This window comes from Agelaius phoeniceus, chromosome Z, assembly GCF_051311805.1.
Source record: "Agelaius phoeniceus isolate bAgePho1 chromosome Z, bAgePho1.hap1, whole genome shotgun sequence".
In the NCBI taxonomy this organism is placed as follows: domain Eukaryota; kingdom Metazoa; phylum Chordata; class Aves; order Passeriformes; family Icteridae; genus Agelaius; species Agelaius phoeniceus.
The window spans coordinates 95373945-95445159 of NC_135303.1; the positions used below are offsets into that span (position 1 = coordinate 95373945).

At 46.0% G+C, this 71215-nt stretch overlaps 1 protein-coding gene and 2 long non-coding RNA genes across 3 annotated transcripts; 1 reads left to right on the forward strand and 2 right to left on the reverse strand.

Moving 5' to 3' along the window:
- Positions 1 to 8806: 8806 nt before the first annotated feature.
- On the forward strand, positions 8807 to 10679 carry LOC143691997 (uncharacterized). Its single transcript, XR_013179842.1, has 2 exons — positions 8807 to 8873; positions 10371 to 10679. It is a non-coding gene; the product is annotated as an uncharacterized LOC143691997 (long non-coding RNA).
- Positions 10680 to 22802: 12123 nt separating this feature from the next.
- LOC143691983 (uncharacterized) lies at positions 22803 to 31612 on the reverse strand. Its single transcript, XR_013179813.1, has 2 exons — positions 31262 to 31612; positions 22803 to 28044 (listed from the first exon to the last, which is right to left on the reverse strand). It is a non-coding gene; the product is annotated as an uncharacterized LOC143691983 (long non-coding RNA).
- A 3830-nt stretch (positions 31613 to 35442) lies between these two features.
- Positions 35443 to 40509, reverse strand: LOC143692107 (SWI/SNF-related matrix-associated actin-dependent regulator of chromatin subfamily A member 5-like). The gene is made up of 8 exons (XM_077171670.1): positions 39975 to 40509; positions 39734 to 39886; positions 38351 to 38483; positions 37744 to 37892; positions 37239 to 37358; positions 36895 to 37005; positions 36243 to 36356; positions 35443 to 35624 (listed from the first exon to the last, which is right to left on the reverse strand). Exons 1-8 carry the CDS (start codon positions 40068 to 40070, stop codon positions 35481 to 35483), a joined length of 1020 nt encoding a protein of 339 aa, XP_077027785.1. The 5' UTR covers positions 40071 to 40509; the 3' UTR covers positions 35443 to 35480.
- Positions 40510 to 71215: the final 30706 nt, after the last annotated feature.

Genomic DNA, 71215 nt, shown 5'->3' on the forward strand with positions numbered 1-71215 from the left:
TAAATGTAAAATTCTAAGGATAGCTATCTTTAAACAAAACGAGTAGATGTGTAGAAATGGGAATAAACTTTTATTTTGATCTAAAATTTAACAGGTAACTTAAGTCATGATATATTCCAATAAGATATTGTATTTTTCAAAGAGCATTGTGTATGTTGATAGATATATCAATAGAGAGGCTAAATATAAACACAGCTCAAAGGAAATTTTAAATCTAGAAATGTGTTGCGAATCTATGCAGATATATATATCAAATTATTAAAGGATTGTAAATGTAAAGTGACATAAATCCATACAACACGTAATACAAGTGATACCGTATACATCTTATGATGGTATATTATAGGAAACAGCTATAAATCTAGTACGTCGCTATGATATAATATCTAAAACATTATAGATATGGTAACTGTAAATACAACAACATTATTAAAAGTAGTTTAAAAGAAAGGATGGTTTTGTTTTTTACTTGGCAAAAGCAGGGGTTTTATTATAAAAACTACAAATACAAATGATAGAAAGGTAGAAATCTACTTGTAAAAAGATCTTATGAATACATCAAGATGGATATAAAAATTGAAAATATTAGAAAAAAGAAGTTGTAGCAGTAGATTTGGTACATGATAAAAATAATGATTTATCTCTATGATGTGAATAATAGATATGTGATATGTAATGATGAATGGAATGCATCAGTCTAAACGGTGACTATAAAAGTGAATATAATTATGCAAGCTCTAAATATAAAACTATTTCAATAGAGTTGAAAAGAAGGGTTTTTTGGTATTTGTTTGGTTAGAGATGGGATTTTTTTTGGAAGAATAAAAGTATGATAGAAATCTAAATGGAAGTCGAGAAATATACAATCAATAGATAATGATATTGCTAAAACCACAAAGTATGAATAAATACAGATAATAGGAATAGGCATAATAGATGGTATAAACGACGTAACACATCACTGTCCGGTATAAATATGGGTGTGAATAGAACTAGGAAAACTAGAACTATCAAATTTATTTCAAGAAGGCATGAAAGAAAGGGGGCTTATTTGGTTCTTGTTTGGTAAGAGGCAGGTTTTTGGCATTTATTTTTAGAGGAGTTTTTGGGGGGGATGGCCCCTGTTCTTTTTTGCCGCCTTGGCCGCCCGCAGCCCCTCGGCGCGCGGCGCCCCCGGCTGGGGTGGGCGGCGGTGCTGCCGCCTTGTGGGCAGAGCGCGGTACTGCAGCCCGCCGCCGCCAGGCAGCCCTCTTGGGCGTGGCGCGTGGCGGAGTTTGGTTGACCTTCTGAAAATGGCGGCGAAAAGGGCGGGAAAGCGGAGGGCCCCCGGCGGTGTGTCTATGCGGACTGCCTGCACGGAACACCGACGCCAGCGCGGCCCCGGCGGGATTTTTGTGGCGTTTTAGGTGTACCCGACACGGGCTGTGGGGTCAGCGGCGCCGCGGGCGGGCGTATTTTGCGGGTTTCGGACCGGCATGTGAGTAACCGCCTCTCTCGGCCGAGGTGGGAGGGGGGGGGGGGGGGGGGCCTCTCTCGGCCGCCATGTTGGGAGTGGCGCGTCACCACTGTCGCGGGAGTTTGTTTGACCTTCTGAAAATGGCGGCCAAAATGGCGGGAAAGCGTAGGACCCCGGTGTGTCTATGCGGACTGCCTGCACAGGACACCGACGCCGGCGCGGCTCCGGCGGGATTTTCTCTTGTGTTTCAGGTGTGCCCGACACGGGCTGTGGGGTCAGCGGCGCCGCGGGTGGGTGTATTTTGGCGTGTTTCTGACTGGCATGTGAGTAACCGCCTCTCTCGCCCGAGGGGGTCCTCTCTCGGTCGCCATGTTGGGAGTGGCGCGTCGCCAATGTCGCGGGGTTTTTTTTTTTTTGACCTTCTCAAAATGGCGGCCAAAAGGGCGGGGATATCGCGGACCCGGGAGTCTGCCGCCCTTTGGCCAGAGCGCGGTACTGCAGCCCCCCGAGCCAGCGCCCTGCCCCTCGCCGCTGGCTGCCGGGGGCGGGGCAAGGACGCGGCTGCCGAGCGAGGCGAGGGCGAGGGGCGGGAGCGAGGGGCGGGCGGGGCGGGCTCGGTAAATGGCCGGGAGGGGTGAAAGACGTTCAGGAGTGCAAAAGGGACACGATGGCTGAGAAGAATGGCCGGGGGGGGGGGCGGCCCGGCGGGGCCGCTTTCGGCGGGCGGCGGAGGCGCGGTCGCAGCGCTCCGCGGGCCGGGGGCAGCGAGCGGGGGCGGGCGAACGCCGTCGGAACGGGGCTGCACCCCCCCGAGCCCGCGCACGCGCCTCTCCAGGTGGCGGAAGCGACGGCGGGCCGGAAAATCCCGGCGGGGCGGCGGCGCTGCCCGCCCTTTCTGCCGCCAGCTTTGCAAGGTAAGACCGCCCGCCCCGCCCCGCCCCGCCCCGTCCCGCCGCCCTCCGGTGTCTGTAAACAGACAGACTCCCTCTGGCCTCCCACTTCTCCGTGCTGGAGAGTGGGAGAAAGGTCCGTGCTGCTTGCCGTGTCCTCGGTGGGCAGAGAGCTCTGACCTTGCCTTGCATGGGCTGCTGAGGATTGGATCCTTGGGGATGTGCTTGGATGCATTTAGTGACCTTTACAGATTTCTTTCCCCGCTTTTTTCAGTTCACAGAATCATGGAAGAATTCAGGTTGCAAGGGGCTCTAAAGATCACCTCATTCCAAGGCTGCTGCCGCCGTGGGCAGGGACGTGCTTCCATAGAGCAGCTTGCTCAGAGCCTCATCGCAGAGCACCGACGGGCCTTGAGCACTTGCAGCGATGGGGCAGCCCCAGGACCTCTGAGCAACCTGTGCCAGCCAGGTGCCAGAGGAGGAAGGAAGCCCTTCCCACCTGGAGCAGAGGCTGCGTAGCCTTGTGTCACCGAGCGTGTGAGACAGAAAGGCCCTTCCTTTCTGGAGGGGTAACAACACTCAAAGCTCTTTCTCGGGACAAGCCGAGCAATGGAAGGCCAAAGGAGCCTTCAGTTCTTCCAGCAGCTTTGGGAACAACTTGAAGGAGGAGCAGAGCTGGCCTGGTGCCTGCCGGCTCTGCAGGCAGTGGGCATGGCGAAGCTGCAGCTGCATCTGTCTTCTTGGCTGAGGCTTTATAAATGAGGCGCTTTTCTGTAGTTCCTTTTCAGGCATGACGTGCAAGTTGCCCCTAGAAGTCCAAAGGCAGCTGTTTTCTTAGCAGAAGGAAGTCAGGAGGAGGCAAAGCCAGCAGCTAAGTCTGGATAAAAAACTTGGCTAACCTCTTTTCCCCCCCTCCTCCAAACAGGCAATTGTGAAGCACTCAGCAGAGATCTGCCCGGGAGGAAAAGCAGAGCCAATCTCTGAGAAGAAGGGACGTGCGAGCTCTGGCGAGGACGGCTGCTCCCCCTGGCCTTGGTGTGGGACCTCCTGAGCTGCCATTCCTGTGGTGGGAGTGTTTCTCCTCTCCTCCAGCCAAGCCAGAGACCGCCTAGGGAAGGAGCAGGTAAGGTTGAAGTACCGAGGTCTCCCAGGTAAGAAGTGACACGGCAAAAGGAAATGGCCTCAACTTGCAGCAGGGAAAGCTTAGATTGGATTGGAGGGAAAATTTTTTCACTGAAAGGGTGCTCAGGCATAGGAGCCCAGGGAAGTCCCCATGCCTGGAGACATGTCAAGGATGTCAAGATGTGGTGTTTAGGGACCTGATTTGGGGGGGCAGCAGCTGGGCTCGATGTCCTTAGAAGGCTTTTCCAACCGCAAGGATCCTATGGTTCTGGAAAGCCTTGACCCCTCTGGCTCTAGCACAGCACCTGGATGCTGACAAAATGAGGCTGGTCCTAGAGCCTGGAGGTCCCTGTGCCACAGGGAGAGGACAAGCCGGTGTCACCTGCAGGGAGGGTCTCGTCCCCAGAGAGCAGCCAGTGACTCCGTCCCTGCCCGGGGCTCTGGGTGCGCCCTCGGGGGGCGGGGGACGACACCTGCCCTCGGGTGTCCCTCTGGGCACCTGGGAAGGGAACCAGGTCCATCCGTGCGGCAGCTCCAGGGCTTGCAGGCTTTGGGGCTTTGCAGCTGTGTGCCTTGTCACAAGGTGGCAGGGACGTGACACTGCCTGGCAACGCTGCTGGCCTCGGATCCTTGCTGCTCTCATCCTTATCCCATATGGATTTAGCAGCAATCTTCTGTCTTTGCTTTCAAACTGTCCTTGGGAGAGTTCCAAGAGAGGGTCATTAGTTATTTCAAAGCCTACATCTTTTACCTCTTGGCACTGAAGAGAAAAGACACAAACCTGCTTTGCATCCTTCTGCCTGGAAGTCATTGTGACACACAGGGAAGGGAGGAAGGGGCTGGCCGGGGTCAGCCTCTGCTGAGCCTCAGCTCTGGCTGCTCCTGCTCACAGGGTAAAGCCAAAAGCTGTCGTGATCAAAAACGCAGGCCGCCCTTCTGACCTGAGTCACAGGGGCCGTTTCTTCTGAATGAATCAAGGTGGGAAATCATTCTTGGAGCTTCAGAAGAAAAAAAACCCCAAAACCCTAGGTATGTTTGTAAGAGTGTGTATGTACGGACATTTCCTTTGATGAAGAAGAAAATCTCAGAAATATCATGTCACGTCTGGCTTCCTAGAGAAGATCCTGAACTCTGGGCTTCTGAAAGCAAATGGCTGTGCATTTATAGGAGCGTTTCCCTTCTTTTTATGTGCCTCCCCCAGTCATCTTCTACCCTTGCCCACGGCAAGGAGAGTGCGGTGATTTGGCTGCTCCGCTCTGCCGAGGTTGTTGCAGGCTGTGTAGCAGGGAGTGAGGCCTTTTGTGGCTGCTCATCAGACATTTTCCTACAGCCTTCTCCCTGCAATGGTAAAATGAGACTTGTGTTAGCGAGCAGTCAAGTAGAGCAGGTAACATTAGAAAAGAATTGTTTCTGAGCTGCTGTTCACTAGCACGTGTTTCCCCTTTCCGGCAGAGCGCGCATCATTGCGGGCTTGGGATCGATTGAAATGCGCTAAGGAAACCAGCTCTGGGGAGGGAGGGAGGGAAATGCTCTCTTAACATGTGCCAATTCTTCTGTCAAACTCATCAGGGCAGGACAGCGTTCAGACTGAAAGTGTAAGAAGATGTGGAGGGAGACAGAGAATCTGACAGGAGCATCGGACTCACAAGTGCACGAATTTTGCTTTTGGCTTGGATTCAAACGCAGAAGTTGTAAGGAGTTTGGGAAGGAGAAGGGACATTTCAGAAGGAGAAGAAGAAAAAGAAGTTGTTGTTGTTGTTACAGCCCTGGCAAAATCTTTGGTTCTAGCTAATAAAGGAAGCTAGTTGAAATAAAAAAAAAGAAAAAAACGTGGTTTTTTTTTTTCCTTCGCTGTTGTATTCGTTGGTGGTTCGTTATATGGTGTGTTGTTTTATTTCTTGGTCTTATTACCTCTGTGTAAATAGTTTTTTTGAGTGAAGCTAACTTTCTGGACGGGTTGGTTTGTATTTGAGGTAGGATAAATTTCAAGAGGTTTCTTTCCTAGACTTCTGATAGGTATTCCTGGGATTTTGGTTTTGTTTACTGTGTGTATCAACAGAGAGATTTGGTAGGGCCAGCTGGGCTGGCGTGGCCGGGGCGGGGCGCCGTGTCGACGAGTTGACGTCATTCGGCGGCACTCTGCCTGCAGTTCGCCCATGCAGACGGCAGGGGGCGCTGTGCCCGCAGTGCGCCCATGAAGACGGCAGGGGGCGCTGTATAAATAGAGTATTAAGTATAAACTATCTAAAAGAAGAAATAAAAGCTCTATGTCACCTGCAGCTGTAGAAAATTTCAGGCTCCCATGGAGGAAATAGTTTTCCTAAAATCATTACCGTTTTGGGGTTTTTTGCACTCCCCGGTAGCCTGAACGTTTCGACTGCTGCTTTTTTATCCTAAAGCCAGAATGGAAATCCCAGAGTAGAAATACAGGGAAAGAAAGAGAGAAAGAAAGAAAGAAAGAGAGACAGAGAGCGAGACAGAAAGAGAGACAGAGAGAAAGAAAGAAAGAGAGAGAGAGAAAGAAAGGGAGACAGAGAGAGAGACAGAAAGAGAGACAGAGAGAAAGAAAGAAAGAGAGAGAGAGAAAGAAAGGGAGACAGAGAGAGAGACAGAAAGAGAGAGAGAGAAAGAAAGGAAGAGAGACAGAGAGAAAGAAAGAAAGAGAGACAGAGAGAGAGAGACAGAGAGAAAGAAAGAGAGACAGAGAGAGAGAGACAGAGAGAAAGAAAGAAAGAGAGAAAGAAAGAGAGACAGAGAGAAAGAAAGAAAGAGAGAAAGAAAGAGAGACAGAGAGAAAGAAAGAAAGAGAGAGAGAAAGAGAGAGAGACAGAAAGAAAGAGAGTGAGAGAAAGAGAGAAAGAAAGAGAGACAGACGGAAAGAGAGACAGAAAGAGAGACAGAGAGACAGAAAGAGAGACAGAGAGAAAGAAAGAGAGAGAGAAAGAAAGAGAGACAGAGAGAGAGACAGAGAGAGATAGAGAGAAAGAAAGAGAGACAGAGAGAAAGAAAGAAAGAGAGACAGAGAGAAAGAAAGAAAGAGAGAGAGAGAAATAGAGAAAGACAGACAGAAAGAAAGAAAGAGAGAGACAGGAAGAGAGCGAGAGAAAGAAAGAAATAGAGAAAGACAGAAAGAAAGAGCGAAAGAAAGAAAAGGAAACAGGAAAGGAAGAAAAAAAAAAGGAGGAAGAGAAAGGAAGAAAAAAAATGAAAAAGGAAAAGGGTGAGAGTGAAAAAGAAAGAGCGAAAGTGGAAAAGGGGGTGAAAAACAGAGTGAAGCAAAGAAAAAAGAGTTGGAGTGGAAAAGAAAGGACATTCGGGAGGGGCGGTGCTGCCTAAGGTGCTTCCGCGCCCAGGAGCGAAGGAGCCGTTTGATCCCCTGGCGGGAGCGCAGCTCCCGGTGGCGGAGAACGGAGCGGTGGCTGTCAGTCCGAGACTCCAACTCCCGGCAGGCCCTGCGGCCGTAAAGCGCGGCGTCTGACGCAACGGCCGACGCGCCGTAGGAGTGGCTGGCGGGCCGAGGCGGCCGCGTGCCGGGGGAGCGGGCTGGGCGCGGGGAGCTCCCGGCGCCTGTGCCGCGCGGGACGGAGCCGCGGCAGCGACGCTGGAGGGGCGAAGCCTCCGTCCGGCCGCCCGCACGGAGCCGAGCGGCGCGGAAGGGGCGTCCGCCCGGTGCCTCGGCCTCGCTCAGCGGTCCCGGTGGCGGGGGCTGAGCTCGGGCGGGGCGCGCTGCCGCCCGCCGATGGCGGAGCGCCAGGCGGTGCTTTGCTGCCGCGGGCCGGGAGCTGCAGGAGCCGCCCCGGGCGAGCGGCGCCGGGCGCTGCCGCGGTCACTGTGCGGCGGCTGCCCTCGGGCTGGCGGAGGCGCGGGAGCCGCCGAGCTGCAGCCGTCTCCCTCGGGCCGCTGCCGCTGCTGCGGGCGGGGGCGGACGAGCGGCTGCGGAGGCGGCTCCGCGGCGGGCTCAGCCTTGCGAGCAGAGAGCGCTCGACATCGCTGGCATGACACGGCTGCTGAGTGCCTCAGTGCTCGTGGCTCTTCCTTCCACGCAAACAGATGGAGCGGCATCGCTGAGCAGTAAAACACAGCGATGGCCCGGAGAATGGCGAGCGCAAGGAGCGCCGGGCAGGATCCTTCTGATGGCACAGGTGCGATCGGCAAACTCAGCCCCTTGTGCCCCTGCCCTCCCGACCCCCAGGGGAAATGCTCTCCAGCCTCGAGCTGCTGAGAGACAAAACGTGTGATTTGACACTAGGGTCCGGAAAAGGTTTCCGTTTAGATTAGCAAATGCCTCAATCGTTCTTGGTTACATCCTAGGATCGGTTTTAGGCAGTGACTTTCTACCGCTTGTCGGATTTTCTTGTGCAATGGTAAGAAAATAGGCAGGTCTGATACTGGTTTCGCTTTTTTTCTACTTCACCTTCCATGAGCTGCTTTTATCCAAGCAATTGGTTTAAAGTTCTACTGTAGGCGTTTATGGTTCACTTTTTTTTCTTTGCAGCACCCGTGACTTTTTTTTTTCCTCTAAATCGGCAGTGAATATAGCTGAGTAAAATTACCTTGGTTTTCTTCCTTCTTAACTGTTTTTATTGATAATCTTATTTGAATATGCAGAACAAGTGGGTATGTCCTGTAACATAGCCTAGCTTTTCTTGTTTACAGGGTACTCAGAAAATATTTTTCCCTTAGAGTCCCACTGAAACATTCTCCGTGCAATCTCCGTTAAGGTCTGTGTTTACAAATAAGCCACCATCAGTTGAGATATTTGCCTGTGTACCTTTTCCTGTAATTCAGAGCTTGTGTTCTGTGGTTTTTATGATAAACCTATCACACATGTAAAAATGATTTTGCAAGTCTTAATCGTTGAAGGCAGCAAGAAGTGGTTTTAAAGCCTGTTCTTGAGCAGTCAAAGGGAAAAAGTGTGAATTTGATGCTGAACTTGTCCTTTTTCATTTGACTTGCCTTGAATTATTTAGGAAGAGAGAGAACTAGAAAAAGAGAGAAATAGAATTGGTTCTTGAGCCCTCCTAAAATGCTCCCTGTGATTCCGTGTGGAGCCAAAGTGAAGGGTGATGGAACAGAGCCCCTGTGCTTTAGAAGGAAATCAATTTCAACCTGATCTCCACCCTGAGTCTCCCTAATTTCTGTTTTTAAAATGCAAACTCAGTTTAGGAAGTGTTGGGAGTTAGTATTTTGGGGAAGAAATGGCAGTTGCACAAACCGTTCCATTTCCCAGAGGCTCTGGGAAGGATTCATTTTGTAAGCGCTGTAACTGCCATCGGTTGGGGGTTCGGGGTTGGAATGTGCACTTGCCCTCCTATAAAGCACTCGTTCATTTGCATTTCAGTGCCAGGAGTCTGGAGAAACTGGAGAAGAGCCCAAGAGACATTTTTCATCCTGAGATACAAAAGGTAGGAAGTGACTTTTCTTTGTTTGGTTCTTTTTCTTTATGATTTCCTGGAAATAGAAGTAATTAAGTATAGATACCAATGGTTTGTTTCTTCCAGTAGCTAATAATAAGAATAATAATAATCTAATACTACTTAAACTGTCTCTTTATCCATTGAACTGGCCATTTCAAATCCAAACTTGTAAACACAAATAAAACCATAATCCTTGTAGAATCTTTAATAGGAGGGGGCTAAAGATGCTGGTTTTGTTGACAGGATTTATTGGTTCTTGAAGGGCAAGAGGTGAGTACAAGCCTGACTACTTCTTGCTCACAGACCCGTCCGGTGAATACGGCTTTGTATTTTGATGGGCTTTTGATGAGTTCTAAATCAATTGCTCGTTACAGTAAAAATAAGTCCTGTTTTTTTGAACATGACAGCAAAAATAACTTGAAGCACCAACTTAATAATAATAGATCACCAATTTAAGTTAATGATTTTATGCTATACTATCAAAGTTTAAAGGTAAATCATTATGTATTAGGAGATGGTATAAAATGTATGTTCTAATGCGTAGGATGTATGCAAAGATTAGAGGAAACAAATTTTTATGTCTTCTGTTTGACTGTTTACCAAATAATATTTGGTTTTATTTCCCAGGGATTGGTGAATTTTAAATTTGGAGTCCTCTATGCTAAGGATGGTCAGCTTACAGGTGATGAAATGTTCAGTCATGGTGAGGTTTTCACCTTCTCCTTAATTGTTTTGCTCATCTGAAAAAAAAAAAAAAAAAGGCAAGTTAAAAAAGGTATGTTTATTATTTGTTACCCTGTTCTGATCGTTTCCTCAGTATTTGCTGGAGCTCTGCTTACCCAAGCTTTGGGTAAAACAAGCTTTGGGTTCCTTCTGTCCCACTGGGTGTTGCCCAGTTTGGTTGCATCTGGTGAAATTCACCCTGAGCCCTTACAGAACCAGCTCAAACCAGGTGAGAGCCATTCGCAGCTCTCTCAGGACACCCGGAGGAGGATGGGTGACGTTTCTGAGCATCTGGCAAGTGCACTTCTATCAAAACTCGGCCTGTGACATTGCTGGGGAAAACCCTTCTGTATCCTGAAGGGTTCCTCAAAGTCTGTTGAGGATCCAGTTAGCAGTTGCTCACCTGGATGGTTCCAGCTCCTCAAGCTAACACTTGTACTCTTGCCCTGTAGTTTAGATCTATTGTAGTTTTGTTATTTTGCAAGATTTTACGTCTTTGGACAATAATGTGCATTTCACTCTTTGGAACCTCTGGGATCATTCCTTGGTGCAGCACCACCTAATGGGACACTTGGCTGCTGTGCTGAAGGGCTTGGTTACTGGAATTGTAAATCCCGGAGAGTTTGTAAGTCTTCTGTCCCCAGGGAGGTGTCACGCTTTGTTCACCGTTGCTCTGTTTGTCGGGTGCTGCTTCTTGTCGGAAGTATTAACTTCAAACTGCCCTGTTCTTTTTTTAACTTTTTTTCCTGGTTCTCTCCGTAGGGCAGGGAAGGACTCTCGTATCCCGGTCGTCAGACTCAGCGCTGCCCGAGAAGATACAGAGACTGTAAAAATCATAAGAAGCAACTAGGACTGCAGAGGAAACAAACTGGAGAGAACAAAAGGTGATATTGTTCTCCTTCCCCTGGATTAGAAACATCCACTGCGCTTTGATGCCGGTGGCTGCCAGGGGCTCGTTAGGTCTCTTTAGGCAGGTGTAGGTGTTCACCTGTAGGTTCTATTTTTTGGCAAAGGACCACGAGAGAAGTTTATTTATACATCAAAATAAACATTCATCTTATCTGAACATAACCTGTCATCCCATTTCTGACATTAAGGACTCCTGTATAAATACTTGGGGGGTTTTCTCTGTCATTTCTGAATGGTTCCATTTTGGTTCCATCTACCTGCCGGATACTTGAACAAGTCTGAGTGGTTTAAGTGCATACTGCTTCCTTGAAATTCTGTTGGTCTCTGATTGGAACCCTTCTTGTACTGCTTAATGAAAGACTTCTGATGGTGTTTTCTTGCCTGTTTGTGGTTAAGGTCGTGCTCTGATGCATTTACAGAAGCCATGGCAGGAGAGAGTCAGCTGCTGGAGAAGAGGAGACAGTACTATCCCTGTGCAGCACAGAACTGTGCTACTGCTGTGTCATCAGCTGTGTCTGCACTGAAAGTAGCCACCTTCACTTGTAGGTAGCTCCTTGGTGCTTTAGGACACGCTGAGGGATTTATTCCTTTTGGGATCCACGATGAGAATTCCCAAGAGAGGTAGTAGTAATAAGGTATGAGACTGGAAAAAAGCCTGTGTCCTTGGAATGTTGTTGTTGTCGTCAAAAGTTAATTTTTCCTTCTTCCTTAGCCAGTAGTCAGCTTTTTGCTTTATTTTTTGTGGTATCAGTATTTGATTGTTTAAAAAATTGCTTCAAAAGAACTGCAGTGGCTGGCCACCAGGACCTTGTTCCGATTTGCCTATTTGCTTGTAGCTAAAACGTTTCCATATTGTTTATCATTCTATTGAAGAAACTGCTGCCCAGTCAACTAAGAACTGAACATCTCTCCGTCTAGGACATGGGGAGAGGATTTAGGTCGTGTCTTTGTTTCCAGAACAAAGTTCCAGTGTAGTTTCTAACTAGAGGAAAAGGGGGGGGGGGGTGAAGACTCGGGGCTCTGATGCCACTGGGGGCACCCCGAGGTGCCCAGGAGAGGGAGCCCCACTGCGGTGCAGGAGCAGGTATGTTATCACGTACTAGAGAGCAAATTATAAATAGAAATAGGAAAATTATAAATATAAAAATATTTTTTAAGTCGTTAAATAAAGCGTGTTTCTTTTACTTGTCAATAGGCAGGGTTTTGATGATAAAAATTATAAATACAAAGAATATGAAGGTAGAAATCTAAGTCTAGAAATATATCATAAATACATACAGATAACGTTTAAAACTAGAAAAAAAAATCAGTTGCAGCAGTAGATACGATACATAATATAAATAATAATTTAAATACATGTCTAGAATTTTATAGATATTATAGATAATTATTAATAGATTGCATCAAAAGAAACTATAAATATAAATGTGAATATAATTATACAAAGTATAAAAATATTTCGATATCGTTTAAAAGAAGGAGTTTTCTTGTATTTATTTGGTTAGAGATGGGGTTTTTGTTTGGATTAATAGAAGTATTCTAGAAATATAAATCTAACTGTAGAGAGATCCAATCGATAGAGGAGGATATTTCTAAAACCACAACCGAACGCCGCCGCCTTCGGGGGAATCGCACGAGCTCGGCCGAAGCAAAGGCGAGAGCGGCCGACCCTGACGGCCTCGAGCGAACCGAGGCGAGGCTTCCGAGGCTGCCTGAAGCGAAGCGAGCCGAGCTCAGGCGAAGCGAGCCTGCTGCTCTCGTGCGCGCTGCTTAGCGCCAGTGCGCTCCCAGCCTAATGAGCTCCTGCCCGAGCCCGCGCTCCCGGTCGTGTCCGCGCCGTGGCCGGGCCGCCCGCGGGACGCGGCAGCGGGAGAGCCCCGAGCCGGGCGAGCTGAACGGGAGGCGGCGGCGCTTGCCCGCCCGCCGTCGGGGAGCCGAGGCGAGGCGAGCGGAGCCGAGGCGCGCCGAAGGCACAGAGCGGCTGGGAGTTGGGCCGAAGCGAGGCGAGCTCGGCCGAAGAGGCGAATGCAGGCGCCAAGAGCCGAGTGGAGGCGCCAAGAGCCGACTGGAGCCGAGCGTCTCCGGAGCGAGCCGAGCTCCGCCGAGCGCCGCAGCATCCCGGGCAGGGCGAGGCGCCGGGCCGGGCTCGGGGTGCAGCCGGGGCTCTGGGAGGCTTCCCCGCCTGTCCCTCTCTCTAGCCCTCCTTCCTTCTCCCCGTATTCGCCTTCTCTCGCTCCCTTTCCCCCATTCCCTCTCCCCCCGCAAAGCCGGCTCCTTCCTGTCCTGTCCCTAGCCCGCTACTCCCTTCTGTTCCCCCTGTCTCCTTCCTCTGCCCAGCCTCCGTGTACCCTCGTCCCGGGCTTTCCCTTCCCGTGCCGCTTTCCTGCACAGCCCGAGCTCCCTCGCCGCCCTTTGTCGTGCCCTGCTCTCGCTCCTCTCTTCCCGTGCCCCCTTTCCTTCTTTGCCCCGCAGCCGCGGGGCTCGGGCTGCCGGAGAATAAAGCCCCGAGGGCCGGAGCCCGGCGCCCCTGGGCCCTTGCGGGAGTCCCCGCGCGGGGCCGGAGGCTCTCGGCGGATCCCCCCGTGCCGCTCAAGCAGCGCGGCCGACAGCGCCGGAGCTGCGGCTTTGCCGGCATCGCGCTGAGAGCGGCCCCCGCTCCGTGCCGGGCCGTCGCCGCCGTCTGTGCCGCTCCCTCTCTCGCTGCCCCTGGCCCGTGACAGCGAGGCTGGGCAGGAACCTCAAGCCTTCTGGGGGCTGCCCCCCCTTTCTTGTTGCAGCAGAATCCCTTGCTGGGGCCATGCACGTATGGGAAGGGCTTGGTTTAGTTTAAAAAATAAAAAAGACAAAAAAAGTGGGTTTTCTTCCTTCACTGCTGTATTCGCTGGTGGTAGATGGTGTGTTGTTTTATTTCTTGGTCTTATTAACTCTGTGTAAATAGTTTTTTGAGTGAAGCTCACTTTCTGCACGGGTTGGTTTGTATTTGAGGTAGGCTTAATTTCAAGAGGTTTCTTTCCTAGACTTCTGATAAGTATTCCTGGGATTTTGGTTTTGTTTACTGCATGTATCAACAGAGAGATTTGGTAGGGCCAGCTGGGCTGCTGGAGTTTTGGGTGTTAATTTATGAGATGGCTTTTGTTCAATGCAGTTTTGAATTGTTGAAAGGGTTTTAATTGTAGTTGTTTTAAGGCAGTTTTTAAGAATTGTTTGTATCGTTTCACGTTGTTTGTAGTTGGTGTATGATCAGGGATATGGTGGAACTTCTTGAACGTTCTGGTTTTAGCGTTCCTAAGTTCCGATTTCTTTCTGGTTTGTTTTTTTTTTTAGTTTTAGTTTTAGAGACAGGGGCATTTATATGGTGGGTTTTTATAGGCAATATGTTTCTAAATTAGGATAGTGATATTTTTTAGTATTTTAGTAGTTTAGATTTTTTATTTTCATGCTTTTATTTATTTTTTTAATTTTTAAAAATAATTTTTATAGATTATTGGTTATTATTTGTGAGTTAGCATAAAGGTAGACCTTTGGAGGCTTTTTTAGTAATGTTTAGGGTCAGTTGTAGGGTTTTGAGTTTAGTGAGTTGGTTGGATTTAATTTTTCATGGGTGTTTGTTTTTACTAGCAGTTCTGTCATTTTCCATGTGTATCTGAGTTTTTTGGGGTTTTGAGCCATTGGTTTAGGAGGAAGTTTATGATGAGAATGTACGGAGCTTTTGGGCTAGTTATAGTGGGATTTAAAGTTTCTTTACAGTTAGGTTGGTTTGAGTTTTCCTTAGGGTTAAATGTCGTGGGGTCTTTGTTCTGTTAGTCCTAGAAATAGGTTTGGTTTGGATATGCTGCGATGGGATGAGCGTGGGCTGCGTACCGGTGCTGATGAAGGTGCGGTATTTGTGTGGTTCTGATGTGTTGGGTTAATGAATTGATATGGTCTAATATATAGATTAAAGTAGAAATAAATACAAATATAAAAATAAATATAAAATGATAGTGGTAAACATAAATATAGAAAATAGATAGATAAATATAAAAAACTATAATATATAGTATATTATTGTAACACACCATAATATATATAAATGATGGTCTATTTTATATATATATCTAAAGATATATAAATATAGATTGTAAATATAAAAATATTTAAATATAGTTAAAATAAATTGGGTTTTTTTGGATTTGATTTGGTTATAGGCTGGGGTTTTTTATAAATAATATAAATAACATAAAAATAGAAATACAAATATACAAATATACAAATATATATTATATATACTGATATCTATAAATATTTATTATAAATAAATATAAGAAATATACAATATAAAAATGATATATCTATTTTTATATTATTTATATTATTTCTAAAAACCCCCCTTCTCTGTGCAGTCTGTCACAGTTGCCCACAGTCTGTCGTGCTGCTTACAGAAGTGCCAAGAGCCAAAACCTTGAGGAACAGACCTTAATGTGACTCTATAAATGGCTTTAATAATCCCCTCCTTTCTTGTTTTCTTTTTGAGGCAATCCTGATTGCCTTTGGTTTTCTCCAGCCAGAGTTAATCCAAAATCTGTCTCTTTGGGCCCCTTTCTGACCTTGCCTAGAGCACAGCACACTTTGTTCCCCCTTGAATGTTTCTCCTGGCTGGTGAGGCCATGAAAGGAGTGGGAGATGATGTGAGAGGAGCTCAGTGCGGGGCAATTGCAGAGTTCCTCGCTCTCCCCTGTGCAATAAGGAGGGGAGCAGTGCCCAGCAGGCAGACGATGGAACGAGTGGAGATGCCTTGTGAGGAAGGCAGAAGGAATTAATGTCTGCAGGAGCCCAGGGAGCGCTGGGGCTGTAACTGGGAGATGCACAGCAGACATTCTCCCCACACAGGGCAGGGCCGGTTTCTCCTGTTTCTGGGCAATGCCGGGGTGGCTGTCACTGCTGCTGCCACTGGAACTCTCAGCCCAGGGCTCAGGCCATCAGCGCCAGCAATCATCTCTGCCAGCTCATGGGCATTGCTGAATGTCTCCTGTGCTGCTCAGTGACGCTCAGCAGCCTCCGTTCTGCTCAAAATCATTTCAGTGGGAGCTATGAGGCACAAAAATGCTGAGACCGATTTCACAGAGCCACCTGTCCCTCGTGAGTGCAGGGTGCAATCCCAGCAGAGCAGGGGCAGCTCTCCCTGGCTGTGCTTTCTCTCAGCACCTGAATGACCCTCAGTGGTTGGCAGGAAAGGGGCTCCAGTAAAGTGCCTCCTTTCTCCTCTTCCTGGAGTCCCAGCTGCAGAAAGAACTGAGCAGTGGGGTGCAATCCTTGTTTGAAATGGCTGAGAATGAACCTCGATCCCAGCCTCAGAACTGAGCCCCGATCGTTGCGTTTGCCTTCTCCTGGGTGCGCTGCAGTCGCTGCCGTGCCCCAGGGCAGGGATTTGTGTGCCAGCCTTAGCAGGCTGAAGTGTTGGAGATCTCTGGGTGGGCAGGAAATGGAATGGGCTGCCTTGGCCGCACCTGCTCCTGCCAGCTGGATCCAATATCCATGGGGGACTTTGCAGGCACCGCGTGCCTCAGTCCCGCTCCTTAGGACAGGCTCCCAGCTCTGCCCTGGCACTGATCCGGGAGCTCTGGGACACCAAGGGTTTGGAGCGGCCCCTGAGCCTCGGCAATGCCTGCAGGGCTGGAGGCTTCCCTGGGCCAGGGCAGGGAATCCCTGCTCGTTCCCAGGCGGGAATGCCCGGGCTGGAGCAGCTGGGAGGCGTGGCCCATGGAAAGGGACGCGAGCTAAAGGCCGAGAGCTCCGGGGAAAGCAGCGGCTGCTAAGGGAGCTGAGCCAGAGGCAGCCCGGGCAGGGCAGAGGATGGGAATCCTGAAAGGTGAACGCGCCCAGACCGGCAGAGGGCAGAAAGCAAAAGTCCAAGCCAGCAAAAGACAACGTAAACCGTGGAGATAAAAAGACTCTTGAATTTGCCTTTTCATAATGAAATAAATCCAGCTGGAACAACATCAATAAAAGCAGTGGGAAGGATCATAGCAACAGGTGGGGTTTTGCTCAGCTCTGCTTTGCTTTGATTCCACTACAAAAGATCAAGGCTTCTCAGGAAGATGGAAATGAACACATAGGTTGATCCAAGAGCAGTGAAAAGTGGGAATGAGGCACTTTTAGCCCCAGGAATGGCTCTTCCCTTGTGCGCTAAGAGAGCTTCAGCAGCAATTCCCGCTTTGGTGACATTTTCCAACAACGTGGATTTTCTACAGGGGCAGACTTGGAAAAGAGCAGCTCCACGTTGAGATCATGTTGAGAGCTGCTCATGAGTGTCACAGCTGCAGCTCCCCAGAAGCTGAACTGTTCACTGCAGAAAGAAGGAGAGGCAATTTGTTTTGCCATTCTCAGTGTGCTAACAATGTGTGCCATGCAAAGGTCACGAGCAGAGATGGCAGCAGGCTTTGCTCTGAGAAGCAGAACAGGTTGGATTTAGGGCATCCTAAGGAGATTGGAGTGAGACAAAAGCTCAGCTGCTAGGAGCAGAGGAGCACGTGGATCCATCCAGGGATTTCTGTCATGGAAAGCTAAATAGGCAAAGATCTGGCATCAGCTTTAATTGATGGCTGTCATCTTTCCGCTTTTGAGACCTAGTCAGTGGCACGGTATTGGCCAGAGTTTTAAACAGAAAATGGCATCAGGTGTTATGAATCTTAGCTAGGTGTGATTGCGTAAAGAAGGAAAGGAGAACAGCGCTGTTTCTCTTTGTTTTGGAGCCTGCAGCCATGGTGGCTGCTTTGCACAGTGCACGTTGGTAGCGGTCGGTGTGCAAGAGTCTGTCAAATGAATATGAAAGCTTCTGGCCATGCCTTGATCCCGCGCAAGGAGCACAGAGCGAGTTCTCCCCTCAGGAGCAGCCCTGTCGGCCGGCAGTGCCGGCTCCTCCCGGGCACTGCCATGCGCCTCCTCCTGCTGGCGGAGCCCGAGCAGAGAGCCCGCGTCCCCGAGTCCCCGGGCGGGATGCGAGTCCCGGGCTCGGGCCCGTCCCTCTGCTCCCGCTCAGTGCAAGGGGCTCGGTGCCGGCTGCTGCCGAGCCCCGGCCGCTGGGGCTCCGCTTCCTCTGCCAAAGCTGCCGCTGTCCCTGAGCGAGGCGGGGCAGCTGCCATGGCCCGGGAGCGCGGCCATCCTTGGCGAGCTGCTCCTTCCCGGCGGCGGCAGCTGGGAGCTGCCTCAGCCTGAGCTCAGGAGCCGGGCAGGAGCGCCCGGATCGTCACCCGCTGCTGCCCGCTCCGGCCCGGCCACCGGGCACCCCTTCGCTTCCCCCGGGCCGAGCGGATCCGGGGCTGTTCCCCGCGCCGCGGCAGCGCCTGGGGAGCCACGAGCGGCATCGCTCCGTGAGCCGGAGGCGGCGCAACAAACCCGGCTGGGGATAATGGGATATCGCAGTGCTGGGATAACGCGGTATTGCAGACAGGCTGCATTTGATGGCATCCTTTCAGGGCAGGCTTCCTACCTTCTAATGCCACGGGTGGGTTTTTTGCTAGCCTGAAGCAGTTCTCCCAGGAGAATCAAATGTGTGAGAGGTCCATTCCCTGTGACCATCTGTGGGGATGGCCGCAGTCAATTCCACCACCCTGTGAACTGAGACTAATAAATTGGGCATTTTTCTGGTCTCAGAATCGGGAGTCCTGTGGGTTGTTTGCTTGGTTTTTTTTTGTTGTTGTTGTTTTTTGGGTTTGTTTTTTTTTTTTTTTTTTTTTTTTTTTTTTTTTGTGGTGGTGAAGGTGAGGAGGGCTCAGGGACAAAGTGCTCCGCTGCTGGCACTTGGACCCAGTCGCAGCTGGGCAGGCCGAGGGCTGTGAAGCCGGGACTTGAGCCCTGTGTTTCGGGGGTGCAGAACGAGGCTCGCCCAGGCCTGGAGCACAGAGGCCGAGTCCTGCATTTTGGGGCCCGGGGCCAGAGCCCCAATGCTGCGCGCGAGTGCTCGGAAGGCGGAGCCCCGGCCCGGCGCTGTCCGGGCCCGGCCCCGGCCTGACGGGGGCGGCTTCGGGGCTGAGAGAAGCGCTCAGGCGCTCCCTCGTGGCGCTCGGCAGCGGAGGCCGAGCTCCGGCCGAGGCTCTTCCCGGAGCCGGGACACTCGTGGGGCCTCTCCCCGGTGCCGATGGGCGGGGGGTGAGGAGCCGGGAGCGCGGCGTTGCGGAGCCCGTGGGGCCGGCGTTCGGGGGCTCGGGCCCAGTCCCTGCCATGGTCTCGGGTGCCGGAGGCCCCGGGGCCGTTGCCGGGCGGGCGGGGAGGTGCCGGGGGCAGGAGGCGGGGCGGGAGCCGCGGTGTCCCCGGGCCTGGGCGGGTCCCGGCCGGGGCTCGGCGAGCCCGGGCCCGACGGAGCGGGACGGGAAGGCGGGGCCGGCGGTTGCCGCTCCCTGCCCGCCACTCCCGCCCGCGGCGCCGGGACACGGAAGGTGACACCGGGACGGGGCTCTGCGGGCTCAGGAGAGCCAGGCCCCTCCCGCCCCATAGCGATGCCAGTCCCGATGGCGACGGGGGAGAGGCGGCACCGCCCGGGGCCCCCCGGCAGAGCCAGGCAGCGCTCGGCCCCCGCAGCCCGGGCCGCGGTCACGGCCCCGCCGCAGCGGCCCAGGCTCCGAGCGGTCCCCGGCGGGAGCAGCCGTCGGGCGGGGCTCGCACAGCGCCGAGCGAGGCCCCCGAGCGATAGCCCCGGGACCGGGGGGGACAGGGGGGCGGGGCCGGCACAGGTGCGAGGGGCGGGGCCACGGAGCGCGGGCACGGGGCGATGCGACGGTGCCACCGCCACCGAGGCCGGGGGTGGCGGGCAGAGCGCCGCTGGGGTGTGCCGGGCGGTGCCGCCTCTCCCCCGTCGGGCGGATGGAAGCGGCAGCGGGCCCGGGACCGGTTTGGGGCCCGGGATGGCCGCGGACACGGGGCGCTGCCGGGTGCGGGATCGCGGCCGTTCCCCGGTGCGGAGCCGCCGTGTGGGGCCGGCACCACGCAGGGCGCCCTCTGGCGGACACGGAGCGCGGTGCGAGCGCGGCGCCCCCGCCTGGCGGGGGAACGCGGTGCGGGGGGCGGAGCCTGAAAACAGGTGGCGGGGACAGGGGCGGAACCGGGCGGCACAAGGGACGGGGCCTGAGAGAACGGGGGCGGGGCCAGGCGGCACAAAGGGCGGGACCAGGGGCGGGGCCGGCTCAGGTGTGCACGGCGGGCGCGGCTCAGGTGTGCGGGGCCCCAGAGCGGCTGCGCGGGGCGGGGCCGAGGTGTTTTAGACCCCGGAAATCGCCTCGGCCGCCATTTGCTCACTCAGAGCACGGTGCGGACGGGAGCTCCGTGTGCGGGCTCCGCAGGTAAGGCGCGGAGGCTTCGGCCTCCCTTTCTGTCCCCCTCTCTAGCCCTCCTTCCTTCCCCGCGTATTCCCTTTCTTTCTCCCCCTTCCCTCTCGCCCTAAAACGCTCCTTTCCTCTCCTCCCAAACCCGACTCCCCCCACTCGTTCCTGTCGTGTCCCTTCCCCACTACTCCCTTCTATTCCTCCTCTTTCCACCGTCCCTCTTGTCCCCCCTCGGCCTTTCCCTTCCTGTCCCGCTTCCCTCGTCACTCCGACCCCTCTCCCTCCCCGTCCTCACCACCCCCATCTCTCCTGTCTCCCCGTCCTCCCGTTTCCTTCTTTTCTCGCAGCCGCGGGGCTCGGGGTGCCGGGCAAGAATAAAGCCCTGAGGGCCGGAGCCCGGCGCCCCCGGCCTCGCTGGGGTCCCCACACGGGGCCGGAGCCGCTCTGCGGGTCCCCCCATTGCAGTCGAACACACCGCCCGACACCGCCGGGGCTCCGGCTTTCCCAACATCACACTGGGGGGGTCCTGGGGCGGGGGGCCCGAGTTACAGGGGCCCCCTCATTAGGAGGGGGTCCCAGGGGGGAGGGGGGTTTAGGAGGGGCCCCCTCGTTAGGAGGGGGTCCCAGTGGGGAGGGGGGGTCAGGAGGGGCCCCCTCATTAGGAGGGGGTCCCAGGGGGGAAGGGGGTTAGGAGGGGCCCCCTCCGGAGGAGGGGGTCCCTGGAGGGGGGTGGGGGAGGGCCCCCTCCGGAGGAGGGGGTCCAGGGGAGGGGGCGGGGCCTGGGGGGGCGTAATCCCCCTCCAGGCTCCGCCCCCTTCCCCGGACCCCCTCCTCTGGACGGGGTCCCCCCCCGGCCCCCTCCAGGGACCCCCTCCTCCGGACCGGGGCCCGGGAGGGGGGGAGGGCGGGTGGGGTGGGGGGGAAGCAGGGGCGGGCACGTCACTCTGCAGCGTGAGCTCAAGTAAAAAAAAAAATTGCCAGACACACGACCGTCCCCTGCCGTCCTGTCCCCGCCCGCCCCACCCTCCCCCCGGGCCCCGGTCCGGAGGAGGGGGTCCCTGGAGGGGGCCGGGGCGGGACCCCGTCCGGAGGAGGGCGTCCAGGGGAGGGGGCGGGGCCTGGGGGTAATACCCCCCCAGGCCCCGCCCCCTCCCCTGGACCCCCTCCTCCGGAGGGGGCCCTCCCCCACCCCCCCCCAGGGACCCCCTCCTCCGGAGGGGGCCCCTCCTAACCCCCCTTCCCCCCTGGGACCCCCTCCTAACGAGGGGGCCCCTCCTATCCCCCCCCTCCCCCCTGGGACCCCCTCCTAATGAGGGGGCCCCTGTAACTCGGGCCCCCCGCCCCAGGACCCCCCCAGTGTGATGTTGGGAAAGCCGGAGCCCCGGCGGTGTCGGGCGGTGTGTTCGACTGCAATGGGGGGACCCGCAGAGCGGCTCCGGCCCCGTGTGGGGACCCCAGCGAGGCCGGGGGCGCCGGGCTCCGGCCCTCAGGGCTTTATTCTTGCCCGGCACCCCGAGCCCCGCGGCTGCGAGAAAAGGAGGACAGTGGGGAATGGAAAACAAGAACAGGGGAACGGAGAAGAAGGTGGGGAGAGATCGGGGTGTGCAGGACAGCAGAGGACGGGGCTGGGGGGAAGGCAGGCTGGAGGAAGGAGCGGGATTGAGGGCGGGTGGGGAGCGACTGGTGGGGGGGAAGGGGGAGCTGGGAGCGGGGTCAGGGGGGAGTCCGGCTGGGGAGGGAAGGCAGAGGATGGGAAAGTAGGGTAGGGTAGGTGGGGTAGAGAACGAGAGAGGGGCGGCCGTAGGGGGGGAGGGAGGGGAGGGCTAGGGGGGAGAGGGAGGGGGGGGGTTTGGGGGGGGGAGGGTGTAGGGGGTGGGGGAGGGGTGGAAGGGAGGGTAGAAAGGAGAAATACACAGAAATACAACACAACAGAAACGCAGGAGAAAAGAAATGCAGAGAAAAAGAAATATAGGGCCCCGGCCGGCAGCAACCTCCCTCACCCAACGCCGAGGAGCAAATGGCTCCGCTGGGGCCTCCCCGCGCCTTAAATCCCCCAAGGCCCCGCCCCGCGCAGCCGCACTGGGGTCCCGCACACCTGTGCAGACCCCGCCCCTCGCACCTGTGTCGGCCCCGCCCCCAGGGCCCCGCCTCCCCCCCCGCCCCCCGCCCGCCCATAAATCCCGGCGGATCGGCGCCTGTCCCGTTTTTTGCGCGGGATGCTCATCCCGGGAGGCGGCGGGAGCGTCGGTCGGAGCGCTGTGCGGAGATCCGGATCGGGGACTGCTGCTGGTGCTGCGCGGGGTCCACGGCGCTCGGCTGGGACCGGGACGGGGATGGGGATTTAGGCCTGGGAATTCGTATCCTGGTCCTGCCGGTATTTCTTGTCGAAGCTGGGCCGAGCTGCTTCTTTCTCGGCGGGCAGGGTATGGGTGCCAAGGCCAGAGAATCGAGGTAGGATTGGGGCTGGGATCGGGACCACTATCGCTGCGGTCGGGAAAAGCCGCTCCGGTTGCGGCCAGCGCGGGGCTGGGTCTCGCCGGGGCTCCAGGCACGCTCCGGCTGCGGCGGCAGGGAGCCGGTGCCGTGCCGCTGCCATGGCCGCCAGGAGGACGACGCTTCCCCGGAGCAGCCTCTGGATCGCGGCTGGCAGCGGGAAGGACACCGAGACCGCCCGTACCGGCCCCGGGACCCCATGGGCATCGCCGCTCGCTCAGCGCCGCCGCCCGCCCCGCGGGGCGCCCCCTGGCGGACACGGCGCCGCCCCGCAGCCCCCCCCGCCCGGTAACGCCACGAGCGCCGCGCTCCCCTACGAGCCCCAGCGCCCGCAGCCCCTGCTCCGTGCCCGCAGCCCCTGCTGGGGGCTGCAGCTTCCCAGCCACGAGCAGCCGCTCTGGGACGGCCGCTGGGGCCGAGGCGTTGCTGCTCCCGCTCCCATTGTGCCTGGGGTGGGACTGGAGCCCCAGGGAAACGCTAGGAAAAACCCCATGGGTTAAAAAACCAGTGCAAACGATTTGTTCTTTATTTCCAGAGCCGTGGGAATCATCAAGTCAAATGTGAGAAGTGACTGGCCCAGCTGTGTATCAAACCCAGAATTTTGGCCTTCTCAGCACCCTGCTCCAAACACCTGGGCCAATCCCAGGGCTGTTCCAAAGGCCCTGTGTGGGATGGCAATGACTGCTGCCACTAAGAGAACTCCTCTGCAAATGCAGCTCCTTCCCTTCTGCTACTGCTGCTTTGCACAGCAGCCCCTGCAATGGCTGTGGGGCAGAACTGGCTGGCACTCAACATGGCAGCACCAAACTCTTCCCCATAGCCCTGATTGTTCTGCCCTTGCCAGGATTTCCCCAGCAGCTGTAAATGTGCTCCCACAATGTCCCTTTGTTTCCCCAGGAAGAAGCCAACAAGACAAGCCCTGAGGGTTACCTTGCTCCATGGCCAAAGCTCTTCTGGAGAGTGCCGGGGGGCGTTGCCTGCAGGTGAGTGTTGCCAGCTCCAAACCATGCTGGCTGCTGAGGCCAGGGCTGTTTTTCTGGCCCAGGGGCCTCGGTGTCTCCTGCTGGCTGCCAGCCATGCTCCTTGGTGTTCCCTGGCTGTGTCCCAGCTGGCTGGGAGCGCAGGGCAGGAGGAGGCCAGGAGCTCCTGAAAGGCAGCAGCACCTCGTGTCTTTGGCATCTGCAGGGGAGGAGCTGTGCTTGCACCGTGGCTCCTGGGCCAGGGGCTGCTCTGAGCAGGCCCCTGGAAATGCTTCAGCCCGGACAGAGACCACCAGTAGCCCAGCAGGACCCCAAGGAGCAGCTGGCATTGCTGGGAATGGAGGCACGGGCCCTTTGCAGAGGGGCTCAGCAGCAACTCCTGGCTCAGAGCTCCCACACAGCTGCCAGCTGTGGCCCAGCCACCCCAAATCCCTTCCCTCCTCCCCAGCCTGAGGCCATCGGCCATCAGCAGCATCAAAGCCAAGGCCATCTTCCCCCACAGATGTTCAATCCCAGGCAGCAGCCCTCAGAAGTACCTGAAAATCAGTGGGATGGAGTTCGGAGTTTTCCAGGGATCCAGCTGGAAGTGCAGAAGTGATGGAAAGCTTTCCCAGGTAGGTGCCACAGGAGGTGTGCTGAAGACAAAGCTGTGCATCCCTTTCCTGAGAGAAAAGAATTTGTAGAGGCCCCTGCTGAGGCTCTGAAAGGAGCTGAGCTTCTGCAGGGAGAGATGTCCCCCCCTGGGCACAGGGGCTGCCTCAGCTCAGGCTGGGAGCACATCTGGCCACTGCCTTCTCCTGCTCTAAACCATCCACTGGATCTTCTCCATCCTGGAGCTCAGGGGGGTGAAATGGGCTCCATTCCAGGCAGCTCTGGCCAGTGAGCCCAGGGACACCACTGGGCTGAGGGTTCTCAACAGCCACTTCTATGGAATAGAACCCTGGCCTTGGCCCTGTGCTGCTGAGCTTCCTTGGAAGCTCTGCTGGCTCCTGACACAGCTGCTGTCCAAGGCAGCAGCTCTGCATGGGAATGCCCACACTCCATGGGGCACTGGGAGGTTACTGCAGCGGGAATGGAGCAGGGAATTTGGGGCTATGGGTAGAATTCATCAGAACTGGCACAGCTGACAGGGAACCCCAAATCTGGGCACCACACAGAGAACAATCTTTGTCCTGCCCTGTCAGCTCCAACCCCTGGGCTGAGAAGTTTTGGGAATTAAATGGATGGAATGATACAAACCACAGCAAGTGGCATCACCCAGAGGGACAATCCGGGTCCCAGACAATTGCTCCACAATCCACTATGGGGGAAAACACCCTGTGCCTGCCAGGAGCTCTGACTCTGCTTCTCTACCAGCTCCTGAGCAGTGTCAGGGCCACCAGGAGGGCCTTAAAATCCAAACAAACCCCCTATCCCACACAGTGAATAATCCAAATAAAGAAATGCATTCTTGTCATCAAAGCTCCAAACTGTGTCAAGAGCTCTGCCAACAAGTTAATGGGATTCCCAAGAATCTCATTAATGCTCTTGGTTTCAGTTTTATGTATTTTTAATCCCTCAGTGGGCAGCCTGTACATCTTATCCTGGGATTTAGAGGCTGAGCAGGGCTGGCTTTGGGTTGACCCCCACCTCTGGCCCCAGCCTGTGCAAACACACCTTGTGCCAGGCTGGGTGAACTCCTCACCTCAGCGTTTCCCTCCTAAATATCCCCTCCTTATCTCTCTGGAGATTCACTGACATTTTGCCCAAACCATGCACTCCTCACCTCCATGTGGCCTCCAAGTGTCCATTCTGTTCCTCACAGGTGCCCTGGTGCCACCGTGTTGGTCCCTTGGCCTTTCTCCAGCCCGAGGCTGCTCCTCTGCTCGCTCTCTGCAGTCTCATCCCACAGGGATCCTCTTCTCCCTTCCCTGCTGGCTGCTGCCAAGGAAGGAGGCCACAGGGAGTCTCCAGTGCTGCCCCCTCAGCCCTGGAGAGTCCTGGCTGTGGGCCCGAGGGGCCTGGGATTTCCCAGGGAAATTGTCTGCTGGTCTCCCTTCAATGACCTCAGCAATTCCCTCCAAAATGCCACCTCACTGCCCCTGACATCCCCTCACATTCCACTGCCCTACACAAACAGTTCTTGGATCCCCTCTAGATCACACCAGGTTTTCAGCCACATGAATGGCATCACCTGTGCCCACTGCTCGTTATTCACCCAACCAAAATCAAGAGCAAATGTTGGTTGGGCTTTAATAACAACTTGAAAGAACTTTACAGCACAATAAATCACCTTTTTCTTCTGTGGGTTTTTTTTCCCTTCAGCTGCTGGGCTTCCCTGTGAGGATGTGTGCTGAGCTCTGGGTGGAGGGGACTGTCAGGCTGAAGGGCTGTGGGTTTGTGTTCTTCTCCCTGGGCATCAGCCACTGCCCCAATCCCTTTGCCCAGGCTGTTCCCTGTGCCTGTGCTCAGGCTGGGGCAGCACAGGCAGACGCAGCTCTCAGCACTCCCTGCTCCAAACACAGCTCTGGCCTCCGCTGCAATCTGGCTCTGCTGGGAGGTTTGCTCCTAGAGAAATCCAAGAATTGCTCATGGCAATGTGGAGAATCAATCTCCACAAAGGGAGGTAAGGAATAAAATCCTGCTTTGGGAGCCCTTGGGATCTGCAGGGCTGCTGAGGGAAGGGGACATTCCCTGCCTGCAGTGCACACAGCCCCACCTGCAGCAGCCAGCCCAGCCTGCCAGCTGGGCTCTGCCAGCCCCTCTCTGAGCACCCTCCCTGTGCTGCTCCCTCTCGGTGCCTTTGGCAATCCCAGCCTGAGCCTGAGCAGCCCAAAGCTCTGGCTGGCAGCCCAGGGACAAAGGGACGCTCCCAGGGATGGGGCACATTCCCAGCAAACGCTCCCAGCAGGGCCCAGAGGCACCCCTGGAGCTCCTGGCTGGGGCTGGCAGGAGGGCACAGCCCCCAGCTGGGCTGGCAGTGACAGCAGTGACAGCAGCCAAGTGCCACGCTCTGGTGGCACAGCACAGACACCCAGGCCAGCACTGCCCGTGGGAGGGGCACAATGAATGCTGCTCCCTGTGCTGCCCCATGCCAGCAGGAAAGCTCCAGGGGCATGGAAACTCCTGCCCCTTCCCCCCAGCCCAGATGAGCACTCCTCAGCTCCCAACACCCAGTTCTCACCTCCAGCCTGCTCCCGGGGCTGCTGCCACCTTCCTGACAAGGTGCCAAAGGCCCCTGGGCACAGGGCTCCCTCTGTGTCTCAGGGCTTGGGCACGGCAGGGACCAGGCTGCTCCAGCAAGGACAGCCTGGAAGCAGAGCAGATGTCCCAGGGCTGGCAACGGGCTGGGGACAGCAGTTCTGAAACCCAGAGTGCTGAAAACAGCCCCCAAAGTGTTCTATGGTCATACCTTGAACATGGCTCCAAAGGGCAGCAGCTCTGGTGCCAGAGCAGCACCTGCACCATTCCCTGTGCCAGCCCTGGCTCACTGAAAAACAAAACAAATCAACCACACCCAGGCCTTGTTTGCACAATTCCTGATCCAAACCCTCACCTTTCCTGCCCAGCACTGAGGCAAATCTGACACAGCATTGAGAAGTGACCTTTGCTGAGAGCAGCCATCATCCCAGTCCTCCAGCCTTGGCAAGATTGTGCAGTGAATGGACCTCAGCTCTACTCCTAAACCTCAATTTCTGTCAGTTTTTGTTAGAAAGATACTGGACAGGAAATCATGCAGCAGAATTTGCAAATTGCACAAGGAATAACAAGGCCCAGAGCAAAGCCAACCACCCCCATCACTGCTGCACCCCAGTTCTGGGAGAAATGCTGATCTCATTTCTAAATACTGCCCTTCCCTCCCACTCAGTCCTTCCCTGCACATCCCTGCAGAGCATGGACTCCATCTTTTGCTGCCAACAGCTCCTCTCCAGCCCAGAGCCCACTGCTCACAGACACAAACTGAGCAAGCCTAAGGCAATGTTCCCAGCAGCAGATGCAATTCCTGAACTCCCTTTTCCCTGGATTCTGAGCCCTTGCAGGAAACTCAGCTCAGCCCAGAGTCTGTTCTGCTTTCCCAGAGGGAAATACAGCCTGATGGGCCCCAGCTCTGGCACCACATTGCCCTTGTTCCTGCTGCCCTGGAAAGGCACAGGCAAAGCCAGTCCCTCAGAGCCCATCCCTGGGCCCCAGGAGAGCTGGAGCTGCTCCCAGATGCCAGGGCCCTGCAGGGCTGTGCTGACACGAGCACAGGCTGACCCCTGTGCCCAGCACCACCCCTCACTCTGCTCCCACGGCTCCCAAATGCTGCCAGCCCTGCCCCTGCCCCTGTGCCAGGGCCGTGCCTGCCCCCAGCCCCAGCAGAGGCTGTCACCCAGCCCTGCAGCGGCTGCCAGCCCTGGCAGAGCTGGGCATGCACTGAGAGCTCCCCAAGGAAGGCCCAGAGCAGCCCTGGGCTGCACAGACAATGCCCAAGCTGCCCTCAGGGCACAGCCAGCACCACAGCTCCAGCAGCCCCAGGCAACTCTGGCACTGCCTCTGCACCTCTGCCCTTCTCCAGCAGGCACAGCTGGGGCTGGGCTGGCAGCAATGGCATTGCCATGGCAGCTCATGCCAGCAGAGAGGAAAAGGGGAGCCCTGTGTCCCTCTGACTCACCCCACAGCGTGGGCAGGACCAGAGCCCTCCAGCGCAGAGCCCTGCTGCTGAAGCCTCTTGCCTTTGGCTGCTCCAACACCAAAGCTTCGGGCAAACATGGGAGGAGTTGGATGATTTTTCCTGCCCTGAAAGAGAGGAGAAAAGAAAATTAAGTCCACTGTGGAAGTCCAAGGATCCCAGCTCTCCTAGCTCTGCTCTGCTGGCTCACTATGGGGTTTTACCCAGGAGAGGTGACACCAATTCAAACACAAACGTGTCCTTTGCCAGCACTTTTATTCCTGACTATTTCAGACAATGAAAGGATGCTCATTTTTCATCTTGCATTCTCTGCCTCATTTGAACAGAACCATTTTTATCCCAGAGCCCACGTGGCAGCCATTCCATCCTTTCCCATTGGACTTGGCACAAAGGAAGGGACACCCAGGATGCTGCACCACAAGAAATCCCAAAGAGAATCCCCTCCAAAACCTCCCAGGGAAAGGGTTTTTGCTTTTGGGACACAAGAAAGGCCTTGGGCCATTTGCACCCACATGGAAAGCCCACACTGAGCACTTGCTTTTAAAGATGTTGCACTTGAAGTTACAGACATGGAATTGCTCTGGGATTTGGCATTTCCTGCACCCACACAAACACATTCAAGGAATTAAGCACAGAGTCCTGAAGTTTGGTTATTCCAATGCTGTTTTGGTAGTGCCACTTGACACACCAAAATCCACAGCAACACTTCAAAAAATGCAAAGCAACTTTCACCCCCACAGCCCCCTTCCTTTCCATTTTGCAGTTTTGGGCTCCTCTTAAGAACAGCTTAAAGAAAAGAAGAGAAAAGGCCAGGACCTGCTCCCAGCCAGTGCCCCAGCCACCTGTTTGCCAGAGATTCTCCTTACAGCTGATGGCTTTTCTAAGAAAGCTCCAGCTCAGCCTTATCACAATCCCCTGGCAGCCCTCACCATGAGCCCCAAAGGCCAGGGCACATCTGTGTGCTGCCTCAGGAAGCTCAGGGGCTCTCTGGGTGACAAAGCCTGGTTTGGGCCCAGAGCTGACTCTGCTCCCTGCTGGCTGAACTGTACAGCTGTGGGATGCAGCTGGGTGCTGCAGGGCAGAGTGTGTCACCCTCTGTGCCAGCCAGGCTCCAAAGGCAGCCCTTGGTGCCCCAGCAGCGCTGCTGGAAGCGCTGGCAGCGCTTGGCACAGATGGGATGGAGCCTTCCCACAGCTCTGTGCCCTGGCACCGAGGCTGGCACAGCAGAGAGGCCGATGGCAGCAGAACAAACCCAGCTGGCTTTCCATGGGCACTGATGGCACTGAGAGCCCCAGGCCAGAGCTGCTCCCTGCCCAGCCCAGGAGCTCCCAGTGCTGCTGCAGGGCACGGGCTCTGAGGGAACCCTGCAGCTGGGACAGGAACGCAGCAGCGACAATTCCCAGGCACAAAGAGATCCCCACCTGCTCCAGCAACTGAACCTCTGGGGCTCAGCCCCACGGGCTGTCCCTGCTCCAGGCAGGAGGAGCCACACAGCCCCCGAGGCTGGGCTCACCCCCTGCCCTGCCAGCAGGAAACAAGGGCTTCATGAAGCTCTGGGGACACCTTCTGTCCCCAGAGGGCTCTGACACAACATCCAGCAGTGTGGATCTTTAATAAAGACACCTCGGACCTATCCTTGCCACACACTCGCCTTTGTTATTGCCTCACAGTCTCTGCTTTAAAATGTTTTGCTATTACAAGTGTTTAAACAAGACTGACCGTGAGCCCTGCACCCTTGCCGTGCTCCAAGCCCTAAGGCAGAGCTGGATAACCTCACACTCATCCAGCCTGAGGGAGCTGCTGCAGCATTTAAAACATTTACAAACCACCCCTGCCCTGAGGCTGTGCAGCCCTGGGAGGTGCCTGGGTGCCAGCCCAGCATTAGAGATGGGACATCAGGAGAGCGAGCAGACTGCAGCCTCTGCACTCTCAGCGCTGCAGCTGCACGATCCTCACTGCTCAGCGACTCTCAGCTCTGATTCGAGGACTCCCGCCAGGAAACTGAGGGCCCTTTCCAGATGCAAATCCCCACAGAGCCACTGCTCTCCTCTCCACCCACCCTCCTGCTCCACTTTTTACCCCTTTGGTAGCCACCACCCCACCCAGGACACAGAGGAGGCTCTCGGGTGCCAACTGAGACCCAAATCGATCCAGGTGCCTCAGGAAATAAATACAAACCAACTCCTCCCTTCTAGGCTAACAAAATGTCCTGGTGCCCAGTTCCTGTTTCCTAAGGCAAAACCCACGCATCAGGGGAAAATGGCAAGTCCCAAACCCAACCAAACCCGGTTTGGCATCGGTTTCCATCAGGACCGTTCAGGTTTCCCAGTGCCCCTCAGCTGCAGCCACAGGAGCAGCTTCTCTCTGGGACCCAGGGGGGTGGGCACAGGGACACCCATCCCGCTGCTTCCCGGCAAACAGAGCTCAGCCCAGCCCAGAATGGAACAGAACAAATGCAGTTCTTGCCCTTGCCATTTATGTCTGAGCTCTGGCACGCTGTTATTGAGCACAAAACTCCCAAGAGGGGACAGTCTGTAACTACTGCTCTGGATCAAGGATAATCTGTCAGTTCGTGTATGCACTGCACAGCTTTCATAAACAGCACTGTAACAGACACTAGTTTAGACTATAATACTATAATAGACTATAATAGAGACTGTGAAATGTTCAAATGCTTTTACACGTAAGGAACTCAGAAAATGGTCTCAGATAATGAGGTGATTTCCCACAGCTGGGGACAATCTTATCTGAAACACAAGATAACAGAAACAGAAACCAGAGCACTGAAAAAAAAAAGGAAAAATTTACTGACCCTCGTTATCAAATAACGAGGGACTGAAAATAAAACAGGATGGCACCACAGGAAGAAATAAAGTATATCGGTTTAATCCACAAGATGGCGCGAAGGTTCCAACCAAGCAAAAGAACATCTAAACTGAAAAGGACTCTTGGAATATGTATAAACTCTAATGAATATGCACACCCCACTGCAATGGAACAGAATCTAGAGAACACGGTTTAAGGGAACCGGGTGCTCCTGGCAAACAGCCAAGCACCCCAGCGCTGCCTTTTATCCCTTAACAAACGTGTAAAAATTCTAGAGAGTGAACTCTGTTTCTCACCCAATAAAACGCTGTTCCCGCAGCTGGGACGAGCCCCACCTTCATTCCACGGCACACGATCCCAGAGAGCCGCAAGGCCCGGGACAGAGCCGTGCCACCCGCAGCGGGTCCCACGCAGCAGCGCCCAAAGCAGCCCCGGCCCCCTGTGGGTGCCCCCGGCCCCGGTGCCCCCGGCCCAGCTCCCTCCCCTCCGGCCGCTCACCTGAGGGCACCGCCCGCTGCCTCCCGGCGCTGCTGCCGAGCCGAGGGCATTGTCCCCGCTCCTGGCCCAAAGGCCGCGTTCTGCGCTGCAGGGCGCGCTCCGGGGGACGCGGGGGCGGGCAGGGACAGGGTGAGCCGGGCTGCGGCGGCTGTCCCAGCGCTCTGTCCCCTCCCGGGGCTCAGGCCGGGGAGCGGGGCCCTGCCAGCGGCCGCCATTGCAGCGCGGAGCAGAGTCAGGTAGGGCCGAAGAGCCGAGTGTGGCCGAGTGGAGCCGACAACAGCCGAGTGTGGCCGAGTGGAGCCGACAACAGCCGAGTGTGGCCGAGTGGAGCCGACAACAGCCGAGTGTGGCCGAGTGGAGCCGACAACAGCCGAGTGTGGCCGAGTGGAGCCGACAACAGCCGAGTGTGGCCGAGTGGAGCCGACAACAGCCGAGTCTGGCCGAGTGTGGCCGACGACAGCCGAGTCTGGCCGACAGCAGCCGACAACAGCCGAGCCTACCCGAACGGCCGACTCTGGCCGCGATTTGCCGAATCCATCCGAGCTTAGCTGAGGTGAACTGAACAGAACGCGACGGAACCGCGTTCAGCCCAACCGAACTAGATAAGCCCGACCGAACTAGATAAGCCCGACCGAACTAGATAAGCCGAACCCACCTGAACATTACGGCGTCGCTCACTCACCCATCTCTCAGTGTGGGCAGGCACCCTCAGCTCCAAGGAGCCGTGCAGAACGAGCGCTCTGTCCCTTGGGAAGCACGGAGTGATCAGCCCCAGGGACAGGAAAGTACAGACAAATGCCATGGTCAGCCCTGAGGATTCAGGAGGATTCCAAGCCAGTGGCCCAGAACCTGCCACAATTCTATCTACAATTGCAATGTAATTACGGTGGGACAGTGCCAGGCTGGAGTTCAGAGAGCTCAGCCGTTCCACCGGGGCTGGGGACATGACTGAGGGGGTTTTGTGTCAGTCTGATGGCCCTGAGCAGCATCAAGAACCAAAAGGAAATTTTACAGAAATGTTTTGAGATGGATTGCCCCAAAAACTTGGGCTGCTTCTAGGGGGACAAAAGATTGAAAAAGCTTTCTGTTGAATTCCTGTCAGAAAGTCCAGACCCACTGGTTCAGCTATGGAAGGGATGGATATGATGCACCACAGAAAGAGACAAAAGCAGAAATGTTAAAAGGTCTATCTCCCATCCTTCCCCAAGACTGTTGGATCAGTCTTTTTTAAGTGCTCTCTAATCTGATGTTTCTAACTCCCTCTGTCTTCTGCCATCTCTACCTGTTTCTACTTTACTCCAATTCTCTCCACCTGTTTTCCTATGTTTCTCTCCCCCCTATTGCTCTACCCACCTACCTCTCTCCCTTCTCTTCCTCCATTTCTCTCTCTCCCTCTCTCTATCCCTCTCCATCCCTTTATCTCCCCCATTTCTCCCTCTCTCCATCCCCCTCTCTCCATTTCTCTCTCTCTCTCTTAATTTCAGTTCCACGTGTCCAGAAGGAACTGTGCTCCTCCCCAAGGCCTGTACTATGTGGAGTTACACAGCGCTCTGAACTGTGTGCTGTAATACAGAAGACTGTTACAAACACCAGGGTAGACCATAGCTAAGGGTGTCATCACAGCACTTCCATGGGATGGAAAAGCCATAGGAAGAAATTGCTGAGTGTTATGCAAAGAGACCAATGTCATGCCCAAGATGTCTTCATACATCAGCAGCACTGGTCAGACAGGGGTCATGCATCTCCCCTCACTGGCACCAGGAAAAAAAAAAAGAAACTGAGCAAACCCACCTTTGTATCGAGAGCCTTTTTTATGCTGATTCGTCTCTGAATTCTAGCTTCTCCTCTTTCAATCTGAGCCATGATCTTCTCTATGTCTTGGAGTTCATTGCATCTTTCCCAGAACACAGCTAAGAAAAGAACAACTTCTTAGTATCTTATCATGCATTGTAAAAGTCAGGGGTTTAACCTTAAAAAAAGGATGTTAGCTGTTCCTTCCTTTTACCAGAGCTTACTGCTGTGTAACAACAGACATGCCTTGAGCTGGTAAGAAACCTTCCCTTCCAGCTACCATGTGCTGCAGTAGTACAAATGCTGTTTTGAAGAGGGTAGATATAGGAATCTTCAGTTTAAGTGAGGTACAATACAGGCCAGTAAGACTTTTGTGTGTCAGTCTCCTCAAAGGAAACAAAGCTTCTTCAAATGAAAACGGATGTAACAGAATACAGTTTTATCAATAGAAGCAAGAGGGCAACTGAGTGCCCGAAGACAAGCAAGTGCCTGAAAGACCATTAGGTGTTTAAATAAGGGGTTTTTGTACAAGATTTTTGCACATTTTCAACTTGCTCTGTACCTTTAGAAATGTAGTGCCAGGACTTTGCAGCTACACTACAGTGGAAAAAAATCTCTTCTAATGCGAGGTTAAGACTCAGGTTACCAGTGGTGGCTGTAGGTTCAATCGTGATGTATTTACTGAGTTCTGCTCTCGAGGAGGAGGTAAAGGTTAACTTCTCATTAATGAATACAAGGAAAAGGGAAATCTCTTCAGCTAAGCAGTGTTTCTCAGCATTTCCCTTTGCAAAAATTAACAAGAACTGAAGACAGTGCTACCCAGTTAGATTCAGGATACAGTGAAGTGGCTCAGCAGGAGTTTAGGTGTGCATTTTAGTACAGCCTTAGTTGTGCAGGCGGTAATGATGGTAAAAGACAGAGCAGCAGATCCAAAATACATCAATATAATTCTACCCCAAAAATCTTAGAACAGCAGTGTAAGAAATTCTCAGCAGTAGGATGTTACCATGTTCTCAGGCAGTTCAAATGAGCCAAGCAGAGTTAGATACTCTCAGAGCTGAGTACAGAATTAAGTTACCTGAATACTCAATGACTTCCTCTGGGGTTTTTCCTTCGACTTCTCGTGCTATATTTTCAATGTCATCACGGCCCCACTTCTCATTGGCTTTGAGGAACTGGTTGAAATCTCTCTTATTCCAGTTAGTGAAGCCCTATACAGCAATCAAGAGGAAACATTGCACAGAGGTTCAGGATTTGTCCATCTCCAAATTTGATTCAACTGGTTTCTTGAAATTGCCTGTAACACTTCCATCATTCCACAGTGTTAAACCTTTTCTTTCTCTGCAGTTTAATTTAGTAGAACTCTTTTTATACTGCAGTCACTGTAGTCTCTCTATTTAAATACTGCAAAATGACTAGCACTAGTTCTTTATTTACCTAGTAATTTCTGGTAAGTTTTCAGCTGAAAAATTAATCCCTCCTCCTAATAGTCTCTCTGTGGGATTACTTTCTAAGAAAAAAAAAATTGCTCAAGTGAAAGTAGTGTAATGGCTTTTGTTTTGTCAAAAAGGCCCCCCAAGTGCCTCACAGACACCCTCAGCCATTGCATCATTGCAGTGACCACTGCATGGTCACTCTCCCTCAGAAGGACTAAAGCCACCTTGTGATGGTGATTTTCAGCAGAGACACAAGTAGCACTGCTGAAGTCATGAGCTAAAGTAGGTTCATTTCATATTACCAGTAGCTTTTACAAGTAGTGGGAAGTAGCAAGTTCTGCCAGCCATGTTGTGATTTAGCCACAGCTTACTGGACTGTACTGATTCCTGACCTCTGTGATTCTGGTGTCTCCACAGTGAGCTGTTCCAGCTCATTACTACGCAAGCAAGAAATCCTGTCCTGTAATTCCGATCCCCTGCCAAAATACAACGTGTAAATAAAATATCCAAATAAGGCATATCAAGCATTCACCTGGTTTTAAATTATTTAAATATACAGGCTTCCTAATTATATACTTATTCAGCTCACACCCTCTTTTAGTGAGGGGAACTATCCACTACCAGATGTGGTTTAGGAAAACTGACTGTTCAGACCCCAGGATTCACTTCCATAAGGGTGTGAAACTGAGGCAGAATATGTGCATTAAATCATGTGGAATGCAGCACACCCAGCTCTGCAGCCATTCTGCAAGGTTTCATGGAAAGACATCACAGTCTATAGTGAATGCCAGACTAGGATTCAGGAGAATCCTTGGTGCACATTCCTCAAAGATATCCTATGACATAGGCCTATGACAAACCTAATGCTGGAAACTCTTTTCAGTCTGAACCAAACTGTGCAGATGTGTTAACTACGGCACATGCCGATCAGTGACCAAGAAATGCTCCCATAATGCTGTGAAACACAAAACAAGCTTTGGCTGATTTCAGTCTCACTGAAGAACCGACAATACCCGGGTTAGAAGTTTCTCTTTTTCTTCTAGTTCTTCATCATTAAGAGGTTCAGCCTCATCAATCTTAAGCTGCTCTTCCTTTTGTGCTTGGGCTGCATTTGGGAGATCAGGATTACGAGGTACCTGAAAGGTTTTGCACTTTATAAAACTGAATTAATTTTTCACAGATAATTACTAATTGTCACCTTTTTGTTAATATAACCTAATAGCTTCGACAGCTGAACATGATTTTATTTCATTTAAATTACTGTGAAAGGCTGGAAAAGTACTTATTCTCCTACTGTTGCATTAAACTGTTCCATTGCAAGAATTTAGAGAATAACACAGAAGGGACTGGACCTTAAAGATCACCTCTTTTCCAAGCCCCTGCTATGGGCAGGGCCACCTTCTGCTTAGACAAGGATGCTCAAAGGCTCGTCCAACGTGGCCTTGAACACTTCCAAGCAAGTGGAATGTGGGTCATCCACAGCTTCTCTGGGCAAATTGTGCCAGTGCCTCACCACACTCACAGTGAAGAATTTCCTTCCAATATCCAACCCAAACCTGCCCTCTGTCAGTTTAAAGCTGCTCCCTTGTAAAAAGTCCCTTTTCAGCTTTCCTGCAAGCCCCCTCTAGGTACTGAAAGGCTGCAATTTGGTTGCTCCAGAGCCTTTGCTTCTCCAGACTGAACAATCCCAACTCTCAGCCTTTCCTCCTAAGAGAGGTGCTCCAGCCCTCTGGTCAAGGAAATTCTTCAGTTACCTTGTAACCAATTGTTTTCCTGTCGTAGAGAATCTCTTTTTCCAACAGTTCAAACAGGCGAGGAGGAAAGAACTGGAAGTCCTGTACATTTGGCTGTTTTGGAGGCCGTGGAGCCTGAAACACAAAGCTTGCATTTGCTCCCTTTCACATCCAGAATCTGCTTGCTTGTAAGAAGTAATTTAAGTTTATGAGCAAACAAAAAGCATTATTGTTACAAAAATGCACTGTCTTAACTTGGGGGGAAAAAAGTCACACCATGCAAGACACACCAACCACCACAAAGAATTCTAAAAGTAAAAGAGCAGTGAGAGAAGGGGAAGAGAGGTCTTTTGGGAGGAGGTGGCTGGTGAAAAAGTCACACGTGTTTAAAGCATTAATCTTCCACAGGAAAATTTACAGCTGCTTAAATAAGAACTAGAAAAAACTTGATCTTAGCCTCCCTAACGTCTTACAAGTTTCATACTGTTCTTATTTTTTCTCACAGAAGTTTGTCTCAAGTCTTTTGGAAATTTTTTCTAAATTTAGATAGTCCCTCCACTTTATAAAAGTGAACAGAGCAGTTTTTATGACTCAAGACCTATTTGTTGCTTAGAGCTTCAGCCATTTACCATACATATTGAAAAAATTTATTTCTTTTGATTAGTCAACTCACCTTGGGTGCTTTTGGTTCACTGACTCGAAGAGCCTCTCTGAAATAAGCATCCACAGCATAATTGGCTTTTCTTTCTCTTTTAGGGGGTTCAATCCACTCTGTAAATGCCAACTATAAAAACAAAACCCATCACCCCCAAAACCAAAAATTAAGTCTTGCAAGATCATGAGACCAGCTACAAGTTTTATGTAAAATTAGATCTACATCTACTTCATTATAAGTGTTATAAGTGTTATTTAAACTATTTTCATAGATGACACTGTATTTTACCCAATACCTCTTAAATAAGTATGACTAAAACATGCAATTCAGGGCATTCCTCCAAAAGAAACTTAAAACATTACCTTCTGTTTTTCTCTGTAGTCTTCCCCTTCAAAATTATACACGCTAGATTCAGTATCCATAGTAAAATTCCTAAGGGAGCTTTCACCCATCTTTGAAAGTTTTTCGTTCATTTCCGCAGTCTTGGACAGGGGATACAGAAAAGAATAGTAGCCGTTTGGATGGTACTTCATTATTTAACATCTCATTCCCAGATAGAACGGGAGCCATTTTGGAAGGCACGTCATTATTAAACACCTCATTCCAGAAAGGAGCCACTCTGAAAGGTACTTCATTTTAAAACATCCCATTGCCAGAAAGAAGAGGAGCCATTCTAGAAGGTACTTGACTATAAAACATCTTATTGACAACATCAGAAAAAACAGACACGATTGAGTAACACAAAAACCCTCTACAGCAAAAACCCCTTTTCTCTCCAGCTTGGAACCAAGTTATCATCCAGAGACTCACTATCTTGCCATCACATTCAAATCTACAGGTGAGCTTCCCCTTTTCAAACCTTCTCACCTTCTTTGCCCCTCTTTCCAAAATGTGATCAATATCTTCATCTGTAATCTCACTATCCTTTGAAGCAAACACGTGTGTTGCTCCATGTCTGATCATTTGCAGCATTTCATCCTTTCCAAGTTTATTCAGGTTTTGATCCACCAATCTTCCTAAAGATAAAAATGCTTGAGGATAGCAACTCACTGAAGAGTTCATGTTATGGAAGGAGCAATACAGGATTTTCTCCCCCTTATATTTCCACATACAAACTACATATTACTGATTCCAAGCAAGTCAACTAAGGTTACCTTACTTTTCTCTGTCTATTAGAAAAAGGAAAGGCATTCATTTAAATTTAAAGTGAAAGAAGAAACTGAGTGCTTTAAAAAGTCAAATATGACTATACCCCACTAGGCAGGTAAGCAAAAAGTTAGTGAGGAAATGCCTACTCCTACAGTAAAACAAATTTCCAAGTGGATGAGGCCTTTGCACATGAACTCCCTTCAGAGTTCAGATGAGGCAAAAGCAACACTCCCACTGGTTCTTACTGGCTGATTGCACCATGATTTACAATGGGAGAAGAAGGGAATTTCATCCTAGATCCGAAGTGCCTTCATATAATACTTGCCTTGCTGGATGACTATGGAATCCAGGCGCAGTTTCATTTCTGCACGCTCCACTATCCTTTCCTCCACGGTATTGTCTGTAATAAACCTGAACACACGGACAGTCTTGGTCTGCCCAATTCTGTGCGCTCGATCCTGCCCAAAACAGTAACAAAAAAGTCAGCACTTGCCTTCCAGCATGACTACATAATGAGGTTTAAGATTTTCATTATTTACAGCACACAAATTTACAAAACAGAACAGCACAGGTTACTAAAATGTTTACAGCTATCCATGGCTACCCAAGATATTACATTTTTATCTACATTGCAGGTTTGGGGTTTTTTTTTTTTCAATAACACTGACAGTGAGTGTGTCTCTATGTGTCATAGCTAAAAAACAGCAGGATTTGGGGTTTTTCATTAAATCACACACAGAGGAGAAGATTTGGATGCTTCTGACCTTAAGCAACCTTCTGTAGAATCAAAGCATGAAGAAATCATCTCTCTGCTGACCAAAAGCTGCCTTTCTCAAAATCCTTCAGTAGTGCCATGAATAGTTCAAGAAAAATACAATAACCCTGCCTCTCCTGACTAGTGAAACATGAACCACTGTGAGAATCAGTATTCTCAACACACACCTGTAGTGGTAGCTGGTACTGCCTCATTTGAGCTATTAGACACCAGTTCCTTCATTCTTTTGAAGTGATTTTTGCTAGAGTACTTGAGACCCACAGGTTAACTGAAATAATTTAAGACATTTCCAAGACTTCTCTCTGAAAGGCCTCATTTGTCAAAAAAAAAAAAACAACAAAAAAAACCCCAACCAAAAATCCAAAAATCCACTGGCAGTTTTTAGATAGCTTTGCTTTCTTAGGTGGTCACTAATGTCCTTGACATGTATCCAGGATGGAGATGCATCCACATCTACTTTAAAAAACCCCTAAGGATAGTTACTAAAATGAGATCCTTTCATTACCATCACCATAAAAGCAGTTTTTGAAAACTTTAATTCAACTCTTCTTTATCTCATTTTCAAGATCGCAGGAAAAACAGTGAAAACACATTCACCTCCACTCCCCACAACAGCTTTATAGTTTTGGGATTAACAACCTAGATTTAATTCATTTTTACTTACTCAAGTAGGCTATTTGCATTAAACAATACTATGAGGTGTAGCACACACCCAGCATTTCCCACTACATAAAACACTGTATAACCCAAATGTGACTGAGGACTAATGGTTCCACACAGTGGAAGCTGCACTTGAACTGAAAATTAGTCTTACAAATCCTGCTCCTGTGCTAAAATGGGAAAATACCAATTTATTTTGGAAGTACACATTTCTAGCAAAGTACTGTGAGAAAAAGAAAAACAAAACCCCATAATTTCCATCTGGAATCTTACCATAGCCTGGAGATCTACTTGTGGATTCCAGTCTGAATCAAAGAGAATTACAACATCAGCAGTAGCCAGATTGATTCCAAGACCTCCTGCTCGTGTACTCAACATGAACACAAATTTTGAGCTGTCAGGATCATTGAATGCATTAATGGAAGCCTAAATCAATGAAAAGAATGTATCAGTTAAACAAAATGTTTTACAAGTAGTATTTTTACATAAATACAATCCCTGAAGTTGTAAATACCTGTCGCTCATTGTGAGGAGTTTGTCCATCCAGTCTGCAATATTCGTAATTTCTCCACATACAGTAATCTTCCAAAATATCTAGAACTCTTGTCATCTGCCTGAAGATTAGAACCCTTGAGCCTGTTTGGGTAAAAAGGTTTCTTATGCTTTCACCAAAATGTAAGATTAAACAAACTCTCCAAGTCTGCACTACCAGAAAAGGAAGGAGGGCAATTCCATGTACTAAGAAGAAAAGTCGTTTGAATTTCAGACCCAAACTACAATGCAGGGCTGCAGCTGCTGCTGCCACAGCACATCCATGCCATAGGACACGTTTGTCTTACCCTGATATGTCACTGTCTAATTAATGGCTGGCTTCTCCTTTTCATTTTGTGTTGTACTCCTCAAGAAAAAGTTCCCAGACATGGCAGAGTAAGATGGTAACACAAATATAAAAACATTATCAAGTATAAATAATAAAATTTTGAAGTATTTGATTGTTTTGGATTTAAGATCTCTAGAAATAAAGTGAATTCTTCTTAAGTACTTGTCAGTTTACTGCCAAGAACAACTTAAATAAAAAAAAAAAGAAAAGGTTCAGTACTTTATGCATATACACTCAGCCATTTCCAGTCTACTGGAGAAATTTAAGTAAAACACAGGATATAACAAAGTTTCTACTTCCTTTTGTCCTTTGGACTCAAGGGTTAATACTGAACTCTCTTGTTTAAGATGCTAATTTGATTTGAGACCAGTCCAGTATTAATTACAACACCTCATCAATAAACCTGATATCAGGAAGAAACCAAGATCAAAAAAGCACAGTAACCACTGAATTGCTTGGTTTTCAGTCTTGAGTTATACAGTCACAGCTGCTTGGATGATACCTAGATACAAAGTACAGTTTACTTCTATACTACAGAAGGTTGAGGTTTGGACGTGGTTTTGTTTTCCTGCAAAGTGTCCCCACTCACAAACCTACATCCAACTTCTTTAGCAAAGTTACTACTGTAAGCATACTCAAAAAATAGTGAGCTAAAAATTTATTCCAGTGTCAAAAACTCTGTTGCAAGTGACTTTTACAGTAATCCATTTCAAAGCTCAAATAACTTTAAAACAACTCAAGAGTTCCCCCATGTCTGAGTGTTTATAGAATACACAGAAAAACTGTTCAAAATCACATCCAGCAAGAAAGACCAACATTTCACACAGGATTTGACTTGAGCTATGTATGAGGACTCTGAATCTGAAATGGTCCTTCATGGCAAATCAAAGGCGTGGCTAAAATACTACATAATTATATTTCAGATAGCTAAGAAAACTATGAAAGAAAATCTAAAGCCCCAATCAAATGATGTTTTTATGGTGTGAACTTAGCTGCGATGAAAAAGTGGGAAAAAAAAAGAAATCAAAACACTTCAACACAAAAAGCCATAATGGACTATTGATCCAAGCTGGTATCATACTAGAAACCAACAGTAATCCTGGCTAAAGTCCGCTGGGTTTTGCTCAGAATACACAAAAATATTACTGAACCAAAAAACTCTCAAAACCCCAGAAAGGAGATGTATACCTTGTTCTTTCAACTTAGGCAGCAATTTGTCTAGAAGTACCATTTTGCCACTGTTAGTGACCAAATGCATGTCTGTTGTGTAAGGTGGGCCAGGCTCTGCTCCATCAAAGAGGTACGGGTGATTGCAGCATTTCCGCAGCTGCATCAGGATGTTCAGCAGTCTCATCTTGTCCAGCTTCCCAGCTGAGTTCAGGATATCTATATCCTTCATCAGGATTCGGGTATACCTACAGCACGGAAAGAAAAAAACCCTTCTGTTCACTCTAAAATGAAGCTGGGGGATGACTTACAAGCTGCATCTTTTGCTGGTGCAGAGGGAGGAGGAGGAAAGGTTTGAATACATGTAAGCCAGGAAAAGCCTGTGGGAGACAGAACCTGCCCTCAGCATCATGGCAGCCATGGGACATGGTTTGGGTGTCATTCTTTTGCCTCTGGGCAAGTCAGAAATGTAGCACAGACTCACAGAATCGATTGGGTTGCAAGAGAACTCTGAGATCATCAGTTCCAACCTTAGGCTAAACACCACCATCCACTGGGTGCCACATCCAGCTGTTTCCTCAATACCTCCAGAGATGGTGAATCCACCACCTGTCTGAGCAGTCTATTCCAATGCTTGACAACCCTTTCCATTAAGAGATTCCTCCTGATGCTTGACCTGAACCTCCCTTGGTGTAGTTTGAGGCCATTTCTTCTTGTTCTGTTGCCTGGGAGAAGAGGCTGATGACCCCCTCGGCTGCACCCTCCCATCCAGGAGTCGTGCAGAGCAAAAAGGTTCCTCCTGAACCTCCTCTCCTTTAAGCAAGAAGTTAAGCAAGTTTTCATAAGTCTTTAGGCTACAAATACTGTCTAAAGCTCACCCTTCTCTTCATTTAATCAGGTAAATCTCCCTGACATGCATGGTTCTGTCATAGCAGTGTCAGAAAGAAACAGGAATAAACTGGGAGTATACCAGAGAGAATAAATTGAGTTCTACACAACCTCCAAGTCACAGACAGCACATTCCTTCTGAGCCTGAACCACAGCCCAGTCAAGCACATGCATTAATTACCATTCTCGCTGCATTTTGCTGAGGCCCACATAAATTTTAACTTCCTTCTTTGGAGGCAAGCTTTTCTCCACATCAGCCTTGATGCGACGGAGAAGGAATGGTCGTAGCACCTGAAAGAGGTTCACCATTAAATGCATTTTGGAAACTGAAACACTGATCAGGTCAATGGATGAAGCAAAGAGCAGATATTCTCTATCACAGATACATGATCTAGTGTTAGACAATCTGAAAAAAAAAAAAGCAACCTCTATGGAGAAATTATTTGCTATACATAGGATATACATGTGCTTTATTTGAAAGACTCAAAGATTAGGTCAAAATGATCTTTGACATGGTTCTGTGTCCTTGGACTTAATTTTGCTTGACTGAAAAGTTGTGGAATAATCTCTCTCATCCTAATAGTCTATCATAAGAAGTATTAGAAGAACTGTTTGGGATTTAACTTAGGTAAATGTAACCCTTGTATAAAAGGCAAAAGGACTCACCATAGGAAGGCGCTCCACCAGTTTTTGATCCCCTAGACAGTTGTTGGTATCAAATCACGAATCAAAATCCTGTATCAACAAAATCATTGGTTTATAAGAGGCTTCCTTTCAAGGTACAATAGCATCACAATGGTGAACAAATACAACTCTCATATGGCCAGGAAGTAAAAGAACAAATGACCTTATTTGGCCTATTTTATGAAAAGCTTTATAACAAACATTTCCAACTCAATCTATCACTTATCAGTAACTGACACCACTAACTATACATATCCAGGTCTACTTTCAAATTGGGAAAACCAGCAAAATTAATTTGATTCAGAAACAAAAGACTTACTTCAGCTGAGGTAAAGACATCTGGCAAAAGGAAGTTGAGAAGTGCCCAGAGTTCATGTAATTTTGTATGTAAAATGTTGTATGTAAAATCATGTAAATAAAATTGTTCTGAAGTGGAGTTCCAGTTAATAGCAGTCGGTTGGTAGTCTTGAATTCCCTTACAATTTCTGATAACTGAAGGACAGTGAGACATGTCCAAATATCAAACATATATATTTAAACATTACTAGTCCCTACACCATCAACTAAATAACCCACACAGATCTCTTGCTTAGTGTAAAATAAATTACCTTTGATTTTTCATTTTTAATCCTGTGGGCCTCATCTATAACAAGGTATCTCCAGTTGAACTTTTTGAATACTGACTTCTCTTTGATAAGCATTTCATATGATGTTACACAGACATCCCATTCTCCAGGCAGCAACACATCTCTCACAAAGGCAGCCTAGGTAACAAGGTGACAGCTGGTAACTGAGGCTTTGTCAAATTTAAAGGGAGTTAAGTTCCACTTTTTCCACAGGGAAAAGTCTAAGTACATGATATGATGTCCTCTGCCCTATGCAGGTCCATGATGCTCAATAAATAAGGGGAATTTCCTCAGTCAGAGACATAAAATCAGAGTGTTGCACCTATGCAAGGAGCAAATGATGTTTTGAAAAATCGGGCTCTTACACTGTATTATGTATAACACTTCTCCCCATCGCCGTTCATCCATCCAGATAAAATGGAACCTCTTTCCTCTTCAAATGTCAAATATGTAATAGATATTTGGAAATGGAAAGGATACCTTAGGGTACATGCTAATGTACTTCCTTCAATTAGGTTTTATGATTATGACCTTTATTCCAACAATAATTTAATGTTTTAATTAAATTTGCAACCATTTTCATTGCTGCAAGATGTCCTTCATCTCCCTCTACTGTAATTCAATGGAGTGGTTTTCAATCACAATCAGCAATATCTAACAAGAAATTTTAATACCTCTTTTCAGGAATCTAAAATGGATCTTTCATGTTTTAAAACAAACTTCATACCAGTGCTATGGCAAGGAATAATTCCCACCTCTACTGTAAGCAAATAATACACATTTTCCATTTTGGCAACCAGATGTGGAATATTAAATGTTAGTTACAAAAAGAAAATGAAAAGACTTAAACTCCTTTAAGTAAGAATGAGCAAAGTTGAAAAAATTAAAAATTAAACTAATAATCGCACCTTGGTAAAGAATATCCATTGGTAATTACAATGTCTCTTGACTTATGACATGTTTCTGACTAAACATCAAAATCTGAATGCAGGTTACTGGGTTCAGTCTTCATATATCTTTAACATCTCTGATTTTCAAGAATTCATTTGCTCAGAAAATATCCATTACATTTGAAATAATAATCATATTTGAACACCTTTTGACAATATTGTGATCTGCCCAGCCACAGACATTCAAAGGAGTGACTTACACAATGCAAAAGATTTCTGGAAATAGGTTACAGCAGAATATTACTTGTGCACTTACCAAAAATGCCAAAAATGTTGAAAATAGCATTTATTCTTTTGAAAACATCAGTCTAGCATTTCTTCTTTGCAGCAATTTCTTCCCAAATCCACTCTTCTTGTTTCTGTACAGATGATTTCTTTTCAACCAGGGTTATGTTGCCTACAATAACAGCAACAAGGATGTTCAGGAAAGGGGAAAAAAAACACCAGAAAAAAAATGTACAGAATATTTAATTTGCAAGAAGAAAATAAACTACTGCTTTGCATTCTTTATGTAACAGCAGCAACTCTGCACACATTTGCACAGAAGGGGGAAGCACAGCAGCAGAAACAGGAAAACAGTTAATATTAACTCATCACCTTAGAAAAATAAAAAAATAGACAGTATTTTCCTCTTTCTTGCACATAGATTTAAAATTTCCTGGAAGGACATCCTAGACTTGCACCTCTTCTTTGGGTATTTTACTACAAGTCTACAGCTTGGCCTGCTCATCTTGCCCAATGACATGAGATACATGTGCTGCTTTTGACAGAACAGCGGGACATTTTTCTGAACAAACTCAACCACTGCTCCACTGCTTTGCCTGGCCATGTGCATATTTGGATTATTTTTGTGCCAACAATGCAAAATATTTTTTCCTTAATGACAGGTTTTATTTTTTATTTCTGCTGCCTCTAGTTATGAAATTCTCCAGAGAACCATTTACATGAGACAAAACTGATTCTCAGAAAATATATCAGAAATACCAAAGTAAGGAGAATGCATAATCTAGTGGATGAAAAAGATAAAATACCTTATCTACTTTGTGTCATATTCTGGCAATCAAATTATTGCACTTGCAGTATCCATCTCTGTCAATAGGATGGGTCACTGGCTTCTGCATTAAAAGCTCAGTTTAGCAAAATCATCACTATTTCTCAAAAAAAAAAGTTATGATCTCATTGAAGTCATGTAGGACAAATGAAATCACTGTTTTTTCAGGGAATTATTTGTCTCTCCCTCTTGGCGTGGTGTTGCCCCTTTTGAAGAAATGTATCTTAAATACTGTTTATTTTCTTTCTCTTTAAACTTGCTGTTAAGGCATATGCTTGCATCCCAGACACTCTTCATTAAACATTCCTGTGCTGATGCACAAGCATCATTACTCCTAGAAGAGTGGAGAAGTTTGAACTACCTCAAACATCACAGCAATTAAGGAGATCCACAGCTAGAGGAGATCCAGAAAAGCTTTTCATTTTGAACATCAAGTCTCATTATTCATATGCAACCAGCAAACCAGGTCATTGTTGCATTTATCCAACCAAGTTCTTGTCAAAGGGTGGGAAGGAAACTTGGAAAGGCTGAACTTGGGGCTCAGGAATCTGCTCCCAGCCTGCCTTCTGCTCCAAGTCAAGCTTGAACACCAGACAGCCACCGGTTACCCTTCAAAAGGAAGGTCAAGCTAATTAGTTGAGAGGATCTATAGAAGCATTTTATAACAACCAAATTAATACTAAATGAGTTCACAATGATTCATATTATTCCTGAACAATTAAAAATGACAGGGCCATTATTTTAAGTCTTGGTCCAGTTTACAGCTACCTATCCCACACCAGGAGATGTGCTGCTGAGCTAAAAATACATTTCATCATTGGGAGCAATGAATCTTGGGAGGAGTGGTATTTAAACCATCAGATATTTATGTGCAGCAAAAAGTGAAGCTCAATAAGTTTTCTGCCCTTTGTAGTTTTCTGCCCTTTCTAACAGATAAACTTGAAAATCCTAATCCCAGTCTCTTCTGTATAAGTCTCTTACAACTGAAATTTATTTATTGATTTTTGTTGTTTCTCACCAAACTGGGAATTGTAAAAATTTCATGGTTTGCATTTAAAGTCTGAATACATTGGACTTCATCTCCTAGCCACTGAATCTGGTTTGATAACCAGAGATAATTAGTAGCTTACATATTTAAAACAGAATTAGTGAAATCAGCAATGTAAAAAACATTCACTAGAAATTGATCTATTTTTCAGACAATTTTTTTGTTTTATTTTGGGTCTGCTTGTTCATTTGTTTGTTTGTTCCATAAGGGATAATAGATTTTGTAAAAAATTGAGACCCATATCATATATTTCTCTTCAATGCAACATAACTCAGTAATTCTAAGTTATATTCTATCCATTGCTGGTTCCGACTTTGACAATTTTTTGCAGCTCTGAATAATAATTTTAAATACAATTCTGGTGTCTCTTTCTAAAGAACACCTTTATTCTTTCAGGCAGGTGGAAGGTTAGTGCAGCCTGCCTGAACAGCAGATGGCCAGCAGCAAAGCTTTTCCCTGCTGACATGATTATAAAGGGAGCACACTGCTTTGAAACTGAGTTTGCTACTGCTCATAATCATAATCTACTGATTGATTTATAAAGCTCCACCTGAACATTTGCAGAATTTTACATCAAAGACATTTTTTCTTTCATATAAAAATACAGGAATTATTCTGAAAAAAGCATGATCCTGCAACATAGACCTTCCAAAGCATCCAAAGTCAAATCTCAAATGTTCCTGGTTTCCATCAGTAAAAATTTTTATTTTTCAGTAATATCTATCACGAAGCTGCCATTAGTTTTACCAGTCCTGATACTGATTTTCATGGCATTTTAAATAAAACTGAAACATTGTCCTCTAATTTTGCTTCTCTCAAGTAGTAGGATTAAAAACCATATGATTGTACATGTGAAAAAATTATGTTCAACTCTCAGTCGCCCATTGTCCTTTCTCAGGTTGCTGTTATGTGACGTGGTATTTTGCTACCGTGGAATATCTCAAACTGGAAGGGACACAGAAGGATCAAGTCCAGTTCTGTGCTCCTCACAGGACCACCTAAAGTTAAGCAGCATGACTGGAGCATTGTCTGGATGCCCCTTGAATTCTGACAGGCTTGATGCCTATTATATTATAGAATATATATTTTAATGTAATTTGCATCAATGTATACTACAGGCCGATCTCTAAGTCTGACCTAATTGTCAAATATGGTATTAATAATCTTCTGACTTATTATAAGAAACATTTTGCAGATGTTTCCCACAAAAATTTAAAGGCAATGTTAGAGATTCCAATAAAGCTTATTCAAAGCAGCTATGTCTCATATTTAATTTCATATTCTTCTAAAGCACCAAGTGCCCTGGCCTATTCTGTTTTCTTAGGAATCTGTGGAACACTATATTATTTATAAAATGTAATTAATTTTCGTTCAATCTATCCATTCATGGTGGCTTAAAAGAAAAAGCTATAATCCACCTTACTGCTTTTGTTGCATGCTCACTATTTACATTTTTGTGTAAAATCTCATTATTCAGACTGCTGATTGAATAACTTTGAAGTGTTTTGTGTCTCATTAGCAATGCTGCTCATTATGCAGAGTATGATGACTAATGGAAAGCCTTTGCCTCACGGCTCCAGGTGATGGAGATTTTTTTTATCATAAGCTACTGTTCAGACATGAAATGATTATAGAAGTAACAATAAATAATTAAAAACTTAATTACAATTTCCTTTCAAGGATTGTCACCACTTTGCTGGTGTTTAGGTTTTGTTGTGATGCTGAATGCGGGTGTTCCCTTCTAAATGCACATAGTCTGGTATGACAAATATCAACTCCAAAAATGATACATTTCTATCAGTGACACAAAGTAAACAAGGGGGAGAAACCTCTGACAAAGGTTTTGAAAATGCTACAGTCCCTAATCCTTTAGATCAACACAGGCCAATTGCCTCAAAGTGGGAATCCTAATACTAATAATGCTTCCTTTAAACCAAATAATGCTCCAGATAGCCTCAAGATATGGAAAACTTGCATTCCTTACATTAAAAAACATAATATTATATTTTTTCTTTTTCTGCATGGAAAAATACATCCCAACAAGGTGATCTATGCAATAGTACCAATAAAGGGAAAACCTCAGCCCAAGCAGAAATAGATACAGTTACACACGGTCTTCATCAGAAGTCATGTGTATGATTTCTTCACACCAGATAAATAAGGAATCCAGTAGGGACATAATAAATGCTCTGGAAAAAAACATCTGATTTGCTTTCCCCGAAAGGTCAACCATGACTTTGTTATCCATCAAGTTTGTAATAGATTATGAAAACAAGAATTTCCAGTTGGGTTTCACGGCATTTAGTGCATTTTCCAGGGTTTCAGCTCTGTGATAGAGAGCATTCAATTTTGCTAAAGTATCTCTAATTTCCATCATTAGGAACAGCTCTTTTTTAAGAAAAGAGGTGAATCCAATTTTGTTTTGCTTTGTTTGTTACATATTGTAGGTTTTGATTAATAGCTACTTTACACACAAAACATTCAGTGCCGTCCCTCTACAAAAATTGCATCATTAAATGTTTTTAAAAATCATGGTCCCTGGAAGAATTTGTCTACTTGTATTTTATGAACTATTTCCTAAGTTAAAATGAAAACCAGAGTTAAGCTGTCAAAGAAAAATGAAAGACATCCTGAAAAGACACAGAACTAAAAGGAGCCTATTTTTAGTTTAAAGGAAGTACAAATGTACCACACTTGAATCATTATCCTCATCAGGATGACAGGTGATGCCAGGGTAATAAATAAAGTCTCTGATTAGAAATGAAATTGCTACGACAGAATCCAACGGCCACAAAGCCTTCAGATTCCCCTCTCTGTCGTCTGCATACATTCTTCCTCTTCCTCCACAATAAACTGTCTATTGATTCTAATTCAAGGATACACTGCAGGGAAGAATCAGCAAAGATCAACATGAGAAAACAAAGCAAACAAAAATAAGACATACAGCTGTCAGTATAAAATTTTCTAGCCACAAAGCGAGCCTAAGGAGGAGACACCAACTGTACCAGTGAGAACACAGGAAAGCCTTTTGGCAACAGTTAGTTCTGGTTTACCAAAACACCAAAGTGAGAAGATTGCCACTCTGTGCTACAGATCTCCACTCTAAATCAGGAAATGCAATAATAACTTCAAACACACACTGCAGATTCCCTTCTCAGGAAAGGAGAGCAGCCCTGCTGCTATGCTGGTACTACAGCCACAAAAGGACCTACCCATGTAGGTCCCATTTTCAGGAAGCAAAATGCAATTGCAGGGATATTCCAATAGCAGCAAGCCCAAGCAAATGTGTCTCAAATTATTCTTCCTTGGCTGTGTTGTTTATGACTAAACTGCATCACAAGTAGCAGTAAGTGCACTTTGAACAATCATGTGGCATTTAATTAATTAACCATAACCATTGTTTACATGTAAATCAGGTACTCATTAGAGAATTAGAAAATCATTTCTTTTGAAGTGGGATTATTTTTATCCATTTGACTGATAAACTTAACTCTTCATTATATTACTCTTTGCCATCGAAATTAGTATCAGTAGGATTTGATATGACCACATACACAGATGGCTGCAGAAGCTGAGAACAGAGACCACCTTCTTATTTAAACTGAAGTAAGTGAAAATACTTCTTCCGTTTCTCAGATTTTGCCTTCAGGAAACACAAATCTGCAAGTTCCAATGGGTTAGATGAGATTGAAAGTATATTGAGCATCTTTGACCTAAGGTGTGGGCTTTTCCACCTATACTGCAGGGTGGCTTTTCTTATTAATTGCATTTACAGCCCTTTGTAAATGTGTTTGAGGATTGCTCATTTCCACAGTCTAGGGCTGGAGAAATGAAATCACAATAAACTGATCTTTTGTGCCCCACCAATCAATAATGACAAACCACAGAAGTCCTTGTACTACTGGAATGCACCAAGGACAGTCCTGAGCACTCAGCCAGGCTGCAGCATGGTTTAAATGGCTGCCCTGGTAAGATCTTTGTGCATTCCTTTATTTTCCTAATAGAGACTCCTATAATATCTGAAGCTAATTTGTCATAAAATACTTGTCTTCTGGCTCAGTGTGTCTTACAGTACCCTCTTCTCTCCTAAGTATTTACACAAGTAATGACTTGAGGGGCAGAAGGAGGCAGAGATTTTCCAATGCCTTTCTTCTTCTCCGCCTGGGTTACAGTTTCAGCCAGCAAAGCAAGGCTTGTAACAAAGAAAATTCATATGAATTCAGTTCCATTGTACTCCACGTATCAAAGCTCAGGTCCCAAAAACATTCAACCTAATTTTTAAATATTCTCTTCAAAGCTCACAAAGCTCAGGGTGCAACTTTCTTCATTCCTCAGTTCTCAGAGTAATAAAATTCAGTGGTATTTATTGGCTCGCCTGGAGCTGCTCAACTTTTTCTGCTTTGGTTGCTGTGGGACTTGATATTTAAAAAGTTTTCATTGACTTGAGTGCAGAGTTGTTACCTTTACTGGCAATAGCAATCTACAGCCAAATTTATATAGCTATGATGGTAATTTCAATAGCTAGCCTGTTTTCTCAGTTTCATAATATTACTCTGTTATTAAACTTTTATAGCAGAAACTCTTAAATAAGTATCTCCAGCATTTCTACACACCTTAGAAAAATGGCTCTCATAACTGGATACTCAATACTGTCACCTATCAGAAGGTGGTCTTATTATTTCTGTTTGGTTCTGTTCCATTTTGCTCTTTCTTTGTACATTTACGTATTCTACAGCTACACAAAATATTATTATTACCACCCCTCCCAATGTTGTGAATCTAGGCATTCAGTCCAATACCACATCAGGTTGCTCCTTTCATGACCTGCCCATTAGAATGTAATTTGCTGTGCAATGCTGGTAAGAACGTTAAGAGTTAATAATTTGTCCAGCCCTCTTTAACAGCCTAGAAATATGGACGGTACAGATATGACTTCTATGTGTGACTTATATGTATGGTCACAAGGGTTTTCAGGATGAAGAAGAGATGAGAATGTTGACTCCATGATCAGAAGGCTTGATTTATTATTTTATGATATACGTTACATTAAGGCTATACTAAAAAGAAATAGAAAGGAAAAGGTTTCTTCAGAAGCTAGCTAAGCTAAGAATAGAAAAGAAGGACTAACAAAGATCTGTGTCTCAGACAGAGAGCAAGAGCCAGCTCTGCCATGAGTGGTCAGTAAATCCAAACATCCACAGGAGACCAATCACGGGTCTACCTGTTGCATTGCACAGCAGCAGATAACCATTGGTTACTTTTGGTTGCTGAAACTGCAGCTTCTCACAAGGAAAAATCCTAAGAAAGGATTTTTCATGAAAGATGTCTGCGACATATACGCACTTGTTGACTGCTGAAAAAAAATGAATTATTGTCCTTAATACAATTATTAAGGACAATACAATTGGAATTAAGGGAGGAATCTGACTTGGACCTGAGGCCACTGCCCTTTGTGTTCAATGATTTGGTTTGATTTTACACTGGATGTCTAAGAGTCAGGAGCCCAATGGTGGCAGCTGAGCCAATGGCTTTTTTTTTCAGCTGAGTGGGTTAACAGCATGTGTATTTTTTTTTTTATTTCAAAAAACGAGGCTAAAGCATTTCTATTTTGTAGCCAACCTGCAGAAGAAGACCTTGTCCAGGAGCAGCAGAGATTCCCAGGCAGCAAACTGAGAGCCAGTGCCTTGCCACAAAGGTGTACTTGGCACAGATGTGTCATTCTGTGCACTGCTGGCTGCGTTAATTTGCTGTGACTTTACAGCCCCGTATTACAAAGACATTTTACTTTTCACACAACATCCACTTTAAATTAGTGGAGAGCAGGTCTCTGAAACTTGGAACGTTTCCCAGACAAAACACAATGCACAAAGCTGTAACTTGTTCAAGAAATGATAGCAGAAGTTAGAATATGTTCCTGATGAAGCTGTAAACTTCAGCTGGTAGACTTCTCAAAATAAGGCTCAATGCTCCTGCTTAGTGATGAGTGGGGTGAAAAGCACTTCCATCTGTTGTATTGTGCAGAAATAACATCACCTTCAGAGAGAAAGCTCTTAACCTGTTTGCTTTTGCTGGAATGAAAAAACCAATTCAGCAATTGATATTTTGGAAACAAGTCCCCAGTAATCATAATATTTTTTTGGATGCCAGATGGCCTGGCCTGCTCTCCTAGTCTGTGCATCAGAATAACTAAATGCTTGTATTTCTTGATGTGTCCTTTTAGGGGTGAAAATGAATATATAAACTCATGAAAATTAGAAGCTCTGAGATGAAACCTCCGTCCTGCTGAACTCATGGACAATTCTGCCATTGATTCGGCACTGTTACATTTTCATCACTGCTACATCCCAGAGTTGAAAATATGTCTGGTTTATTTTGACAATGGCATTTCCAGACAGATAGATTGTTTCCTCATATTATTGCTTCAACAGACAATCCTTAGGAACTGAGAGTGCTCTAAAAATCATTTTATGACAGTTGGCAAAGGCATGTCCAAAGTGGCAACATCAATCTTTTTTGGACTATTATTTTGAGTGACATATTTTATAACGCTTTCTTTGTTAAACTGTAAACATACAAACTGCATTGCTCATATTTACAGGTCAGTACCTATGCAATATACAATTGATAACCTGTAAAAAAACAGGTGCTTTAAAAGCTTCCTGAAACAAAAGTTTGATTTCAAATGTTTCTCTTCACAATTTCTTGCAAATGAGCATCATAATCAACTCATCTGAAAAAAATGTAGTGTTTTGGAGGTGTTTACAAATGTACCCAGATTTCACCTAAATTTTAAGTTCCCTAAAGACTGGGGCAATGAAAATAAATTTGAGAGTTTCATAGGCACTCAGCAGAGTAAGATAGAAATGTCTTTGAAAACTCCTTGCTGTCTGTTCACTGTAGAGTACTCTGGAAATTCCTGGGCTTGAAGAAAGTTAGCTACTACATTAGTTAAAAAGGTTCTTTCTTCAGTACCTTGAGTAAACCAGTACATCTTTCCTCTTCTTTGAATTCATGTAGCGACAGTAACCGCTAAATGGCTACCAATTTCTAGTGGTAAATTGCTGTTGGGTTTAATTTCAGCCAAGCCCACCTTTCCTCAGTGTAATTTCATTGGCCTGAATGGACGCACCTTTCCCTCACCTTGTATATGACACAAAGACTGTGTGGAAGTATTTCTAGATCAGAATGGTCTTACCCATGGTTCCTGCCTGACAGGACATGTTTGGACTCACAGCGTGTGACGTGTGCCAAAACACAAAGACCTCCACCAGACCAGTGCTCCCAGTACAGCGCTAACCATTATCCAGGGTGTGCCTGTGAAAAGCAAATGCTCTTTCCAAACAACAAGCATTTTAATGCTGATTCCAAAGGGACTGGAAACTGGACTAAGGAATTATACAATGAACTGCTGTCATTTTTGCCTATTCTTTCAGCTAATAAGACAGTGCTAGAGAAGGATTGTGCACATTTTCTTGTCGTGCTGCACTGTTACCATCTGGGTTGTGGTGCTGATGTAGCATTGAAGATGAGCTGAAGAGTGACTGTTGGATATTTATAAAGAATTCTGTGGCTAACTTTGCTCTAAATTGGGCATGTAATGAATGCATTACTGCAAAGCAGGGAAATAACACCTATTAGAGGCTAGACATGAATCATCACAATGGAAAATCATTTTTTAAGCTGCAGTATTTTCTCTGTTATTGCTTTGCTTTAAACTTTAGTGAAAAGCAATTACTTTATTCTTTCTCTTTACTTTTATTGCTGGTGATTCTTATGCTAATTTTTCCTTCTGTGTTTGATTTGATTTTGAACAGGCTTTTAGAATTCAAGATTAAATTGAATTGGTGATACTGCCCTACCATCTTCACCTCCTACCTTTCTTATCCTCGACCCTCACTCTGGGTTATCAAGAATTCTTAAGAAATCAGACTGAGCAAACCAAAGCTATAACATTTTAAAATGTTTCTTGTTCTAAATAAATTAGACAAATCAGCACCCTCTAGTCATGAAAATAATAAAAGTTTGGGGGGGTTATATTTAGCTTATTAATTATTTAATAGTTAAAAGAAGCAAAAGTTCCCTGCATTTGAAGTGTTAGCTATTTGAATTTTTCCCCTCAAAGAATCACACATCTCCTGCAATTAAGTGAAATATATATTCACTTGTGGTACCTTGTTTGTTCTATGCCAGTGACTTAGGTCTGTATAAAACACGTAAATTTTTCCCTTCCAGTGAATTTAGTCAACAGAATGTGCTGGTTTTCAGAGGCGTCAATAATTGCTTCAAGTAAACAAAAGAACCTGAAAATTAACAACTTACCTTTGTATCCACAAACCTAGAGGTAATTTTTTGATCATCCTTTTTTTCTTAGGCTACAGTATTTTAGAAAAAAAAGAATGTTTATTTATTATCAAAAGTCACTATCAAGACACAGAACTAGTGAAGATTCACTTTGTTGAACACTTAGAGCAGAAATTAAGGAAGGAGCTGTCCAAGGTCCCCTGTGATCAAAAGAGAGAAACTCTAAGTGCAAATCTAGAAAATCATCTGTATTTGTGATCTTTGTATTAGTTATAGTTAGGGGAGATTAAACTTCAGCTTCTTTTTAACCAAATGAATTCATCAGTAGCATTCCTGGAAGAAACCTGCGTAGTGTGCCTACAATGACTGCAAGAATGCTTTCAATTTCCTTACCTCAGGAAGATCAAATGATGCAGAACCAGAAATGGAAATTATTCTTTCCCTAATGCTGGATCAAACATAAAGGCAATATTTTTTAGAAACCAAAAAATGTTACAAGCAAGTAATGAAATTCCTTCCTGCAGGCTTGGGGGCAATCTTTGATGTAAGCAAACCTGAAAATGTATGAAAAAAAAAACTTTGAAAAAGGCTCCCTGTTTTTCTCCCCTTTCCTGAACTCTGCCCTAAGACACCATGTTCTATTTACAGCTGTAATGTCAGCAAACACTGGGCTTCCATTCAATTTATTTTGGAAAATTTAGAACAAAAGACATATTCAGACTCCTTGCATAGGCCTCAGGCAATCGTGTCTATTTCATTATTTCAGAGCAGACATTGCAGGTTAGCTGGAAAATTGCAGTAAAAATGATTGTCCCAGTCACAAAGGCGGCAGTACCATATCTTTTCTTTCTTTCCAAACAAACCCAGGTGATTTAAAAACATAAAAAAATCCTTTAAAATTATTTATCTAACAAAGTCCAGGGACATAGGTAAGGCTTTCATTTTTTATGCCTTTGAAAGCTCAGAAAACACAGCAATACCCACATAACAGCCGTGGTGAAAAAGAGAAATATGCACTTAACATTTCAAGAACTTCTGTCGAGTAAAAATCAGACAGTATTTTTTCATTTCTATTAAGAGAAATTTCTTTAAATCCTCACTGCTAGTTTTAAGATCAAAGAAAAGACATTCTGACTGCCGATGAGCCAGGAGATGAATGATTTAAAATAACTTGCTATTCTTACTGCTGATTCAATGAATTTGAGCATGGTACATGGAATAACTAATTCCCAGCTTGTCTGGCCTAACAAATGAGTCACAGTTTTAGAAAACAGCAGAGTCATTTAAAGCTGTGATTCTGACTTAATGTTTCTTAAACTGATTAAACCCTGAGCATTGAGCAGTGGTGCTCAATGCATTGTCACATGTATTGATTCCACACAGACCTACTGAAATCCTATGTTTAAAGTTACACTAAAGCAGGCATTGCAGCAGGTAAGGAGTTCATGTGCAAAACATTAAGAGCCCTAAAATTCCTTTCTGTCAACAACATATAGGCTGTCCTTTTGAAACCTTCCAGTTGTAAATAGCAGGTCTGACAGGAAGGGGAATGCAGCCCAGGCATCTCGCACTGTCTCTTCTGTGGGCTTGAAGTCTTTGAAGGCTGGAGGCTGTACAGGGAACTGGCAGAGATTACAGGACAATTTTTCAAAGGCATGAAGAGTTCTCAGGGACCCAGCTCCTCTTCCAAATCCATGAGTGCTGGACACCTAATTAGCAAGGGTACTTTGAAAATCTCCCCCTCCTTCTCTTTTATGCAAGTTCTTTGCTATAGAAACTGTACTGAAATAGAAATCTAATTGGGAAACACTGTGACCAGGAAAGAGAGGTGAGGACGTGGATTAACTGCACATAGCAGTACAAAAACTTTTTCCTCAGGGATGTTTATTGCACTTTCTGGTTGAAATCACAATCAACATCTTGACCAGTGTGCAAATCCTTTTATTTTTCTCCTTCAATTTCAACATTTGGTGTGTTATTTTTCAGCAATATTACTTTGCTTTCTGTTATGTTGATATTAGTGTTGTTTTCACTAATAATAATAATTTGAAATAACACAAAGGCCCAGATCTGTGATTAGAGGGCAGGACACGTTCAGCTTGTCTGTGCTAGGCCTGATGAAATCCTTCTTGGATGGGCACAAGTCCTGCCTGATTTGACATTACAAGGTAGCAGCTACAAGCAGGTGGATGATCACTGCATTCCCACCACCCTCCCTTCTCTCCCAGGTTTGTACCAAGGTCAAGGAATGATTGGCCAACCACAAAATTGCATCTCCATTACCTTTCAAAATGTAAACTCAAGTGCCAGCTAAAAGCAGTGTGAACTGGGAGCTGGAAGCTGGCAATAAGGAGAATGGAGAACCCCAAGATGGTTTGGCAAGACCTGGTGTGTGTGTCTGTCTGCATTATTGTATTACCTGCAGTGATAAACCAATCCTCTGCAGAGTTTTACATACTGCTGGCCTTGGAACAGTCATTTTTTCATTTCCATTATTATTTTCCTAACCCTTCTCCTGTGCTACTTCCTACATGACATTGCAGGTGATTACTCCAAAGCAATGCATGTTGTGTGCCACCTAAGTCAGCTTGGACCACTACAATAAATCATTTGAGTCTAACTTCTCCAAGTTTTGCTCATTTTCAGGTCAGGTACTCCCTTACTGAGGCTCTGATTTCTGAAGTGACCTACATCCTTGGTGACAGTACGTCTTTGTATAACCACTTACAAGTGCTGAAAATATTTTATTTCTATTATTTCGTGCTCTCCTGATAAATGAGGATCAGCAGGTCACCTGACAGTAATGAGGCTTGCCAAAATATTACATCCTTTTAGTGTCATATGCTTTGAGAAAGGACTCAATTTTCTCCCTTGGGGAGTGGAAATTGAATAGAAGTGAAAACAGATCAGGCACATGGACTACAGAATGGTTATTAAGAGTTTAGAAATGTTTATGCACAAATAGAATATTTCAGAAAAGAACCAGGAATGGTCATTCTCATGGAAATGATTAGAGAACTAAGGCTGTTTTGATGAGAAGGACAGAGGCCACAGCGGCACGTATGACTCCACAGCAGAAGAAGCTGTTACAGCCGCACCAGACGTGCTGGTAGCTGAGAGCAGAGATGGGCCTTCACATCTCCTTGGCAATAGCTATTTCTCTTGCCAGAAATCATTTTGATCCTTCATCCAAGAGAAACTTTACTTCTTTCCCTTCAACGTAATTCTGCTTTTTGTCATTCTGCCAGCTGATTCAAAGTCTCTGGCTTAGTGCCTCGATATGACACATTTTCAACTTGCCAAAAAGAAAACTCCTCTATAGATCCATTTTGGCAAATAGTTAGCGTCGTGAAGCAGGAAAATCAAGGTTTCACTTGACATATGTAACTGATTTTAATCAATGTATTAGACTCTAATATTGATAAATTGGCCAGGAATGGCTCCAACAGTGACTACTGCCACACTGCCTGGGTAACAATTAGCTTAATGACACGAATTACTGTGATTCAGCATGCCAATTTCCCCTTTGTCTTTGCAAAAAGAAAACGAAGTAGGCAATACCTAAACCTTTGTTAAATAACTTTAAAACTTCTGAAATGCTTTAAAACACTTTTTGTTTACATTCCGTACAATTCTTCCTCTCATCACTTAAATATTGTACAACAATTAATTAGGACATCTTTCATAAGGGGAGTCATCCTGAAATTATTCCTTTCATTCAGCTAAGTTTTCCTTGTTTTACATCATTGTTTTCTCACAGAAACATTTGAAGATAGAGAAATGTCAGTAGCATAATCCAGCATGGATTTATTAATTTCTTTCACTTGGAATCTATTTTCACACCATGAGTTATGGTTCTGATGGCAATCTTGCATCTTTCAATGCATGCAACTAATTGTACCCTATGAAACAGGTAAGTATGTCAAAGTCATCTGACCGTTTCGATTATTTTTTAAAAGAATAATGGAAATTAAAAGGGTACTGGCTTGCCAAAAAAGCTTTTATCTTTAACAGAAGGATTGAATATGTGAAATTTGGAGGGAAATGCTTGCAGATCCCAGCGTTCCCAACACAAGCATAATTCTGATATGTGTAACTCTAACACTTAGGAAGGTCCCTACTACTGAGTGTGATTATCTCACCTATGCATTATCAGCACAAAGCCTTCAGGGCAGGCTTCAACCGCTCCTTTGCCTTAGACAGGCCAGCAGAATTTTGATCAGTGAATTCCATTAGGAATTACTTGTCATGGTGATATGCAGCTAGATTTCATTTACCATCCTTTTATTACAGCCTCCTGCAGCTCAGTTCCTTTTGTTATAGTTCTGTATGCTGCTACATTTTGCCTTGTAAGCTGGTGGGTAGCCGAGTGTACTCCCCACAATCCATTAATGTAGTCAAACTTCTGTTTCTCCCACTCCACATTAGTGAGGGAAAAAATGTCTGGCATGTGCACTCTCCGCAATACAATAGATGTTAATGGCTCTAATTTAAGAATACTTCTTGCCAGGAGGAAGAAAAAGGAAAAAAATTGAACTGCTTTGTATAAGTTCGGTTTCTTACAAAAATTCTGTTCAAGAACTGAACCATTAAAACAGCAGACACATGGAAAGTAGATCCAAAGGAACAGGGGGTCAGATCTGAATCCATTTTTACTTACACCAAGTGTTTATGCAGCCAAGGCACTTAAGCAGCTGCTGTTAGAGACTAACACAGGCCAAGTTCTCTGTTTCTCACATAAGATGTTTAGCTTTAGACAGAGGGAAGAGGTGGTGTCTGTCACTTCTTTATGCTGAGAAGGTTTGAGGATCTGCACTATGCTGCTATACAGGCCAATTTTTCAGAACATGTCAGATGGCAGAACTCCATCTCCTAATATTAGTGACCAATTCTGAACTGTAAAAATGCTCAGACCATCAAGAACTAAGACCTTTCAGTTGAGGCAAGCAAAAAGAATTCAAATACTTTCCTTTTCTACACTTGCAATTGGATTTTGGTGTTCCAACTACAAGAAAACGCTGTTCTCTGATGTGCTGCGCACAGAGACTACAATGTATAACTTCAATGCCTATAAATAGTTTGTCTTGTCATCCTTCCAGTTTCCCCTCTCCCTCCACTCTCATTGAAAACGGTACTTACAGGAGCTAAGCCAGGAGTCCTTCCAGGAGCCTTTTCAATCCATTAATTTACCTTTCTGATGTGAGGCTGTGGTCTAGGTCCAACATGGCAGGTCAGGGTGGTACTTGAGGAAATAGAAGAGAAATACACTGAAAAGAATGATTCTCTGCAAATGGCAATCCTCAGAGGGAAGACAGTGTTTCATCTGTGAAATAATAAGCCCATTAACACATGTAGAACACGTGGAAATGTGTAGGAGTAATTTAAACAAACAAGGGAATGGTAGAGCAAACACACAGCCCCCTAAGGTGAAGGCTTTAGCTGAGATAAACCACTTAGAGTGTACTCTGCACTCCTTGCAACAAAACAAAGATAAACTCAGGCACCCTGCACTTTCCAGATCTTAATACTAAACTCAAAAACACTGAAATTCATCAGTCACTCACTTGAACCAGTTTTGAATGAGTCCCTTAAGGAGAAAAAGTGTATCCATGAGGATATTCCCCACCTTCAAGCAGTTTGAACATTTGCCTTGACAGAGAGCGTAACCCATCCAATCACCCACGCAACGCTGTACATGAATAATTATCAGTTTATGCTGATAATTAGAGTCCCAGAGAGTCCTTGCTCTGGCCTCTGGTAATGACACTGTCAGCAAGCAGAGCTCATCTGTCACTCCCCAGCCCTGTCTGCAGGTTGGGGAATAAGAGTTTTGCTTACCTCTCCTGGAGTTACTGGACAAGTACAGAGCACATCTGCAGCATTCTTTAAATTAAAACTGTTGGCTCCCAAACTCCACTTTTTAGGTAGTGAGAAAAGTTGAAGAGTTGAACAGGATGTATCTTTGGCACCCTGAATATTTCTCCTTCAAGTGTTTCTGTCATTCTCAATCATTAACACAGACCTACTTGAATACAGAGCTGTTTAAATACTTTTAAATGTTAGTTGCTGTCGTTTCTCTGTTAGCTTTTGGCAATGTAGGAAAGAACAAGAGAACAAAGGTCTGGAGAACTTTGATCCCCTCGAATACTACAGGCTTGAAACACCGCATGAACCTCCTGATACACTCACTTCAGCTAAGATTGTCTCCTCTGTTTACTTGCCAGAATATTGTGTTCAGCTTTACATTTTCTATTTCACACTGTCATAACAGAGAGTGATATTTTTATTTGTGCTTGGCCTGTAAAAGCATATAGAGATCATACTGTTTGATATTATTTTCTCCTCATATTTCACTGAAATCTCAGCTGGCAGCTTCCTGGCACTGAGTACATTACCTATGAAGCTCAGTGTACCTTCTAACAATCTCTTATTCCAAAGCTTACACTTCCAGTCATAACTCAAACTTGCTTTTTTCCCTGCGGTGCTCTCCCTCAGCAGATTATGGAAGTTGAGTTCTATTAGAGGATTAAAGCATTGATAATATTTATTTACATCTGCATTGATATAATTTCTGGGCAGCTTTACGGAGAATACAGAAAAGTACCTTTTGATTGAAAGGAACACTCAGGAATTGAACTTTGAAGGGCTGTGGAGTTATTTGGTGCCGTTATCCCTAATCTGATGTGTGATGCAGGAAGGTTTCTACTTTCATATTTCTACAAGTAAAATCACTTAAAAGTACTAGCATTTTTGGGTTTTTAGGACCTAAGTTCATCCTGATCAGCATTTGCCAGTAACAAGAACCCATCTGAGAAAATATCAAGGTCAATCACAACACACAAAGGAGGGATTTCCCACAGACAAGAATTTAAAAATCACACTTCTCCTGAGAATCCCAGAAATCGTGGGTCTCCTAGAAAATATTACTTACTACTTTCCCTTGATTTTACTTTTGCTTACCACACATTCCCCGGTAAATCACTCACTGACATGTCAGATTTGATACATCAAGTCTGTCAGCACTGTTCACATGACACAGAAATCTGTAACAAGTATTCACTTGGTAACCTCAGGAATAAAGGGAAAACTTGCAGTTTAACCATCTCAGCAATACCCCATGAGCTTTTTCTGTCTTTGGTGTACTCAGTGAGCCTCAGACCACCATTGAAACAACCCTGGGTATTTCTGGCAGGCCATAGCACCTTCTTATTTCTGCTAAGGATCTAATCACGTGTATAGAAAAGGTTATTAAAAATCCCTACTGTGGTAAATGAGAATCACTTTATTAGCTTGGTAAGGCTCCATAGCCTCAATTTGGTTTTCTTAACATTCAATACTACAACACTGAATTTTATTTTTTTCCCCTAGTTCGTTTCCAACTTAGGCTATTTAAAAACTGGCATTAAAAAAATTAATAAATTTCCAGAAATTGCTCTCAGGGCTCAAAAAAGAAGCACAGACAGCATTTTCTCCCCATCACAAGCCATATTTGTCTTCCTGTCCAGGATGCTATCCAGAATAAAGGAGGGTGGTCAGAAGGGGAAGAAGGACAGCAACTCCATACTAAAGGAAAATTACAATGCAAAGTGAGGGAAAGGCAACAGATGGAGACAACTGCTGTTATAGATCTACACTGCTTCCTCTACTCTAAAAGAATATTTATTGACCATCTGCTGGCTAAAAAGGTGAGCATTTCCTTCAGAACCTAAAATGACGAGGAAAAAAAATTAAATGGGTTTTTCCCAGTGCTCCAAAACCAACATGAAGCACACATTGAAGTTTATTTCTTTTGTTCCTTCCTTTTTTTCCTACTCTTTCAGTGAGGAGCAAAAATGGACCTACCTGGCTTTGCCCATTAGAGTTATCACACACCCATCATTTTAGGGCAAATAATGCATTTCAGCCGGTATAGGAGCAAAGGAATAAATGAAAGAATCAATCTTTCTCAAAGCAACACCAACCAAGATAGTGTTGACTTAACCCTTGTTTTCAGGATGAAATTCAGCCTGAAGAAACTCGGTTTATAAAGACAAACTACTAATGAAACACAAACCCATTACTTGAATCTTGACTCCAGGAGGATGAAGCCCGGCTGAATTTGTTCCTCCTTGGATACCAGCCCAGCCTCCGGTTTTGTACTTCCAGAGCTGGGGAGGAGAAGCAAAGGTATGGAAGAAAATTGCTACCCAGTTTAATTGGATTTCATCAACTACAACTGCTTACCACCTATGCATGTTACCATTCTCCAATGTCTCACTGGCTGCTCTGGGGAGGATAAAGTATCACAGGCATTGGGAAAATGGTTTCCCTGCTCAAAACCTGGAAACATCCAACAAAAGGTATCATTCAAGTTCTCGGAATACTTTTGCCCACCTAAGTAACTTATGATCTGGAGGGAGTTCTACTCAGACTGAGCTACTGATACTCTGATACTGAGCTACAGAATATCAGAACTGCTCAATGGAACTGGAAGGAAGATCAAGAGCTTCAGAGACCTGAATCCTTGAAAGTCCTTTTTCTACTGAGAATACCATCTCAAGACTGAAAAACTGTCCAGAAGGAAATGAAGACCTAAAACCATCTGCCAATAATATTCTGATTTTTCAAGCCTCTGTGACATTTCTGCATGACTACATTTTAGGAATCTTTCTTCAAAGTCACTTTTTGGCTACAACATCTTGTAGTGGCCTCAGTTTCACACAATATTAATTATTTAAATAGAATCTCAACAAAGTGATTTACCTGCCATTAAAAGTCAAGTCCATGCAAAATGAGTTTCTCAACTGCTCATCCTGGCCTTCCAGGCATAAAACACAAGACAAATGGAGAATATAGAACCAATTCCAGCATAACAGGAAAAAACAGATTTCTTAAAACATTTTTGTATGTATAAAATGCATGCACTTCTGTAAAGTGACACAATAACATCTACAGAAAAAAATAGACACCTGCTTATGTTAATTAGATGAGAGTGACATAAAACCCAACAGGTTTGGGTTTTTCCTTTCAAATTCACCCATAGGTCTTCCACAGCTTGTAAGAAATGATTCGGGGAAATAGCAGATGTTTCAAATGGTTAGTCTGTTATTACAGTTCAAAGAGCAATAATCTTTATTAGATGATTTTCAAGACACCAGTAGAGCTGCATTAGGAATATTTCAAAATGCAATATTGGTATACTGTCAGTGATTTTAATTTTATAGAGACCATTTTCTGTATTTGCATCATCTGCATCATTTGCAATGCTAACACTGCTTGTTCACAAATTAATGCAAAATTGCCTATTTGCTTCCAGCTAACTACCCAGGTAACGCGATGAACGTGGACCATCACTGGATGTGAAAGATATTTAAAAATATTCTGATAATTTCTACTCATCCACAAAAACAGATTAACAACTCTAGAATATAATTCATTCTATCAACTTCAGAAATAATGGAAATATGTATAGCCTTACAAAATCATTCTCTGTAAATGGAATTAAAAGAATTTAATGGAATTAAAAGGATTGGAAAATTTCTCCAAACCTTTAGTAGCTTCTTCTGCAATTTTGAGAATACCTTAATACACAAGTGAGTTTTGATTTTTGGAATTCTATCAGAATAAGCAAGATAAAATTAAAACAGAATAAGCAAGATGAGATTAGAAAGATTTTTAGACTGACTATTACTTAGACTTTTTTCTATTATTGCAAAATAATGAAAAGAATAATGCACGTGCTTAGATTGATGACACAACACATTCTCTGGACAATAAACCTCAGTAAGGAATCAAAGAAAAGTTATCAAGATGAAAATTCAGATCTAAAACCTTAACACACTGGAAAGCAGAAACAGATTCCATTAAGTGGCAAATCCTGTTTTGCAACTCCCTGATTTCATATTCTGATTTCAAGAAATGAAATGATCCCATTCCAAACCCAGACACTTGTGCTGGAATAAGTACTGATTCCTCAGAAAACCATAACTGTTCATGAGCACTGAACACTGGCAAGAGATTTTTTTTTAATGAGTAACATTGAAAATAAACTCAGGTGAGTGTGTGCATACTTAGATAAGGAAATATTTAAATGTTCTTTTCTTAAAGCCAAGTGGTTGCAATATATCAGCATTGTGAATTAATTTATTGATTCCTATCTCAGATGTGACATCTTGAGAAAGACTTAAGAGATAAATAAATTTTGATATCAAACTTAGTTTTCCATGACCTTAATTAAGGTGAGGGTTAACTTCAATAATTCACTAAAGAATTGATTCAGGGATCATTATAACATAGCTTGAGAATATCTGTCTACCTGAAAGTTACCATGTTAGTACACTATCTAACTTTTTAAACACTAATCTATGCCTTATTGTCTTTTGAGTTTTAGAAGAAAAGGTGAATTCATTAATGGGTGACAGACAGCTGAACCTTCTCACAACTGATGGTCCTCTTGGCAAGGGCTAATATCAGGGGAAGAGAACTGGAACATGCAGACCATGACACACAGCAGGAAACAGCACAAAGCAAGGCTCAATCACTCCAGCAATAGTTCCAGCACACTTTTTATAGTTTAGGTACCACAGAGGACAATTTCTTGTCTGTCAAGTCCTTATTGGAGAGAACAGAAAGGAAGAACAGGCTGCTCACTTATCCAAGTGATGGATCATCCAGTGCTGTCTACAATAACTGCTACACCTTTCCTTCTATCTATCTTGCGGTGCTGTAAATGGCCCTGCTAAATCCTGTGATCCACGGTTAGGGCCTACATAGGGCAAAAAGGAAGAAGGATGATGGTTTCCCTGATGGAAGCTCATCATCTACCTCCAAGCAAACTGTGATGTGAGTAGTGAAGAAATTTCTTCTTGCTCCCATGCCTTTCATAAGCAAGTAGCTTTTACTCTTGAAAATGAGAGCATGCTCCTTATTTCAGTTTACATAACCTCAAGTGTTGATTATCAGTTATAAAATTGCCCTTTTTAAATATTACACATAACTATTTCATACTATAAACTTCTGCAGCTCTGATTTCAACAGACAGATGTTGAGTTACGCAGCATCCTATTTATTTTTAGATGTTGTAGCTTTATTTTTGAAAATTTCAGTCTTGCATTTAAGGATCAAATACGTCTATCTGTGTCTATGTCAGTATTAGTGGCATAAGAACAGCAGGTCAGCTCTTAGCTAACACAGGGATAATTTCTATAGTCCTGCCACTGCAGAAGTCTGGAAAACACAAGTGTACTGCTGCTCTGAATTGTCTCTGATTGTGTTCCCAAATCACAGAACCTTACCTGAGCACCATCAGACTGCTCTACAGCTCCTTTAAGCCCTGTCTGTATACAAATAGTTTCAACTGGCTGCTACCATACAGGGCAGAGCACTGGGTTCCACCGTGTGAGCTAAGTTGATAGGGCTGTTTGCACGCCAACGTGCATGGGCAGGGATGGCAGGAGCCTCCTCTCTCAAAGTCAGCAAATCCAGACTAATTTACAGCAGACAGGAGCTGCTTCTTAACATACTTAGCTGCTTATTTACCTAATTTATTTGTCAAAGACTCAATAACTCTATCTGCTGAAAATCAAAGTGCACATCTAAGCATAACAGAACAACTCATTGTTTTTACAGTTGAGATGCCAGATTCAGCAAGATCCAGAATAGGATGTTTGTTAATTAAATACCTGGGCATATGGCTAATTTATGCCTCTCAAGCAACTCCTGTAGCCCAGCTACTGTGACTGTCATGAAATATATAATTGTGCAATTCATCTGGCTAGATTAAAATCATGAGGTCATAGCACATCAAAGACAGCTTTATACTTACACTGTGGGTCTGCACAGCAGAGACAGACAATAGAATTTCACTAACTCTTATTCAATTAAATAAAGGAGAAAGAAAAACAAGTGGAGCTGCTGTAAGGCTATCAATCCCACTTGACTTAGAGAACTGTCAAGTTGAGTCAGATTCAGTGCTAAGCACATCAGAACTTGCTGAGAATCAATTTGGCTCACTGGCATCCCAACGGGCAGAGCAATCTGTGTGAACTCTCCTGTTGAGGAGACACTGCCCAACCCCCTGTAAAATACTCTTTTTCATAGTGTAAGACACCTAAGCAATTTCTATAATTAGAAGTATTTTAATAATCTGTTCCTCAGCTAGAAGGACCTACAGTCAAAATGTCAACTTCAATCTTATTCCAGTAGCAGGCATCTTCTTAAAAAAGATTCTACCTACACTTCTACAGCAATCAATTTGTTTCTGAAGGGAAAGAAAGAGGTAGGGAGATTATTTTAATCACAAAAAGACTAAATGAGATTTTGTTACAGGTCTTGAGCTTACCTCTGAAATCTAATTCAGCAGACAGATACATGCCCGTAATGACCATGAGCAATCACAACCTAGAGAGGACGAACATTTACAGTGAATGAAGAAAGCCAAGTAAACCTTAGCTCAGCCTCACAGGGTCACCGGTGAAATGGGACTGTCTCACCCCAGTAACTTCCAGAATATTTACTCTGGGTGTTCCCCCAGTGCAGCTGTGTTTGTGCCATTATTGCTATCCCAGCATCCCCTTGCAAAGGCTCCTTTCAGCTGCTCTCCACAGTTTATCAGAGTTACTAAGGAGTGTCCATGATCTGTCCTACAGGGAATGGCTCATCAGGCACAGGCAGCCCAGGAGAAAAACACAGCCAGGTGAGGTGTCCTCTGTAGGCTCAGGCAGAGCTGGAGCACGGCTAAGAGCAAATGACAGCAACAGGCTGCTGGCTATTTGCAGGTGCCACTCTGTAACACCTTTGCCCTTTCTCTCGCTGGAGACAAAGGGTTCACTGCAGAGGGTGAAAATAAATGAAAATTTGCATGTTCTGATACAGAAATCTCCAGATTCTCTCAGCAGTGCTTGTATATTTTACATTATGATGACAGAAAATTTCTATCTCAGACTTCAGAGGCCATGGCAGCCCTAGGCAGAGGCAATTCATTCCATCAGTGACACTAATAACATCTGCCCGTGTCAGGAAGAGCTGTAAAAGACCTTGCTGAAACGCTGAGGGGCATTAACACTTGGTAATGGCAGAAATTTGAGCTCTGTGACAAGGGGACAGTATAATATATTCTATCCAGCCAATCCATCTGAATGCTGGTGTTTCTCAAAGCACAGTTCCCTTCCTCCAAAAAGGAAGTGAAAAGTTCATAGACCTTCGAGATGGTGGCTTCAAATAAAAGAGTGTGGATTAGACTGCGGTCATTTTGGAATAAACTGCCCAGAATTATACATTCTGGGGACAACCCACCTGCTCAGTGGCACTGGTGCTCTTGTCAGCTTCTCTGCTAATAGCAGCGGTAGCTCTGACAAGAATGGCAACGAAACAGCAGGGGCTGCTTCATTATGTGTTTTTGTGGTTTGGAAACAGAACTCTACCTGCTCTCAGTCAATAGGGAAAATTGAAATGGCAACTTTGAGCAGATCTAGACCAAAATTGAAAGGAGTAGAAATCTAAGTTTGCTGTGAAACAGTAATCCTGTTCCTTCCATTGGCTTTATTTTTCAGATCAATAAGATCGGTGGAAACAGCAAGAAAAAATTTCCATATCATCCTGTCATAGGGCTGGGTAGAGTTGCAAGTTGCCATGTCATGTTCTTGTCCCCATGCTGAACAGAACAGAGTTTACCAGTGTCAACAGGAAATCACATTGAAAAGCAAAAGCAAAGAACACACTAAGCTATACCTACTCCTGAAATTTGAGGTCTTTGCATAAATGTTTCTGTAATAGGTCATATTTACAGGGCAAACAAATTGTTTGCTTGTTTTGAATCATATTATGCTTAGCTTTTGCTATTAATTAGTACAAGTAGTTGATAAATATAAAGATAACATTCACAAAGCCTCTAAGGGAAAGATTGCAGGAGAGACTCCTGCAATTATTACACACTGCTATTACAGATTACATCCCACACACGCCTGTACAGTAGATTGGGAAACTTAATTTGCCATTCCTCTGGATCAATGGAACCCTGCTCTCTGAATGAGTATTGGCATAAGGAGAATATTACCAGTAAGTGCTACCATGCAGACACTATTTCGCCTGAGAGCCTTTGCAACTTACCCAACGTACACAGATTTTCCACCAGATCACCACAAGGTGTATGGCTTACTTCAGAAATGTCTCCTCAAAGAGACATTTCAAATTCTGCTCCCAGAATGCTGAAATGCTGAATAGCTTCAATTTAAATAATATTACCATAGCATTCTCATCCTCTATTTCCAGGTGATGGAATGGTTGAAAATTCCTAGAGCACTGACACTTCTCCCAGGCTGGGGAGACAAGGCTTTGCCACTGGGGCAGCACAAAACCTGCACTAACACCTGGAGCAGCGGGGAAAAGCTCCTCAGTCAGAGCCCATCTAATCCCGCATGGACATGTAGCCTCACTTCCAGCCAGGGCTTCAGCACAGCAAAGCACTTGAGGAAACATTAAAAAAAAAACTGCTTTGAAAACCATCATGTCAAAGGTTAAAAGAGTCTAAAATGTAGGATTTATAAACAAGTTAATTTTGTTAGGGTTCTTTTACTTATTGGAGAATAATAGTGCTCCCAGAGACAGATGGGAGCATCCCAAAGGCAGATGAATGCCTTGCAAAGGAATTCTCATGTCCTATTTGTAGCAGGTAGATTTTAATCATAAAAATAGCAATTTTTTCATGTTGCCTCAAGCCTAAATAGCCAATACCATCTCAAGGAGGTATTTAGAGATGGATAAACTATAGAACCACTGGCATTTGTAAGCTGCACAAATCTCAATCTCTAGAAATTTGTTAAGAGGCCGGTAGTGATGCAAGCACTTCAGATTGGTGTGATCAAGAAAAAAACTTAAAATCATGGTTTAGCATTACGTGCAGGTTTGGATTTTTTAAAAATATATTGTTATTTTGTTAACTTGGTTCTTTTATGGAATTATCATGCCACATAAGAAAAAACATTTATGTGGCTGTCCTTAGCTAGGAGTTACTCTCCTACTGAATTACTCAAAAGCCACCTAGATGTGGCACTTGGGGACATGGTTTAGTGGTGGGCCTGGCAGTGCAGGGTCAGCACACTTGATAACTTTAAACTGATAATCTTAAAGCTCTTTTCAAAAGTAAATGATTCCATGGGCTGGAACGTGGCTGAAATATTAACTTACTCAGCACTGGAAATGCCCCCCTAAAGATTGCGTTCATTGTGCTCCTGTACCACAGTAATGTCACTGTGAATATATAACCTACATACAATGTATGTTTGCACAACATATTTCAGAGATCAGTAGGGGATTCGACATGAAATAGAAATACATAAGCCCTAAAATTTCAAAAAGAAAAGTTATTCATTAGCTACTTGAAGGAAAAAAAAGAAAATACATTGCTGGAGCAAATTTATCATATGTGCATTTTAGGTAGGTCTTAGATCTTTTTTTAGGTCCTTTGTCTTTATTCCAGGGAAAAAAAATTCAATATACAATTTCAGTTTTATTACCTTTGTACTATTCCCATCAAATAAATCTAGCTGTGTGAAGGTCTTGCTCTGTTTTTTAGAAGATGGTTCTTGAAATGAAACTTCCTTTTCATTTCAGTGTAACATATCCTGTTTTAATAAAGAGTTTTGCTTCCTATTGAGAGCATTTTGACAAAATAATAAGGTTGCTTTTGTTTACCATTTAATTTACCAGTGGATCGATAGAGTTAGACATAACTACTTCTGGTATTAAAACTCACAAATTTCAGGGGAGCTGGAGGCTAAATTGTAAACAAAATATTTCATTGGCATTGATCTGAAAAGCAGACTGACAGCATTGCTAAAATTCATCAGCTTACAATTATAAATCTCCCCAAACTGACAAGAGATGGATTTCATTATTTTGCTTTGAAAGGGTCATTCCTTTAAAGCTGCAAGAGTTTATCAATTTATAAAAGATTCAATGAACCCCATTTTCCTTTAGTTCCTGTCACAACTCTTCCTTGTGATTACCCAGGCTAGGTCAGCTCATGAGAATGACTGATCATTTTGCTCTCTATTTTAGGCAACCTCAAATTTACAGGATTTATGACCCATACTAGATCATTTGTGATATCAAGATTACAGGTAACCTGAACTTACTTCATGTACTGTGATACCCTGCCAGAAGTACAGCCACTCATTATGCCA

Excerpts from the sequence above, each read along its gene's own strand:
- LOC143692107 (XM_077171670.1), bottom strand. The coding sequence starts at position 40,070 with ATGACAAGAGTTCTAGATATTTTGGAAGATTACTGTATGTGGAGAAAT. Across the intron at positions 39,887-39,974 it reads CTCCTCACAATGAGCGACAG|GCTTCCATTAATGCATTCAA; the intron begins GTATTTACAACT and ends TCATTGATTTAG. Across the intron at positions 37,006-37,238 it reads ACTACAGAGAAAAACAGAAG|TTGGCATTTACAGAGTGGAT; the intron begins GTAATGTTTTAA and ends TTGTTTTTATAG.